Source organism: Gossypium arboreum, chromosome 4 (genome assembly GCF_025698485.1).
Source record: "Gossypium arboreum isolate Shixiya-1 chromosome 4, ASM2569848v2, whole genome shotgun sequence".
Taxonomy (NCBI): Eukaryota; Viridiplantae; Streptophyta; class Magnoliopsida; order Malvales; family Malvaceae; genus Gossypium; species Gossypium arboreum.
The window spans coordinates 4,776,874-4,837,821 of NC_069073.1; the positions used below are offsets into that span (position 1 = coordinate 4,776,874).

The following is a 60,948-nucleotide window of genomic DNA, read 5'->3' on the forward strand; positions in this document are numbered from 1 at the left end:
TGTGGATATCGACGTCTAACCCCAACTTCATTTTATCTTCTTCTAGTTGCTCTATCTTTTTCCCCAACTCTGAGTTTCTTTTCTCAAAATCTTGCTTAATGATCTCTAACTCGGATGGGATGACCCGTAAATGCTCCTCTATCGGTTGTGTGTTCCCTTGATTCTGCCTAGGGATGTTGTCGTTGACTTTCCTACCCCACCACCATTCATACTCGGGGTCGCCATCGACTGCAGTGAATCCTTTCATTCTTGAGTTTGGTTCCATGCATCCGATATCTCGCGAACCCTCTTTTTATAATTGTTGTCTTTATAAGGGAACTCACATTGTGCCAACCCTTGTGTCACCGGTATAAACTGCCTTGATCGATACTGCCTTAACACCATCAGCGGAGCGTATCCAATGGCTCCCCATATTCCAGCCAGAGGGGACCCGGTCAAAATCACCGCACCTATATAAGATCTCGTCAGAATCAACCACGGAGCCCTCCATTCAACGTCTTCGGTCCGTAAATTTTGGAGAATAGTTATCCACCTCTCTTCGGAGATGTCATCCCGCCTCGATGTGGCCACTAATTCTCTTAATGGGGAATAATCCTTAGAGAATACCCGATAGGAGACCTTCTCCACCTTCCAAAAATGACTGTGGAACCAAGCCAAAAGAAGCTGTGCGCAACCAATAAATCTTCCCTCGCCCGCTCTCCGGCATGTATTCAAGGATCGGAAAGTTTCTGCTAGGATTGCCGGGATGGGTGTGGTACCTTTATCAAGTCGATTGAATAAATCTGAGACGGCTTCATCTATGTGTCCAAGTGCTTTAGGAAAGACGATCAAACCGTAGAGACTTAAGGCAAAAACATCAACCCTTTTCTTCGAATCCGGGTGCGCAAGAATAAAATCCCTCAAATTCCTCCAAGGAATACATTTACTATCCCCTTTTTGCTTGATGCGGGCCGCAACCCATTGCTCGCTCATCCCCGTGATATTCATCAATTTCTTCAAAAAGGGAGGGACATTAACAGGTCTTGAATAGGCCCTATCGGCTTGAATCTTCAGGCAATTAAGTAACGCCATGTATTCCTCCACCGTAGGTACTAAATCAACTCCTCCGAAAGTGAAGCAACTCTAAGCGGGGTTCCAAAATTGCGCGAGGACCCGGAACAAGTACTTGTCCACCTTTACATCGAGTAAATAGGGTAGGTCACCGTAGTTACAGTAAAAGAGTTGTTTGACTTCGCCATTCCAACTATTCCATATATCCCTTAACTCTTGCAGGTCGTTCTGAGTCACACTGATGCGAGTGAAATCCCACAACTCCGATTCATATACCTCGGTCAAACTATCTCCTTTCTCCTATTGCTTTCTCTCAAACCACACTCGGACGGCCGCATTATCCTTCATTCTATCAAGAAATCCTTTTTCCATGCTAAACTCTTCTAATTAGTAACCGAACGTAAATCAACACCCTTTTATGATGAAATGTCATGCGAAAATGATCAAAATACAACAAGTTAGCATTATATACAAAGAATAGAATTCAAAGCAAATAGTGAGTAAATAAGCACCTAATCAGGTAACCACTAGGTTTTGGTGTGGTTCTACCTAGGGTAGGCTCCTAAGGCTCATTACATGTAGTTTGGTTCTAAAGTAAAGGTACGAACCAGCAGATTCCTCGATCCTCACCCATTATAGGTTCATTCGATCGAAGTTCGATTCGGGAATACATTTCCCTACGGCTATCTGAGGTGAAAACCCCACGAAGACGCAGTACGGATGTATTCAAAGCGATCCACTATCCTATCTGAAGGTGAAGACCTCACGAAGGAGTAGTTTTTCACTTCCACTTAAGAGGGTGAAATCGACCAATAATGCGATGCGATATGCAAAGATACCTCAAAGAATTAAACCACTTAAAGCAAGCATATTATGAAGAGAGTCGCGAAAATAACAGACAACATGCAATGCAGTAAATTTAAAATCGATTTTCGATTTTTGACAAAAGACAAAAAAATAATCAATTTAAGGCTTGACTCTCGAATTCCCCAGCGGAGTCGCCAAGCTGTCGAAACCATTCTTTTGAAAACGGGGATCGACTTTGTTTGAAAGTGAAAATAAAAACGGGAGTCGCCACCAATCTTTTATCAGGTGTGATCGGATCACCTTTGTTTTAATAAATCAATTTTAGTTTACTAAAACAGGGCCTTTGGTCTCTGAAACTTGAGAGAATGAGTTCGAGTCGGTTACGTGCGAGGAAGGATTAGCACCTCGACACGCCCAAAAAATTGGTACCGAATTGATTAGTTAGTGTCTTAATGTCGAAAATTAAAAATCGGAAGGACTTGAAATACGATCTTTTCTATTAATATTGATTTTAAAATTCTTGAATTAGCTTAAATCGATTTGTTTAAAGAGTTCCTTATCTCGAGATATCGAAGTATCACATCCCGTAAGTTAGGACACAATACCATGAATTCCCGAGCACAAGGTCGTCTTTTAATTTAAATTGGAAATCCGTGCATTTCAAAACTCAAAAGGATATTTAGCTATTTAGAACCAACAAGAGAACCGAAACCCCGTAAGTTAGGGCACAATTCTTCGATGTTCCAAAATGCGAAACATTGCCTTATTTATTGAAATTAGTAAAAACATGAATAAAAATCTTTATTGAAATGGGTTTAATTTTGTTGGGTTAGGTAAGGTTAAATTGGGTTTTAATGTAAATGGGTTAAAATTGGCCTACAACAACGTGAAAAGCTGTCAAAGAGGAAAAAACCATGAGCAAAAAAGGTATCAACTTTTCACAAAACAAGTAAACAAACGAGAGTACAATTTAGGGAAAAAATCTAATTGTACTAAACGTATAAACCCAAAGCCCTAACTTTCATAAAGAAAACTCGAAAATAAAACCCTAACTCATACAGAGTTTTCACAAAAAAAGGTACAGAATTATTTCCATAGTTACCACGAAAACTCTCACCAAAACTCATCTGTGACTACTACATCATGTCGCCCCTCAAAAGAAAAGTATTATAGTACTACATCTTTAGTTGTCTTTCTAACTGGTCTCCCAAAATAGGGATATAAGACCCCTTTAAATAGGCAAAGATTAGAGATCTAATCATACTAAAATATCCCTGGAGTAATTAGAGTTTAACTGGGATAAGAAACCCGATTTATGTGGGAACACGTCGCAACATTCCCATTCGCGTCGTCCGTCGTCTTAACGTTGGAAGTTTCTCATTGTAATGTCATCATCTGTTCGGCCGAAAATACGATGTAGACACGACAAATCTCTACCTTGACTCATATTTACCATTCCTTCTTCTCCATGCCCTGTTACGAGCCAAACTCGATCTTTGTAGAATGTTAACCAAGCCCAAACCATTCTCAAACTTGGAAACCAAAAGACTCCTAGTCTTTAAATCAAGGTTGTATAATGCAACTAGGGCTAGTGATACACGAACGGACATGTGCCTTACAACAAGAAAGAAAACATCGAGGAAATCAATTCCCTCCACTTGATTGTCACCCCTTGCAACCAACCTTGCTTTAAACACCCTACTTTATATAAAATTGCTACAATCTGAAATCTATGATTCCATCAAACTTCTCAATATCGAAATTCGTTGTCGCCATTCTTGAACGAGTTGATTGCGAAATCTAAACCAAGCTCTCATACTAGTTTGTCAGGGATTGACTCATGTAAAACTCTCATACTAATTTACACATGCATTAAACCCCATGGCCAAACAGCCCCTTCCCCTTTCTTCTTGCTTTCGGCAGCAAAGAAAAAAAAAACAAAAGAATTTTACCCTCCTTATCTTCTTTTCACCAACCATATCTTTTATCTCTTATTATTATTATTATATTCTTCATTTCTTTTCTAATATATTATAAACATCCCTTTATTATTATATCTTTTATCTCTTATTATTATTATTATTATCATATTCTTTAACTTTATTTCTTTTCTAATATATTATATAACATCCCTTTATTAACTTTTTATTTTATTTTATAAATAAAATAATAAATATTATATAACTACCATACAATTCATGAAGATGCTCATACATTTCCACTATCATTATTTATCAATTTGGTCTATTTATTTAATGAGTCCTTTACCCTATTTCACCATGCAATTTAATATAAATTTAATTTTTCCGTCACATACTCGATTTGGTCCCTGTATTTTAAATTTTAATATCGACAATTTAATTTATAAGTCTATCATTCAATTCACTTCTAAAGCAACTCTAAATATTTAACAATGAAATGAAAATAAATAAATAAAATTATAAGCCCGATTCATGAAAGCGGAGTCCCGGAAGTATGTCTTTCGACACCCCGACTTTTGGGTTGTTACAGTAATGTCCTCGTAAATATTAATAAATAATATTCACTGATCCTATCATATAAAACAATATTCTGAAACCACCGTTTCTGATTTCAGTGACTTTCGGGTCGTTATAAAAAAAGTAAACCTGAATGTGCTAAACTTGCAAACCCAAATCCTGAAAACAAAATCCTAACTCTCATAAATCAAACTCAAAAACAAACCCCCAACTCTTACAGAGTTTTAGGGGTACAAAATTCTCTCCATAGTTACCACAAAAACTCTTACCAATACTCATCTGTGACTACATCTTGCCGCCCCTAAAAGAAAAGTCATGCAGTACTACATCTTTAATTATCTTTTTAATTGGTCTCCCAAAACAAGGATACAAGAACCCTTTAAATAGGCTAAGATTAGAGGTCTAATCATACTAAAATACCCCTAAAGTAATTAGAGTTTAGCTAAGAAAAGATAGCAGAGTTTAACTGGGAAAAGAAATCTGATTTATGTGGGGAACACATCGCCACATCGCAACGGCCCCATTCATGTCATCACGACGTCGTAAAGTTGGGAAGCATATTGGCGTGACATCATCGTCTATTCGGCCGAAAGTATGAGGCATACCCTACACTTTGTAAATTTGAAATTTAGCTCATGTATTGTTATTTCTAGGAATTTCGTATATCTACGTTCTAGATTTCAAATTAGGTCCAATTGTTAACATTATTAAAAATTTTTGTTAAACTTTATGGTGTGACATTTTGAAAAAGAAAAATATTTAGTTGATAGCCATGTAACTAAAACAATGATGTTATGATAAACCTAAATTTAATAAAAGAAATTAGCAATGTTAACAATTAGACTTATATTTTGAATTGAAAAATAGAGGACTAAATTCCTTAAAATAAAAAGTAAAATGATTCAATTCAAAATGTACCAAGAGTATAAAAGGTTATATAACATTTTAACTTATATAAATTTATTAAAATCTTCATATCATTATAATAAATTATAAAAAATATATTATAAAGCTCGACATAAACACAAAATAGATAACAATTATTTTGTAAATTGAATTTTAATAATAAACAATGCAAAAATGTTAAAAAGTAAAAAGTAATAGAATGAAATCCAACCCCGCATTTATCTCATTTCTTTGTCGATTAATCTGACATTCCCAAATCTCTTGATATCCTCTATAAATGTCATTAAGTTCCAAATGAAAATGTTTTTTCCTTTTTCCTTTACCGTCTACTATTTGAGCCAAAATATTAACATTATCTTTGAAAATTCCCATCGTGAGGCCACTTCTTTTTGCATGAAATAATGCCTCCCGGACTACAAATAATGTCCCTTGTTGCATGTCTTCGAACTCCATTGTTTTACCAAATGAGAACAGTCGCTCTTGGTTGTGATCCATCCACGCGCATGCTACTCCCGTTCTAGCTGGGTCTCCCTTCCTTGCAAATGGATAACACTGCTCGCCCAGGGCAATAAGGATCACTATTGAAAAGTGTGTAGGTGGACTTGACCAACACTTTTCTTGGCATGTGAAGTGAAAGGCCAGATGTCTCACGTTTCTTTCTATTTCATCGGAACGAAAGCTTCCTAAAAGAAGACAAATGTTTTTTTTTTTTAAATTACAAACAAACATTTCCGCCAACTAAACTTTAAAAAATCATTACGTGTTTCTATAAAAAAAATTTACTAAATTATTAGTAAATTTACATTTTAGTCACTTAATTTAAAAAGATAAAATAATAGTCATTAAACTATTCAAAAATTTTTATTTAAGATATTTAGTTGTTAAGTTTTTTTCTTTTTTAAATTTGACTAGCGAGTTTCAAGTGACAATTTAACGATTGGTACGGCGGATCAGTATCTATCACTAAGTAGAAGAACATAATACCTTAGATCTAAATCAATTTGATTGTCAATATCAAAGATCAGAGAATTACGTTGTTTAGATTGTGGTTCGCAGATTCGTAATATTTAAAGTTATTTCATAAAATAAAATTAAATTGTAAAAGAAAAGAGGAGTGAGAGCTTTCGATTGAAAAACATATAACAACGATTTTAATAATCTAATGACACAAGTGAAAACTGTCAAATTATTTAATGATCATTTTGTAACTTTTTGAAGTTAAGTGACCAAAATGTAAACTTATTAATAATTTAATAACTTTAAATAAAATTTACCATTAATAAATAAATAAAACACCCGAGGAATTCGTGATCTTATTTGTGAAGGTAAAAAATATACCATTAATTTAGCAGATAATAATTCACACAAGAAATGGTACTTTTAAATTCCTGAAACGAAAATTGAGCGTCAGAATTAATTAATCAAAGACTTACAATTAAAATATTCTGTTCCAATTGAGCGACGACTTGACCAAAACTTTATTTGAAGGATTAATTATGATGTCTCTTCTTTTTAAAAACAAAAGCATTAACTTCTTTTCTTTTCAAAAAGCATCAACTTTATAACAAATGTCGCTGGTCATGAATTAGTATCTGCTTTATATGCTTTTGAGTACAGGTAGTATTTTTATAGGGGAAGTGATTCGAAACTATTAAGGGAATTAGATTTTGGGCTTCAATCAATCATTCTTTTTGAGGATGTGTTCGATCTTTGAAGAGGAATTATGGGGTATTTTTGATGAGTTGAGTCTTTTACAAGATTAAGACTTAAACAGATTATCGATTCACAAGGATAATCTTGAGGTAGTTTTTACTTTGTAAAGGAGTTTTATAAGTGTTAGTTCAAGATCAGCATTAGTTAAGCGTATCCAACAGAAGCTACGAAATTTCGAACATTGAGAGATCACACGTTTTGAAAGAAGCTAATTCAGTCGCAAATTGAATTGTCAAGATGGTGTCTGTGGAGATGAATGAATTTTTTAGTATTCCTTGAAAGTGACAAAATTAATGGTACTTTCGATTATATTAATGTAACAAAATCTTTTAAGTTTGTTTATTTCACCCAAAAAAATATTAAACATTTAATTATAAGATATGTAATTTTTGAATGTTTCTTTTGCTTTTTTTCTTCAATAGCTCATAAAATTATGGGAAAAATTACATTACTTGATATATATATATATATATTGGCGGATGCACACAAAATATATTATAAATTTATTAAAATCTCCGTATCATTATAATAAATTATGAAAATATATTATAAAACTTGACATAAACATAAAATAGATAACAATCATTTTGTAAATTGAATTTTAATAATAAACAATGCAAAATGTTAAAAATTAAAAATAGATATTTTAAATATAATAGTAATTTACAACATAAATATTTTTTCAAAATCAATATTTACTCGAATAATATAATTAAATTCAATACATATATATTACTAATTTACAAAAAAAAATCTAATATAAATTTAACTCTTAAATGTAATAATTTTAATTTATTAAACAACACTTTAATAAAATCCCCAACTTTAATCAAAATGAAAGAAAAAAAAAAATCAGTATTTTCTTTTTCTTAAAAAAAGGAGGTATTATTAGTATTTACATTCATAATCATCTAAATTATGTTTTCGACACATTCAATGAAAACAATTACACCAAGTAAATAAACATATAAAACACAACACCTTCAATACACCGACTCTTATCCAATATGATGAGCATTTCTTTTATTCGTTCTTGCAATGTTAGGAACAACGACCAAAATAATATCCTCAATGCTTAAGGGTGTATGAGATATGGCCAGAAGTCTGCAGAAGGGAAAATGATGTTAGAAAACGAAAAACTTTCTCATCCGGACATGTACTATTTTTCGTTTACCCTTAGGCTTAGCTAAGCAAATTCAGAGAAGGGCTTCTTCTCCCTTATCTCCTTGCTTACACCCCAACCTTAGTTATGGCTCATGTACCGTCAAATATTATTCTCTTGCTGTTCCTTCTGGTTTCTTTCCCTGTTAATGTCATAGCTGAAGAAGACGAGGCAAACATTATCAAACCCGGTTCTTCACTATATGCCGGAAAACAGCATAGTTCGTGGGCCTCACCTTCGGGGAATTTCGAATTTGGTTTCTACCGGCAAGGAGAAAGATATGCGGCCGGAATATGGCTTGTTGGTCGACCAGAAAACACCATTGTCTGGACTGCAAAAAGAGATGACCCGCCTGTCACCTCAAATGCTACTTTGGAATTCACTACACAAGGCGTATTGCTTCTTCGGACTGAGGACGGTGTGGAAAATGCCATTGCGAATCTGTCCGGAGTGCATTTTGTTGATTAAGCTTCGTTGCTGGACACCGGGAATCTAGTGCTCTACGAGAACAGGTCTGTTGTTTGGGAGAGCTTTGATATCCCGACCGACACAATCTTAGGAGGCCAGAATTTAAGCCTTGAGTTGATTTCCAGTGTGTCAAGTTCAAACCACTCAACTGGCCATTATTATATGCTCTTGAAGTCTTATGGGCTTGTAGCCAGTTTAAATATTTCTTCTGCAGCTGCTTATGAGTACTGGGTCTTCCGTACTGGCTTTTCTTCCCCCGTGTTGAATCTCAATGAGAGTGGCGTTCTAGTACTGTATTCATCACTAAGTTTCGACCAAGAAAACGTTTTGGCAAACGGCTCGATAGCTGGGAACGAAACAATGATTATCTATAGAGCAACCCTTGATTATGACGGTGTTTTCAGATTGTACTCGCATCAACTTGAAAGCAATACTATGTCAAACAAGTGGCAGAATTTGGATGATGAATGTGAGATTCCAGGTCGGTGTGGGTTGAACAGCTACTGCTCCACCAGCAGCGGTAACGATACTGAGTGCTATTGCTTTCCTGGTTTCATATTTATCGACGAGAATGCCAAATTCCTGGGTTGCTCTCAGAATTTCACTGTAGATGGGTGCGAGACTAAGAGAGATGTAGTGATACACAACAATAGCACTACCTTAGACAATATGTCTTGGGCTGGTAATCTTTATTCTGTGAAGCGTAATCTGGAGAAGGAAGACTGTAAGAAAGCTTGCGAGGATGATTGCTCCTGTGGTGGAGCTCTTTATAGCCCAAATCACTGTAGCTTGTATTCATTGCCGCTTAAATATGGTAGAAAACATGTAAATATAACAACCACAGCCTTCATCAAGTTGATTCCGGGTAGCACCATTAGCCCCCCACCTGAAACAAGTCCAATGTTGATAAGCGAAGCAAACCAAAACCTCATTTTAACTATGGGCTTAAGTTTGGGTTCCGTTGCAAGCTTGTGTTTTGTGATTGCAATATGTAGCTTCTTGTTATACAGGCATCGGGTCCAAAGTTATGAGAAGCTTTTAGAAAGTAAAAGTTCAGGATTTGCCGAGCAATTTACACTACGATCATTCACTTTCAATGAGCTAGATGAAGCAACACAAGGTTTCCAAGATGAGTTGGGTAGAGGCTCTTTTGGAGCGGTTTATAAAGGAACTTTGCCAGGGGATGGTAAAAGTATTGCTGTTAAGAGATTAGGAATGGTTAAGGAAGGAGAAAGGGATCAGTTCCGAACTGAGATGACAGCCATTGGAAGAAATAACCACAGGAATTTGGTCCGATTGCTTGGATTTTGTGTGGAAGGTTCAAAGAAGTTCCTTGTTTATGAATACATGAGCAATGGCTCACTAGAGGATTTTCTATTCAACAGGAATGAACGCCCGGTTTGGAAACAGAGAACCAGAATAGCGTTGGACGTGGCTAAAGGTATCCTTTATTTACATGAAGAGTGTGAGGTGAGTATCATCCATTGCAACATCAAGCCCAGCAACATACTCTTGGATGATTCATTGACTGCTAAGATTTCGGATTTCGGATTGGCAAAGCTATTGAGGCCTAATCAAACAAGCAGTACAAGTGGAACAGCATGGTACTCGGCACCTGAATGGCAAAACAGTGCATTGTTATCGGTAAAAGTTGATGTATACAGTTTCGGAGCGATACTGTTGGAGATCGTATGTTGCAGGAGCAACATAGAAGTAGAAGGTCGCAGTGCAGATGAGATACTGCTTTCAACATTTGTATACAATTGCTTTGTTGGGGGAGAGTTGAATAAGCTCGTGGAAGGTGAAGAAGAAGTGGACATGAAAATGGTGGAAAGGTTTGTGAAGGTGGGGCTTTGGTGCATTCAAGATGATCCCAATTTGCGTCCACTGATGAGAAATGTGATCTTGATGCTGGAAGGAACAATGAATGTACCGATCCCTCCATCTACATCACTTCCCCATGTTACTAATTAGTGTTTTTAACTTTGAAGTTGGGCTTATTTTAATTATGTTTTTCATGTAATTAATAATAATTAGAGGAGTAATTTTTAAATTAAAATTTCAATATTTATCATTGTGGAAACTATCTGGTTGTTAAAAAGAAAAACATTTTGTGCTCTATACATCAATTATAATGTGATAAGTGAAAGGTCTCTAATCTATACATCAATTAAAAAGATTACTCTTTTTATCCAATTTTGTCCCCCTCACAATGTTGGTGTCGCGATACCTAGAAGAGGATATCTCGATTCCTCAGGCAGTTTCGAACATTGGGGGTCTTCTTTGAGGGTGTCTTCCATCTTTCCATACTGTTGGAGGTATCGCAATTTCAAGGTATGGAAATCACAATATATTTTCCTTTTGTGTCGTTTTTGCTTATTTTCAACCTTAGTACGTCCTAAATTTATTATGATTTTTTCTTAGAAATGTTGACAGTCCCATAAAATTTTTTGTATTTATCAAAATATAAAAGGATACGTTATTAGAAACGGTGGTATTTGATAATACATTTTAGTTTAGGATTTAGGAATGAGATTTTGGTATATAAAAAATCCTAATGATTTTTCATAAAAATATTGATATTCCTTTAGAAATTTTGGTATATAACAAAATATCTAAAGATGTGCTTTTAGAAATTTTAATATTCGGTTGATGGAGTTATAACTCGATTGACATGGATAATGTTATCAATACAAGAGGACGTGTGTTCGAGTGTATTTAAGTACATTAACCTCTTATTTATGGTTAGAGAGAGACTATGGATAGTTCAAGCTCACCTTAAGAATATTAATAAAAATAAATATTATTAAATTATTTTTATATATTTTAATAGTATTATAATTTTGATATATTTTATTTAAATATTTCAATTAATTAACTAATTTAATTTTTATTATATTAAATAAATAACTTAAAATAAAATTTAAATGTAAAAACTAAAAATTTTAAATGATTTCAATATAATATTAATAAAATTAAAATAATTAAAAACTAACTATTAAAAGAAAGAAAATAACTTACATTACGATGATCCTAAAAACTAAGGTTTTTAAGCATCAATAAAATTTTGCTGCACCATCACAATGTAAAGAAGCTAAATTATTGTTATACTCTCATCTATAGAGAAATTATCTTATTAATCATTTCCACCACATTACTCATGATCCCTTTCAACAATTTTTTTCACGTCACTAACACATAATTTTGATAGTTTTTCTACTCTGAACCTTGAATTTAGAATTCTAAACCCCAAACTCAAACTTATAACTTTAAATCCTTAAACCCTAAACACAAACCCCAAATCCTTAAACATTAAATTCAAATCATAAACCTCAAATTTTTAAACCCTCAACCTAAACTTTGAACCTAAATTCAAAATCGAATCTCGAACTTTAAATTTTGAATCCAAACCCTAAATCTTGGGGTTCGAGATTTAAGATTCAATATAAAATAATTATCAAAATTATGTACCAATGACATGAGAAAATTAAACAATTTTTTTTTTTAATTTGGTTGCATAAAAAAAAGAACTTATATTTATTATTTCGTCATCACTTCAAAAATAGAAGAGAGAACCACCATATTTCCCATGGCTTGGGTGTGGGCTCTTCTCTTGCTCCTTTCTTCTCTCTGCGTGAAGCAGTCAAGCAGCATCATTTCGCTGGGATCTTCGCTTTCCTCGGCCACTCAATCCATCCCATGGCGTTCCCCTTCTGGTCGCTTTGCATTTGGCTTTTACAGTCAAGGCGGTGGCCTTTCTGTTGGAGTTTGGTTAGACGGCGGAGGAAAGAACGACAACAAAGTTGTATGGACAGCGAATCGTGATGATCCGCCGGTCACTTCGAATGCTACTCTGATATTAAATGAAAACGGTGTGCTTCTTTCGATCGCTGTGAGCGGAGAAAAGAATGTTATTGCGTCTCCAAACAATTCGGCTATCAGTGTCTTCTCTGCCTCCATGCTAGATTCAGGCAATTTTGTGCTCTACAACAAAGACAATCATACCATTTGGGAGAGTTTCAAGCAACCTACAGATACCCTTTTAGGTGGTCAGACTTTATTAACTAATCACGAGTTGATCTCCAGTTCATCAGAGAATGATCACTCACCTGGAAGGTTTCATCTAAGTATGCAACTAGATGGTAATCTCGTTCTATACCCTCGACAGTCCGAAGATTCTACTATAAATGCCTATTGGAGCACAAATACTTTCGGGATGGGCTTGTCGCTCCGCCTTTTTCTTAACGCCACAGGCCTCCTCCAACTCATCAACAACGATAATTCGTCCATCTACAAGACAATTAATCTTTCCTTTTATCCAGAGCCGACCTACAATGACTACAACGAAAGCAGCAGCAACAACAACAGTACTGTTTTCAGTGCAAGTCTTGATGTTGATGGGAATTTCCGGTTATATGCGTATCTGTTTGAGCGAGATGGTGGGTTTCAGACTTATCCACTATTGAGGGCGTTGTTAAACTCCTGTAAAGTTAGAGGCTTTTGTGGTCTCAACAGCTATTGCACATTTAATGATAACCGACCTTACTGTGCATGCCTTCCCGGGACTGATTTTATTGATCCTCTTCAGAACAACCTCGGCTGCAAGAGAAATTATTCTGAAGCACACTGTAAAGGAGGGAAGGCCAATATACCCTTTTATAACATGACTTCAATGCCAGGTCTTGAATGGACTACGGGCAGTTTTTACGGTAAAGAGCGATTGTCCAAGGATGCGTGCAGCCGAACATGTTTGGAAGACTGCAATTGTGAGGCAGCACAGTTCGACAATGGGATTTGCAGGAAACAAAAGCTTCCACTCAGGTATTTGCTACGAGATCCTGATGCCCAAGTGAATTCTACAGTTTTATTGAAGGTGGGAATCATAAGCCTTGAAGCAGACAACGACACTGTTCCCTCTGAATTAAAGCCACCCAAAGTCCTAATCAAACGGAAGAATACGACGGTGCTAATTCTTCTAACTTTCAGTTTTGTTGCATGTTCATGTGCTTTGCTTACAATCTCTGGGGTATACATTTATAAATTTCGAGTTCTAAGATACAAAAGGCTGTTGGAACTTGGAAATTTGGGCCTAACGGAAGAGCTGACGTTGACATTGTTTTCATACAAAGAACTAAAGAGAGCAACAAATGGGTTTAAAGAAGAGTTGGGTAAAGGATCCTTTGGAGCAGTCTACAAAGGGTCTTTAAACAGAGGAAGACAGTTGATTGCAGTGAAGCGACTGGAGAAGTTAGTGGAAGAAGGTGAAAAAGAGTTCCAAGCAGAAATGCGAGCAATTGGTGGAGCTCACCACAAGAATTTAGTTCGAATTTTGGGATACTGTGTTGAGGATTCCAAGAGACTATTGGTGTATGAGTACATGGGCAATGGCTCCCTTGCAGATCTACTTTTCAAGTCAACAAAGCCCCCAGATTGGGATGAAAGAACAAGAATAGCCCTGGATGTTGCTAGAGGAATCCTCTATTTGCATGATGAGTGTGAGACTCCAATCATTCACTGTGATATAAAGCCGCAAAACATATTGATGGATGATTTATGGAGAGCTAAAATTTCAGACTTTGGGCTGGCAAAACTGTTGATGGGAGATCAAACAAGGACGTTCACAGGTGTAAGGGGAACTAGAGGATACATGGCACCAGAGTGGCAGAAAAATACTCCAATATCAGTGAAGGCTGACATTTACAGTTACGGAGTTGTGCTGTTGGAGACTGTGTTTTGCCGACGGAACTTGGACACCAATGTATCAAAACCAGAGGAGGTCATTCTATCAAGTATGGTGTATAGATGTTTGGTTGAAAAGGAGTTGGATAAGCTAATGCTTGGTGAAGAAGTGGATAAAAGAAGCTTGGAAAGAATGGTGATGGTGGCACTTTGGTGTATTCAAGATGAACCAGCTCTTCGTCCTTCCATCAAGACTGTAGTAATGATGCTGGAAGGGATCACTGATATATGTATTCCTCCATGTCCAACTGCTTCCTTCATCTAGTTCAAGTGATGATCCAACAATCAATCATTTCACTCAAAGTATATGTGTAAGTTGTCAATAAAATATGTAAAATGCTTCCTGTAGTGTCCTCCTATGATAGGCTTGGCTTATGTACTGGTTTGTTAGTATGAAAATTCAGTTGCATTATTATTACTCAAATCATATATTAATGAAATGGTGATTTAAGTCTGATCATTAAACACAAAGTATGAAGAATTTACTTACAGGAACAGATTATCCAATTGTAAGAAGCAGTATTGCAGTAGCCAGTTGATGAGTTTATGTAATATGTGTAAAACTATCACTTGCCTACAGTACATGAGTTTATACAGTAGCTCCATACTAATGGCCACATATAAGGGCGGGTTTACGACCCTAACCCGGCCTAATGGACTACCATAAGATAATTGGATAGTGACCTATTGGACTAATGGGTCATTTTGCCACATAAAAAACTTTTGAGTTGGTAGGCTCTAGTCTGGGCCTTTATACATAGAACAAAAATTTTCAGGCCTAATTGAGTTTCATCTAGGCTAGAAAATAATTCTACTCAAGGTTTGGCCTTATTATAAATATAATATATTAATACTGAATAGTAAAATTTAAATTATTATATAATTTTATATTTAATTAAATATATGTTAATTTTAAAATTTATTTTTATTATTTAAAATAGAATTAATCGTTATAATTAAAATAAAATAAAAATGGAGAAATTACTAATATAATAAGCTAATACTCAATAGAAACATTAAACTATTATACCCTTTTGGGTATGGAACAACTTCAAAACTCATGATCAACACTCTTAGTGGACCTATAAAATGCGAAAAATTAATAACTAGGCTCGATCCGATAGATACTTTGAGAAATTAAAAAATTTTAATTATTACAAAATTTCAAAATTATTTAACTATTTGACCCAAATCAATTATAATCCAAAATAATTCATACAAAAAAACTCAGCCCATCAACAGGTGTGCTCCCAACCCAAAATAATATAAATCCAAAGATAATTCAATCCGAATCCGCCAAACCCACCCGTTTGGTTGGAGGAGACCCGTTCTTCTCCTTTGCTTCCCTTGGTGCTTATGATCTATGGCTTTATTCTCGAATTGAAGGAAAAGTTAAATGGCTCCAGCAAAGAAGGGAAAAGCCAAAACCCAGAAAGCTGACTCATCGCAGCCCTCTGAAAATGACACCAAGTTCCCATCTTCAATCCGCTCGGTTCCTCCTTCGTCTGTTGCCATCACCATCCACGCCAAACCCGGCGCCAAATCTTCCTCCATCACCGGTCCGCTACTCTCTCTCTTTTTTCCCACTATTTTCTATTGAACATCCTTAAGTTTGTTATCATTCACGATCCCATTCTTTACCTTAATGGGTTTTTCTTTTATTTTCTTTAAAACTTTGGGGTCAGCCCAGATTTCAGCGACGACTCTGTAGGGGTCCAGATTGATGCGCCTGCCAAAGATGGTGAAGCTAACGCTGCACTTCTTGATTATATCAGCTCGGTCTGTTCTTTGCTTTTTTACCTCAAGTATTTTTCCTTCATTGATTTTTTTTCCAGGAATTCAGTTTGGTTTCTTTGCATGAATATCTTGTAAAATATCAATATAAATTTGTAACTTTTTTTTGTTTATCTCCTCTATTGACTCCAAATATGAAACTCATTTTCCAACTAGGTAGCTAACATTACATTGCTATAGTCATAATTTGGTGAGATTGAATTCTTGTTTTAAGAAAATGAATCAATTTATTAGGAAACCTTGAATTGTACCTGCCCAATTAGAAATCACTCAGCTTCCTTCTCTAAGTTTCCTATTGCTAAAATATCAGGGAGAAGGAACTATTCCCTGAGAAAAAAGGTCTATTGGCTTAATACCAAAATCTGCTTACTGTTCTAGGAGCATTTGCCTTCTATATTGCTTGCATCCCTGAATTCAAGGGTTTCACCTAGAACTTCCGGTTCCATTAGGCTTCCACTATAATCATCCATATCAATGATAGGAAAGATCAGCAACTTTTAGCTTTTGATTTATTTAGTGTACATTCATTTTGTGTAGGCGTCACATGTGTCATTCGTTGTGTCCATCACAGTTCATTTAGTGCAGGATGAGAAGAGTCTGTAAATATCTTGGCTTGGAAAAAGGTTTGTAGCACTGCGGAAACAAGTATTGGACTAATTAGACCACAAATGAGATTAAAATATTGGTCCGGAACTACATTAGGTAATATAGATCCATGAATCTGCCCAAATACCCAGGATATGTTTACTTGGATGCCATTGATGATTGTGACTGTGAGCTTTAATTCTTCTCGGAAAATTAGTGTGTATATATTCATCTCTACTGCTTATATGATTATACAAAGGCATCCTTTTCTTCTTCCTCATAACAGTGAACTTCTAAATTGTTCACACACCATGTTCTTTAAATTGAATTTGTTGAATAATTAACTGGTCTTGGAGAATGTGCCCCTGTTTCCATCCTTGATTCATATAATAATATGTATGCATCTTCACTGGAGTGGATATTGATATGAAGTGCAACTTTTTGTCATGGATGATGTTGTCATAGAAATCTGGAGTTATTTAGATACTGTTATCCAAAAACTTCATATCATATTTCTCCATGAAGTATTTTGCTCTTTTTCAATGCACTGTCTCCCTTTTCATTCTTCTTAATACTTGTAATTGTTCCCAAATGGCAGGTTTTAGGGGTGAAAAGAAGGCAAGTTTCAATAGGTTCAGGCTCTAAATCAAGAGATAAGGTGGTAGTTGTTGAGGATATCACTCTACAGAGTGTATTTGATGCTTTGAACAAAGCGTCCAAGTGCTAGCGATGGAGAGACACCTTTTGAAGTGCTAGTTATTGTAAGATGGTTAGTTCAAGCCAGGGATGATACTTGGTTGCTTCCTGGATTCAACATGAGAATTCTCGTAAAACTCAAATAGGGGGAGTTACCTTATGGCTCGTTTCACTTGTAAAACAGTTATCTAATCAGGATAGTAGTGGCAATCATGATGCATGATGATAAATTGTGTCTACACAATTGATGTTCAAAGTCTCACTAGTTGACAACCTTCACTGGGACTGAGGTACATGTATTACGAATAAGAAAATGAGAAGTCATCTATCATTGATTTGATCTCGAGGCTAAGCTAAACTACAAATAATTTGAATATATATATTTAAAAAATTCAATTAAAAGTTTACCGATCAATGCTGGTCAACGCCCGTTCAATGTGGGTCAATGTTTGATCAACATTACTCAACATTCGACTAATAGATGGTATTTACGTGGATTTTTTGTCATGTGTTGTTATATAATTAAGGGTGGGTTTGAATGGGCAGTATGTTTACTTATTATTAGTGTAAAAATGCGATTAGTGCAAAAATTAAGTGGCGGTGAGATTAGATACTATCGATAGTTAAATGCACCGTACTTCACTGTCTATCCAAACCCAACTTAAGTTATTATTGAATATCGATAGTTAATAGTTGATTGATGGAAATGCCAAAAAAGAAGGAAAGGAAAAAACGTAAACTATCCAATTAAAAAATGGTGTTTATGTGACTTTTCTATCATGTGTTGGTATATGATTAAATCAAGACATCTTATAGATTGATGGATATACTCAAAAGAAAAAATAGTTTAGATAATCCTCAACAAAAATAGTTTAATAAAAAATAAACTATAAAATAGTCACCCAATTATGGTGTGTGTCTATTTTAGTAAGTTAATATTAAAATTTTTATTTTATTCTCTAACATTATCGAATTTTAATATTTCGATCATTCATCCATTAAATCACCAACGAAAACTTTTTTTTGGCATAATAACAAATTTAGTTTTTTAATATTTACAAATTCTATTAATTTGGTCTTAATTCTAAATTTTTTAACAAATTTAACCACCAATTTTACAAATTTTATCAATTCAATCTTGATTCGTAAAAAAAAAAAAAAAAAATTCTATCAAATTAGTTTGCAGGGGAATACCGAATCAAAAAACACAACAAAGAAAGGCATGGGAGCGCAAGTAGTCTTTCTTCTAACATGCATGAATTTTACATTGTTTAAAATTTCTAATTAATTCTACTTTTTTGCTGAGAGATGGGTTGAGTTTTCAATGAAAAAGAAAATAAAGGGGAGAAGCCATAAGATGGTAGGGCAATCTTGATGAAGGAGATGGAGAGAAATTGTGTGGGAGACTAAATGACGTAAGGAAATTGAAGGAATAAAAAGAGTTGAGAGCGAGAGGGGAATGAACGACCGGGAGAAAAGATGAGTTTTAGGATACGCTAAAACGTTTTAAAAATATTAAAAGTAAGATAATTTCACATGAGAAAACGGGATGTTTGTTGCTCGTTTGAAGGATTTTTGGGTTTTAGGTAAATTATTGTTTTCGTCCCTCATCATTTAGAGTTTCTATAATCAATTTTTAATTCATTTAATTTAGTCTTTGGCTACAATTTTTGGAATTCAATATTATATATTGAAATATCATATAGTGAAATATATCAAAGCTTCGGACCACCGATGTTTAACTTTAATTTTTTGATCAATTTAAAAATATATATCAATTATCCATTACTCTAACTACTAACATAATGGAATGATTATGACATTAGACCAATTAAACTGGGTCTATATACGAATTTACTAACAGTGAGGTGTAGTAATTTGAAGAGTATTTATCAATTGTACATTTCTCTAATTAGTAACGTAAGTTAATGAGTTATGACACTAATTGTATAATCATTGATCTAATTGAATGGATCTATGTATGAAGGTAATGACATTGTAGTGTATAAGTATTTTTAAAAATATTGATCAATTGTAGATTTCTCTAATTATTGGCGCAATCAAATAACCTATGACACTAATCATACAACCAATGATTCAATTGAATAAATTGTATAATTAATTGTACAATCATTGATCCATGTAAATACAATATTGAGGATACATGATTCAATTCAATACTATACAGTGAAATATATAAAAACTTTAGACCACCAATGATTAATTTTAAATATTTGATCAATTTAAGAGTATTTATCAATTATGCATTGAACCAATTGAATCGGGTATATGAATGTACTAACATTGTGGTGTATAAGTAATTTGAAGTGCATTGATCAATTGTACATTTCTATGATACTAACGTAATTGAACAAATTATGACATCAATTGAACAATCATTGATCTAATTGAATGAATCTATGTTTGAAACTTATGACATTATAGTGTATAAGTGTTTTTAAAAGTATTTATCAATTCTATATTCCTTTAATTACTTGCAAAATCGAATGAATTGTCACATTAATCGTAGATCCAATGATCCAATGGAATAAATTGTATAATAACTTGTACAATCATTTATCCAATTAAATCAGTCCATGTAAACATAGCGTTTAGTATAAATGTTTGGAATTCAATACCGCATAGTGAAAACTTTAGACCATAGATGTTTAATTGGAAAATTTTGATTAACTTAAGAGTATTTATCAATTATGCATTCCTCTAACTACATATATTTGAATAATTATGATATTGAACCAACTGAATTGAATCTATATATGAGTGTATTAACATTGTGTTGTACAAGTAATTTGAAAAGGATTAATGTATTGTACATTTCTTTAATTATTAACGTAATTGAATAAGTTATTGTACAACCATTTATCTCGATTGAATGAATCTATGTAGGAAGGTAATGGCATTGTAGTGTATAAGTATTTTTAAAAGTATTGATCAATTGTATGTTCCTCTAATTACTAGTGCAATCGAATAAATTGTATAATTAATCATACAATCATGGGTCTAATTGAATCATCCATGTAAACTCAACATTAAGTATACATGTTTTGACCAACTTAAAAGTATTTATGAATTATATATTCCTTTAAAACTAATTAAATTGAGTCTATATATGAATGTAGTAACATTGTGGTCTACAAGTGATTTGAAAAGTAATGATCACTTTTATGTAATGACCCGAATTTTACCGTTACCGAAAAAGTGTATTTTCGGGTCTCCGTTTCTGAAAAATGGATTCGTAAATATTTATTAAAAATATTTATGAAGTAAAATGAGTGGTTAATTAGAGTTTAATTAAGTGAATTTAAATTTAATTAAGAGTAATTAAGTAAAAGGACCAAATTGAATAAATTGTGAAAGTTGAATTATAGATTAAAAGAAAATAAAAAGTACTAAAAGGGCAATTATACAAAAAGTATAAATTAAGGCGGTTTATCGTGAAGAAAATCTAAGATTTTTTATGTTTAGTATATTATTATATAATAAACATACTTTATGTTTTAATTATATTATATTATATTATATTATATATATAAACTAAAGAAGCAAATGAAAGGAAATAGAAACAGAATGAAACGAACAGAGGGCAGGGGAGAAAAAGAAAGAAAGAAGGGGAGAAAAGGGAAAATTCAAGGTTTGAAGCTTTAAGCTTTAATAGGTAAGTCAATCAAGCCCTTTTTACTTAATTTTGATGTTTTAGAAGTTTTAGAACAAAGTTTTGATGAAATTAAGTTGATATTTTGATAGTTATTAGATTTCTAGATATTGTCCATGTTAAATAAAATGATGAATTAAGGGCTAAATTGATAGAAATTCAAGTTAAAAATGATACAAGGATTGAATTGTAAAGTGATTCATAAGTTTTATGCTTTAAGGACTAAATTGAAAGAATTTCGAAATTATGGTTTTATGATGAAAAATAGATAATTATGTCTAAGTTTGGTTAAAAATTGAGTAGAAATAAAGTATGAATTAAGATAGAAAAGTAAGTGACTTTAGTTAGAATTAAATTGAAATTAAAGTAAATCAACATTTTGTACTAAGACTATTTTGGACAGCAGCAGTAGTCTAAGTTTGAAAAATCACCAAAAATTTTAGAAATTGAATTAGAGGATGAATAAAATATGTAATTAAAGATTATTGAGTCTAGTTTCTTATAGAAGAAATGATATAAGCAATTGAATTGTAAATTATGAGATATAATGAATTTTGTGAGACAAGGTCAGAATGAATTCGGGTTCCCCTGTTCTGACTTTGGAAAATCACCAAAAATTGAAGAAAAATAGTTAGAGGCTTAAAGTTATATGTTTAGAATCCCTAATGAGTCTATTTTCAGGAGAAATCAACGAGAATATTATCCGAGTTCTGTACTGTGAGATAATTAATTTTTAGTGAAGAAGGGACTAAACTGTTAGACAGCAGAATAGGGGTGAATTTAAAGAATAAACTGTACTTAATGGCTAAACCAAAAATTCTGAAAATTTTATTGTAAGAAGATTTGTAAGTCTAGTTTCAGGAAAAATTAGCGGATCTTAATTTAGAATTCTGTAACTCAAGATGTGAATTAGTGATGTATTAATGATTATGAATTGTATTAATTTCGTAGTCAATGTGCTACCGGAAATCTCGGCTAAGAAAGGACAAGACAAAGTCAACGGGAGCTAGCTCAAAAATTAAGGTTTGTATTTCTATAATCCGAACTTAGTTATTATTTGTTATATTTATATACATATTGCAATTGTTAGTGTTAGAATTATGATGTTTTACAATTGGAATGGATTGATTTTGGTATGCGATGAATTTATTGAATTTATATCGATTGAAATTATTTTGATTGAATTTATATTGATTGAATTATATAATATATATGATTTATGTAGAAATTTGAATATTGAATGAATATTATATTGAAAAATATATTGATTAGAAATATGAGGAAATTGATATGAATATATGAGATTGTGATATTTGAATATTTGATATTGAAAAGTGGATTGAATTGTATTGAATTATGAATTAATGTGAATAATTGAAATATATTGTTGAATTGAATGAAATTGTATGAATTGTGAAAATGGGTGAATATATGTGATTATCAGAATGGTATATTGATGAAAGAATTATTAAATTGAGACAGTGAATGAAATACCCTATTAACTAGTCGGGCTAAGTCGGATATAATTGGCACGCCATAGGATCTGGAAGTGTACGGGATTTGGGGCCTTTATCGATCAGGCACTTTATGTGTCGTATTTCAGGCACCTCGTGTGTCGTATCAGGCACCTCGTGTGTCGTTTTAGGCACTTTATGTGTCGATATCTTGATCAGTACTATGTACCGCTTTTAGGCACAATGTGCCGTATGTGTGTTTGGGTTGAATCCGTGTATCCGCCAAAGTCCGGGTTTGTTAATAGGGTAAATAAGTGAAAGATAAACCGAATAAATTTGATTGATCAAGCTATTGAAATGAAACGAGAAATTGAATTGAGAATTGAAAATTTATATGAATTGAAAATATGAACCAAAGGTTCATGAAATGATTGGAGTTCAATTGATGATATATGATGCCACTTGATGAATTGAAATGTGATTTGAGATATATGAATCGTATGTATATCTGAAAGCTATCAGGGATAGTAAGTTGATCGATATAAATGAAATTGACTGTTATTGAAATGAATTAAAATAGAATATGATTGATAAGTGTATAGTTGAATATAGTTTAATGATATTGAATTGTGAGTAAATTAAGGAAAGCTATACCGAGTAGTAAGTGAAAGAATGAAGTAAATAATAATGGATTTAGTTAAGAATTGAACAATTATGTTATTGTGTTTATTATATGATTTGTATAAAATTTATTATATAATTGAATAATTATAATTGTTATTATGATCTTAAGTATTTGTTATATTATAAATTGTTCGGATTATAGAAATACCACTGAGTATACCATACTCAGCGTACGGTTTGTTTCTGTACGCAGGTTAAGTAAAGATAGTACGTTGAATCAGCATCCCAGGACGATCCCGAATTCATTAAGGTAAAGTATGTTGAGTATTGATAGTGGCATGTACCCAGGATGTTTAATGAGAGTCATTTAGGTTGCAAAAGTATTGATGAAATGAGTAAATTATGGTTGGCAACAGTATGTAATATGAATTTTGAAATTTACTAAAAATTCGTAGTGATTCTAAATTAGTCCCGAATTGAAATTACTGTTCATATTGGACCGCAAGGGCCCATTAAAGGGACGACATCTTAAAACTAGGATGTGTGTGAATATTTATTTTAATTAATGACCGGAATTGGACTGTACTGACTGGTAATGTCTCGTAACCCTGTTCCGGTGACGGTATAGGGTTAGGGGACGTTACATACATTTCTCTAATTTTTAATGTAGTTGAATGAGTTCTTACATTAATTGTATAATCATTGATCTAATTGAATGAATCTAAGCACGAAGGTAATTACATTGTAGTGTATAAGTATTTTTAAAAGTATTGATCAATTGTATAATTCATTGTATAATCATTAATCCATAATTGAATTGGACCATGTAAACACAATATTGAGTATACATATTTTGGAGTCCATTACATATAGTGAAATATAGTAAAATTTTGGACAACCGAGGTTTAATTTCAAATTTTGTATTAGTTTAAATGTATTGATCAATCATACACTCTTCTAGCTACTAACGTTATTGAATGATTATGACACTAATTATATAATCATTGATCCAATTTAATGAATTATACAATTAATCAATGTATAAATGTAATACCATTGTAACCCATGAGTAATTCTCGTTGGATCATTTTAGGTTTAGGACATATTGGGTTATGATCATTTCATGTTTAATCATTCAAATTTTATTTAATACAAGGATTTATGTTGAATTAGATTAGTTTAAAATCAAGTTACTTGCATGGTTTAGAGTTCACTATTAAAGTCGATAAAATTTAATTTATTAATTTTAAAATAAAATTAAATCAAAGATAGATAGGTTATTTAATTGGTTTAAATTAATTATAAAAGTAATAATTATCATAAATAATTTTGAAATAAATAAAATAAATTATTATAAATTTAGATTAATAAATATAATAATTTAGATTAATAAATTCATAATATATAAAACCATAAAAGTAAAAACTTTTGAATAGATAAAAATAATTATTGTTATTTACATTATTTTGAAATGTTCATGGTAAATATTTTATTGTTAATAATATTTTTATTCTCAAATTTTAATTTTTTAGTTAATAAAATTATTTTAATTAAAAAATTTAGGATAAGCATAAATCATTTATATTTTTAGAATTTAAAACATAAGTAAAAAATAAAAATAAAAATTTGTCAAAATAGATTTTAAATAAATTAGAATAAAAATAAAATAAAATATTTTAAAGTAAAATAAAATCAAAATCAAAATATTTTTTGAGATTTTGAAATATATCAATTTTTTGAATTTTTCATCATATTTTGATAATTTCTTTTACTTGACAATAAATAGATAAAATATAATTTTATCATATATTTATTGTTTTTAATTTTTCTCAAGATCATATGGTATAAGTCTAAATTGCATATTTCATTATAATAGACAATGATAATTACATTTACGAGTTATTATTAAAATAAAATAATAATTTAATTTATAAGTATTATTTTTATTAATCTTTCGAAAATATTTACTTAATTAAGTTTGGGTTTATTTATTTTGATTATTTCTAGTTTAGGTTGGATGAGCTCATAGTAAAATTAGATTAATCAAGTTAAATTTTCAAGTTGATTTGTACTATTAATATATCAACCATATGCTAATGGTAAATCAATTGTAATTGGAAGGATAATAAATTAAAAAAATGTTTATAATTTAATTTGATAGGACAATTTTTTTTTTCTTTTGAAAATGGGTGGGATAAATTTTTTTTTTAGGTATAGTTATGGACTCGTGTTGGTGTGATTAGAGGTGTTTAAATTTCGATTAAAACTGAATTAATAAATTAAATTGATCTAATTCAATTAATCGATCGGTTAGTAGTTCTAGTTCGGTTGGAGATCGATTAAAAGTTTTTTGAAATTTTGGTTAACGGTTAATTCGATTAGAAATCAGGTAATTAACTGAATTAACCAAACTTAATAAATAATATTATATATTATATGTATTAGGCTATTACTAATTCAGTTAATTTGATTAAATGAATATTATCAATTTTTTATATGTTTTATACATATTTTAATAAAAACAAAATATATAAATTTCGGTTAATAACTAAAATATTTTGATTCGATTACTTTTTTTTGAAAAATTCTAATTGATTAAAGAACTAAAAATTTTAATTAATTCAATTAATACTAATTTAGTTTGATTAATAACTATATTCGATTTTCGATCACCCACATTTCTCAAAAAAAGTTGATTTGGTATCATTCGAGGTTATACTGTGTTGCTTTTGTGAAACTTAATTGTCAAAACTATTTTTTTGGATTTAAAAATGGGGATCGACTTTTTGAAAACAAAACGTGGAGTCGCCACCAATCTAATTTTTGTTTAAGTGTGATCGGATCACCTAATAAAATATTTTAATCCGTTTAAATCAATTTTGGCCTACATGAATTTGAGAAAACGGGTTCGGAAGCCGGTTACGTATGAGGAAGGATTAGCACCCTCACTACGCCCAAAATTGGTACCAAATTGATTAAATACTGTCCTTATGTCTGAGATTTGAAGCTATTTTGAAACATGATTCCTTTGAAAACATTTAAATAGCTCAAGTTGGTCGTCAAAAGTCTCTTGTTTCGAAGGAATGAAGCATCACATCCAACACAATAGGACATACTCCTTTATTCCCTCGAGAACACGATAAATTTTGACTTCCAAAAGTTTATACGTTGAAAATTACAAAAGGGTGTCCAATTATTTGGTTCAACGAAAAAACCGAAACCCAGCACGGTAGGGCACGATTCCTCGATATTCCAAACACTGAACATTGCCTTGTTTAGGAATTTATAAAACATGAGTGAAATATTAAAGTAACATTCAATTATTTGGAATGAACGGTGTAGAAGCCCAAATTGCCCGGGCCCGATTTCATCAAAACCCAACCAAACCTCTAAACCCACTAAAACCCTTAACTCATGACCCATTTACATCTACCCAAACCCATTACAAAACCTAAATATTAAACCCAATTTAAAAGCCCATTAAGCCCCCCAAAAAAAAACCTAACCCAAAAAAAAAAAAAGAAGAAAAAGAAAACTTAACCCAAAAAAAAAGAAGAAAAAAGAAAACCTAACAAAAAAAAACTAAAAAACCTAGCCACCTAACCACTTTCCCACTTGCCCCATTTTTCCTCCCATTTTTTCCTCCCATTGTCTACCACCACCACCTACAAAATAGAAAAAATAATAATAGAAAATCATGTAAAAGATGGCTATAAAAAGCCATTCAAAAATCATGTAAAAGAGGGAGGGGATTTTTACAAAGATTGAAAAAAAAAACACAAAAATCCCTTCAAATTTTGAACACAAAAAAACATCAATAAAAAGGTTGCATTTTTCTTTTTCCTCTTCTTTCGAATCTTTTTCTTTCTTTTTTGTGTTGTTTTTTTTCTTTCTTTATATATACATATATTGTTAAGAAATTTTTTTCCGGCCACCGTGGGCGGTGGCCGGCGTCGGCGACGAATGACGACCGACGATCGGTCGGTGATCGGCCCCTTGGCGGATTTCCTTTCCCCTCCCTCTCTCTTCTTTCCCCTTCTTTTTTTAGGTATTTTATATATATTATGTATATATTTTTAATGCCATTAGTTATATATTTCTTATGTATATATTCTTAAATACTATTATATACATATATATATATATTTTTAAATACCATATTGTGTATATATTATTATTACAAATTATTACTATTGCTAGTATTATTATAACTATTATTATATTAGTGTATATTTTATGTACATATGTATATATATATATATATATTTTGCACATATCATTATTTTATATTATTGTTGTAAATTTTTATGTATATATTTTTTATGTACGTTTCCTAATATTTTCTTTTATTGTAGATATTATTATCATTATTATTACATACTTTTATTATATGCATATATATATATGTATTTTTATGTACATATTATTATTTTATATTATTATTACCAAATATATCATTTTTCCTATTTTATTATTAGTACATGATTTGTTTTTATTTTGTAAATATCATTATTATTGTTATTCTAATATTCTAGTATTCCATGTTAATATTTTTCATTAATGATATCATTTTTTTGCGTCCTTTATCTATTTTAATTTCTCACTTTAGGAATATTTTTCTCATGTTTTAATTAATTTCAAAAATAAGGCAATGTACCGATTTAATATTAAGCCATCGATTTCATCGCTATGTTGGGTGAAATTAAATTACTTGTGTTAAAAAACAGGACACCCTTTCTAAAAAATCGAAAACTAAAATTCTCATTTTTCAATCGGATCACGATTAAATATTATATTGAACTCGTATTTTGAAAATCAAGTCAACACATGTTTAGGAGATACCAATTTTGGGCGTCGCGAGGGTGCTAATACCTTCCTCACAGAATCGACTCGAACCCCAATTTTTCTCTGGACTTTCACGTAGACCTAAATTTGGCCTTCTTTTTGTTTTAAAATAATTTTATTAGGTGTCCGATCACACCTATAAAAAAGGATCGGTGGCGACTCCCTTTGTTAATGAAATCGAAAGTTGGTTTTCAAATGTTCAATAAATTGCCACAATTAGCGACCAAGCGAAACAAATTTTTTTTTTTACGTCGCTACAATTTGGCGACTCACTGGGACCCTTTTTGAGAGTCGAGTCGAACTAAACTCGCGTTGTCAAAATTTTCAAAGTTCCTTGTTCAAATTAACATTTAGTCGTGATCTTCAAATTTTTTGTTTTCAAAAAAAAATCATGGATTTTCATCGTGTTGTATATATTCTAACTTGTTTTATCCGGTTGTTTTTCAGCTTTAAATTTTTGTGATTTTAGTTTTGGTTTAGTTTTTTAAATAAAACGTAAAGGTTTGCAAGTTTCTCCCCACACACCGTGCACGTGCATTTTTGTTGCATAACATGAGCTCTCTACCCGGGCTCCGTCCGTTTAAGTGAAAGTAAACGCCACGCTTCGTGAGTTAACTCGTCCCTCCGACAAAGCTAGTGAATACTTTCGGTTACATATGACTTATGCTTTCGTGAGTTAACTTGTCCTCCGCATAGGCATAAGTAAATGTAATCCTCGAATTGAACTCGTGAGCCTGTGATAGGCTATGACCGAGGCTCCGTGCTAATCTTAGCAGATGATAGTACGGGCAATTCGAGTACCTATCTAGAACCAAAACCGCATATAATGAACCATACGAGCCACCTAACTAGAGCCATGCCGAACCTCTGTCCATTTAGTAGTCCCCAAAATAAGTGCACGGGAGGAATGCCTCTTGCCTTTTGCATTTTCACTTTCTATATAAGAGGATTGGGTCTGTTTAATAAACTAGGTCGGGTAGTTTGATTTGTTGAAGTTCTCTATGTTTTTCTGCCTGTATTAAATTACTAATCAAGTTTGTTTGTCTTTGCTTTATTGTTTTTCATCATGCATTATAGACATCATATTAGGAAGGTGTTGATTAAAGATTGGTTGCCAAAAACGGGTTTCTAATGGAGGAGTCAATTATACGAGTGACCGAAACGTTGTGTAATACTCCTTTGATTAAGGAAATGCCTAAACAGGGGCTATCTTGAAATTAACACCAAATTTTTGCATATTCATTCATGACTGACATTCATTTGACATTCATGCATTCATTCATGCATTCATTCATACATTGCATATCCCATACTCGGTCGCTGAAGATAAAATATATAATTCGCAGTTGTAATACCACAAGATCGGAACCACGTCATCCGTATAAAACTCCGACAAGCTAGAGTAATGGAGGCTGAATTCAATGAGAAAATTGAAAGATTGAGAAAGGCCGAGAACCAGAATGGGAGCCTATGGAATTCCCTCCTTTGTCAAGAACATTTACGTCTGTGGGAATGATATACCCGAGGCAGGACAATGCACAAGGCACAATGTTAATGATCGAAAAGGGTTTTCAGAACATCAATATAAATGTCATTGACAAAGGAGCTGACACAAGTAAAGATGTCTCAAGGATACGCCTTTGTCCCCCTGATTTCATGATGAACAATTGGATTGCCGAGGACCTTCTTGTAGTTTATAAGTCTTTAGAGTAATGCTCAAACATTAACATTCTATTGTGTCATTAGATATAATAGAATTCTTTTGTAAGAGCTTGCATTCGCTCTTTATCATTCAAATGAATATCAATGAAAATGCATTTTGTCATGATCTTTTGCATTATCACTAATTTCATAATCATTTTCTCATTTCATAGCCTGTCCTTACATTTGCCTCATGCCATGCCATAACATTTCGTTTGTTGGTTCCAATACTTGGATGCCCCTCTATAGTCTCCTTTTTCCATTCAACTTTCAGGTGCTCAGATGTCAACAGCATGAACAAACCCATTACGAGTCCTGAAATCAATTTTGAGAAGGCTGTTTGTTTAAGAGAATTCGAAGCCGAAGAAAACGCTGAACACTATGTCTCGTCTCCTGATTTGCTAAGAATGGTGGAACAAGAGGATAAACAGATTTTGCCTCATCAAGAATCTGTTGAAACAATAAATCTGGGAACTGAAGAAAGGAGGCAAGAAGTGAAGATTGGGACTTCTATTTCAGGGGGCACCAGGCATAATTTGATTGCTTTACTCCGCGAATACAAAGATGTATTCGCATGGTCATATCAGGACATGCCAGGATTGGATGAAGATGTAGCGGTCCATAAGCTCCCATTAAAGCCAGAATGCAAGCCTATTCAACAAAAGCTAAGACGGATGAGGCCTGAGATGTTGTTGAAGATAAAAGAGGAAGTCAAGAAGCAATTTGATGTTGGCTTCCTACAAGCCTCCAAATATCCAGAATGGGTGGCTAACATAGTCCCGGTACCAAAGAAAGACGGCAAAGTACGAATGTGCGTGGATTATCGTGACCTGAATCGAGCAAGTCCTAAAGATAATTTTTCCTTACCACACATTGATACGTTGGTGGATAACACGGCAAAACATTCATTGTTTTCCTTCATGGATGGATTCTCGGGGTACAATCAGATCAAAATGGCCCCGGAAGATATGGAGAAAACTACCTTCATAACAATGTGGGGAACGTTCTGCTACAAGGTGATGCCATTCGGGTTAAAGAATGCTGGGGCAACCTATCAGAGGGCTATGGTAACGTTATTCCATGACATGATGCATAAAGAAATAGAGGTCTACGTCGATGATATGATTGCTAAGTCCCGAGGGGAAGAAAAGCATGTAGCGAACCTGAAGAAGTTGTTCGACAGACTGAGAAAGTTTCAGCTAAAGCTCAATCCATCCAAATGTACGTTTGGGGCTACCTCAGGAAAATTGCTTGGCTTCATTGTCAGCGAGAGAGGCATTGAAGTTGATCCAGATAAAATAAAAGCCATTCAAGAGTTACCACCCCCGCGCACGTAAAAGGAAGTCAGAGGATTTTTAGGGAGATTAAACTACATCGCCCGATTTATCGCTCAACTTACCAACCAATGCGACCCAATCTTTCGAATCCTTCGAAAACATAATCCCGGAGAATGGAACGAGGAGTGCCAAGTGGCTTTTGACAAGATAAAACAGTATTTTTCTAATCCTCCAGTGCTAGGACCGCCAATGCCGGGAAGACCATTGATATTGTATTTAACTGTGTTCGAGAATTCAATGGGTTGCATACTAGGGCAACACGACGAGTCAGGAAAGAAAGAAAAAGCGATCTACTACCTCAGCAAAAAGTTCACTGAATATGAGGCTAAATATTCGTCCATTGAGAAATATTGTTGCGCTCGGTTTGGGTAGCTCGGAGACTCGGACAATATATGTTGTATCACACGACATGGCTAATTTCAAAGTGGACCCAATAAAATACATGATGGAATCGCGGCACTATCGGGAAGAATGGCGCGATGGCGAGATCCTCCTTCGAATATGACATTGCCTATGTAAATCGAAGTCGATAAAAGGGAGCGCAATAATGACTTCTTAGCAACTCGAACGACAGAGGAATATGAGTCTTTAAGATTCGATTTCCCAGACGAAAACTTAATGTGTATCACAGAAATAGAATCCGAGAGAAGTCATGGAAGATGTGCTTTGATGGTGCATCAAATGCTCTAGGGCATGGAATTGGAGTAATCCTGGTATCACCAGACGGGAATCATTATCCGTTCACCGCAAGACTGAACTTCTTCTGTACCAATAATATCGCAGAGTATGAGGCCTGTATCATGGGTCTTCGTGCAGCTATCGAACGAAACATCGAGATCTTGGAGGTGTACGGGGACTCAGCCCTAGTGATTTACCAAATCTGTGGAGAGTGGGAAGTGAGGGACTCAAAATTGATTAAGTACAGTGATTTAGTGGCTGGATTGATCAAGGAATTCAAAGAAATAACTTTTCATTACTTCCCACGAGAAGAGAACCAACTGGCTGATGCCCTGGCCACTTTGGCTTCAATGTTCAAAGCAAGTAGAGAAGCAGAAATAATGCCCCTCAAAATGAGCATATACGAGGTCCCTGCACACTGTTGTAGCATTGAGAAAGAAGTAGACGGACGGCCTTGGTTCCATGATATCTTAGAATATATCAAGAATCAAAGGTATCCCGAACAAGCGAATGAGAACGATAAAAGAACAATTAGAAGAATGGCAATGGATTTGTTCTTGATGGTGATATCCTGATAAAAGAGGAAAGGATCGATGCTTTTGAGATGTGTGGATGATGTTGAAGCGGAAAAATACTTGAAGAGGTCCATGAGGGAATTTATGAACGCATGCCAATGGTTTCAATATGGCCAGAAAGATCATGAGACTCGGTTATTATTGGCTGACAATGGAAAATGACTGCATCAATTTTGCCAGAAAATGCCACAAATGTCAAATCTATGGCGATAAAATTTATGTAGCCCCTTCACCCCTTCATGTCATGACTTCTCCGTGGCCTTTTTCTATGTGGGGCATGGATGTTATAGGGCCAATTTCTCTAAAAGCATCAAATGGACATCGATTCATTTTTGTGGTTTTCGATTACTTCACAAAATGGATAGAAGCCGCTTCGTTTGCTAATGTGACGAGGACTGCAGTTTGCAAGTTTTTGAAAAAGAAAATCATTTCCCGATATGGTTTGCCTGAAAGAATCATTTCAGATAACGCCACGAATCTGAACAATAAGATGATGAAAGAAGTGTGCAGCGCCCAAATAAAGCATCATAACTCCTCGCCCTATCGCCCAAAGATAAACGGGGCTGTTGAAGCAGCCAACAAAAATATCAAGAGGATCATTGGGAAAATGACTGAGACATATAAAGATTGGCACGAGAAGCTACCATTTGCTTTGTATGCATATCGTACATCCGTCATGAACATCTACGGAGCAACTCCTTTCTCTCGATCTATAGAATGGAAGTCATGCTACCTATTGAGGTTGAAATCCTCACCGAGAGTCTTAATGGAATCAAAGTTAAAAGAAGCGAATGGGTTCGAGCTCGATATGATCGGTTGAACCTCATCAAGAAAAACGTCTAAGGGCAATTTGTCATGGGCGATGTACCAGAAGAGAATGATCGCGCTCATGATAAGAAGGTACGCCAAGAGAATTCCATGAAGGAGAACTCGTGCTGAGGAAAATCCTTCCAATACAAAAAGACCTGCGAGGAAAATGGGCACCAAATTGAAAAGGACCATATGTCGTAAAGAAGGTATTCTTAGGAGGAGCTTTGATCCTTACCGAGATGGATGGGAAAGAGTCGTCGAATCCAGTGAACTCAGATGCTGTGAAGAAATATTATGCTTAAGATGAAAACCCGAAAAGGGCATCTTAAAAAAAAAAAAAAAGGGGGATCAAGGCGAAAACCCGAAAAGGGCGTCTTAATTAACACAAAAGATTAGGATGAAAACCCGAAAGGGCATTCTAATGAAGCAAACTGGGCTTAAAGAGCAAGGCATTTTGAACAGTGGGACAAACAACGAGACTACAGCATTTGAAGCATTTTTGGAAAGCTCAAAATCTTCTACACAAGAAGCCATGCTCGAAAAGATTCTAGATGAAGGAACGTGGAAGAGTTCGTGTGTTGAATATCTAGAGCATCTGTATCCATTAAATGCGATCTGTTTTCTCTTTATGACACTTTCTCATTATCATTGGTTAGTTTTCTTTGATTGCCATGTTTGAAATAAATAAATGTGAGGTATCCCTTTGTCCCTACCTGACCATTTTCATGCATCTCATTATGTCGTTTATTTTCATGATAAATAGTGAAATGACATACTCTAAACAAAAGAAATGTTAAGCATTACCTGGATAAGAACTTGATAAGTATAAGAGCCTCAACGCAAGGACAAAGTTCAACCGGGGGCAGAAGAGTGATATCTGAGAAATGTCGATTACTCGTGACGCTTGAAGACAGGTATAAGGACTGAAGAGAAAGTCAAGAATCAAAGCAATGAACACAGATCCTCAACAATCGTGGCTAAATGGACATACGACAAACATGCTTAAGGAGCACTGCATAATCATGTAGGCATAAAAACATTTAAGACAAACATGTGCATATCATGATAACATCATACATGGCATATACAGGTACTCCAACAGAGCAAGAAATCTTGAATGAGAGTCGCACTGAATCAAAGGAAAAGACACCCGAATTCTACCAAAGGACAGGTTTTGGTATTTTGATGTTTTTAATTCATGCTTTTCAAGTAAAATCAACTCATATTGCGAGAGATGAGTTGAGCCTCAAGACACGTTGAGGTATTTTTAATTGTTGTTCTCAAAATCAACTCATATTGCGAGAAGTGAGTTGAGCCTCGGGGCACGCTGAGGTATTTTTAGTTTTAAATTGACTCATATTGCGAGAGGTGAGTTAAGCCTTTTAATTTTTGTTTTTCAAAATCAACTCATATTGCTAGAGGTGAGTTGAGCCTCGGGGCACGCTGAGGTATTTTCAATTTTTGTGTTTTAATTTCAACTCATATTGCGAGAGATGAGTTGAGCCTCAAGACACGTTGAGGTATTTTTAATTGTTGTTTTCAAAATCAACTCATATTGCTAGAGGTGAGTTGAGCCTCGGGGCACGCTGAGGTATTTTTAGTTTTAAATTGACTCATACTGCGAGAGGTGAGTTAAGCCTTTTATTTTGGTTTTTCAAAATCAACTCATATTGCTAGAGGTGAGTTGAGCCTCGGGGCACGCTGAGGTATTTTCAATTTTTGTGTTTTAATTTCAACTCATATTGCGAGAGGTGAGTTGAGCCTCAGGACACGATGAGGTAATTTCAATTTCTGTTTGTCAAGAATCAACTCATATTGCGAGAGGTGGGTTGAACCTTTTAATTTCTACTTTTTCAAAATCAGCTCATATTGCGAGAGGTGAGTTGAGCCTCAGGTCATGCCGAGGTATTTTCAATTTCTGTCTTCATTATTATGTTTTTGAAAGAATCAGCTCATATTGCGAGAGGTGAGTTGAACCTCAGGTCACGCCGAGGTATTTTCAATTTCTGCTTTTCATTATTATGTTTTTGAAAGAATCAACTTGTATTGCGAAAGGCGAGTTGAGCCTCAGGTCACACGCCGAGGTATTTTCAATTTCCGTTTTTCAATTTCTGTCTTTCAAAAAAAAATCAACTCATATTGTGAGAAATGAGTTGAGCCTCAAGACATGCTGAGGTATTTTCAATTTCTTTTTCAAAAAGTCAACTCATATTGCGAGAGGTGAGTTGAGCCTCGTGACACGTTGAGGTAATTTCAATTCTGTTGTCAAAAAATCAACTCAGATTGAGAGGCGAGTTGAGCCTCAGGTCACACGCCGAGGTATTTTCAATTTCTGCCTTTCAAAAAAAAAAAATCAACTCATATTGCAAGAGGTGAGTTGAGCCTTGGCTCACGCTACTGAGCTATTTTCAATTCATCTTTCAAAAAATCAACTCATATTATGAGAGGTGAGTTGAGCTTCAGACACACATCGAGGTATTTTTTCAATTTATATTTCTCAAAAAATCAACTCACATTGTGAGATGTGAGTTGAGCCTCGGTCACATGTCGAGGTATTTTCAAAATCTTTTTAGATTCTGTTTTCAAAAATCAACTCATATTATGAGAAGTGAGTTGAGCCTTGGCTCACGTCTTGAGCTATTTTCAATTCTGTTTTTTTCAAAAAATTCAACTCATATATGAGAGGTGAGTTGAGCTTTTTAATTTCTGCGAGAGTTGAGTTGAGTCTTTTAATTTCTGTTTTTCAAAAATCAACTCATATTACGAGAGGTGAGTTGAGCTTCAGATCACACACTGAGGTTTTTTTTTTTTTCAATTTATATTTTTCAAAAAAATCAACTCACATTGCGAGATGTGAGTTGAGCCTCGGGTCACATGTCGAGGTATTTTCAAAATCTGTTTTTCAAATTCTGTTTTCAAAAATCAACTCATATTGCGAGAAGTGAGTTGAGCCTTGGCTCACGTGCTGAGCTATTTTCAATTTCTATCTTTCAAAAAAAAAATTCAACTCATATTGCGAGAAATGAGTTGAGGCTCAAGACACGTTGAGGTAATTTCAAATTCTGTTTTCAAAATTCAACTCATATTGCGAGAAATGAGTTGAGCCTCAAGATACGTTGAGGTAATTTCAATTTCTGTTCAAAATGAGTTGAGCCTCAAGACACGCTGAGGTAATTTCAATTTCTGTTTTCAAAATTCAACTCATATTGCGAGAAATTAGTTGAGCCTCAAGACATGCTGAGGTATTTTCAATTTCTGTTTTTCAAAAAAAAATCAACTCATATTGTGAGAAATGAGTTGAGCCTCAAGACATGCTGAGGTATTTTCAATTTCTGTTTTTCAAAAAAATCAACTCATATTGCGAGAGGTGAGTTGAGCCTCAGGACACGCTGAGGTAATTTCAATTTCTGTTGTCAAAAAAATCAACTCGTATTGTGAGAGGCGAGTTGAGCCTCAGGTCACACGCCGAGGTATTTTCAATTTCCGTTTTTCAATTTCTGCCTTTCAAAAAAAAATCAACTTATATTGCGAGAGGTGAGTTGAGCCTTGGCTCACGCGCTGAGCTATTTTCAATTTCTATCTTTCAAAAAAATCAACTCATATTGCGAGAGGTGAGTTGAGCTTCAGATCACACACTGAGGTATTTTTTCAATTTATATTTTTCAAAAAAATCAACTCACATTGCGAGATGTGAGTTGAGCCTCGGTCACATGTCGAGGTATTTTCAAAATCTATTTTTCAAATTTGCTTTTTAAAATCAACTCATATTGAGAAGTGAGTTGAGCCTTGGCTCACGTCTTGAGCTATTTTCAATTCTTTTTTTTCTTCAAAAAATTCAACTCATATTGCGAGAGGTGAGTTGAGCTTTTAATTTCGTGAGAGTTGAGTTGAGTCTTTTAATTTCGCTTTTCAAAAATCAACTCATATTGCGAGAGGTGAGTTGAACCTCCAATCACATATCGAGGTATTTTCAAAATCGCCTTTCAAGTTAAGTTTCAAAAATCAACTCATATTGCGAGAGGTGAGTTGAGCCTTGGCTCACGCTATTGAGCTATTTTCAATTTCGCTTTTAATGCCTGTTTTAGAAAGTCAATTCATATTGCGAAAAATGAGTTGAGCTCAGGATCACATGTCGAGTAGAGAATAAAGATTGAAGTCGATTGAAGACGCCGATTCTGTCTCCTTAAAGTTGCAAGTGGAGTTGATTGAGGCATCGATCTTGCCTTTCCGAGTCGCAGAAGAGAAGACCAAAACCTTATCTCACCGAAGCGATAGAAGAGCATATTGAAGTTGTAGATCTTATCTTCCGAGTTACAGTGAAGCGGATCGAAGCCACAAATCTCATATCCTTGAAGTTACATTGGAACAGATTGAAGCTACAAGGCATATCTCCGAATTTGCAAGTGGATTGAACCAAAGCTACAAGATGCGGTGGACTGAAAAGGACTAACTAAACAAGAATAGTTCCAAAGCAAGTCAAGACCTAGCAAGACCGGCAAGTTTGGTCTTCTTGAAAGTCTTTGCTCTATTATCGCTGTAACGACAATGAGCAAAGAGGGCATAGAAGCCCAAATTGCCCGGCCCGATTTCATCAAAACCCAACCAAACCTCTAAACCCACTAAAACCCTTAACTCATGACCCATTTACATCTACCCAAACCCATTACAAAACCTAAATATTAAACCCAATTTAAAAGCCCATTAAGCCCCCCAAAAAAAAACCTAACCCAAAAAAAAAAAAGAAGAAAAAAGAAAAACTTAACCCAAAAAAAAAAGAAGAAAAAAGAAAAACCTAACAAAAAAAAAACTAAAAAAACCTAGCCACCTAACCACTTTCCCACTTGCCCCATTTTTCCTCCCATTTTTCCTCCCATTGTCTACCACCACCACCTACAAAATAGAAAAATAATAATAGAAAATCATGTAAAGATGGCTATAAAAGCCATTCAAAATCATGTAAAAGAGGGAGGATTTTACAAAGATTGAAAAAAACACACAAAATCCTTCAAATTTTGAACACAAAAAACATCAATAAAAGGTTGCATTTTTCTTTTTCCTCTTCTTTCGAATCTTTTTCTTTCTTTTTTGTGTTGTTTTTTCTTTCTTTATATATACATATATTGTTAAGAAATTTTTTCCCGCCACTGTGGTGGTGGGCGTCGGCATGACGATGACGACCGACGATCGGTCGGTGATCGCCCCTTGGCCGGATTTCCTTCCCCTCCCTTCTCTTCTTTCCCCTTCTTTTTTTTTTAGGTATTTTATATATATTATGTATATATTTTTAATGCCATTAGTTATATATTTCTTATGTATATATTCTTAAATACTATTATATACATATATATATATATATATTTTAAATACCATATTGTGTATATATTATTATTACAAATTATTACTATTGCTAGTATTATTATAACTATTATTATATTAGTGTATATTTTATGTACATATGTATATATATATATATATATATTTTGCACATATCATTATTTTATATTATTGTTGTAAATTTTTATGTATATATTTTTATGTACGTTTCCTAATATTTTCTTTTATTGTAGATATTATTATCATTATTATTACATACTTTTATTATATGCATATATATATATATGTATTTTTATGTACATATTATTATTTTATATTATTATTACCAAATATATCATTTTTCCTATTTTATTATTAGTACATGATTTGTTTTTATTTTGTAAATATCATTATTATTGTTATTCTAATATTCTAGTATTCCATGTTAATATTTTTCATTAATGATATCATTTTTTTATGTCCTTTATCTATTTTAATTTCTCACTTTAGGAATATTTTTTCTCATGTTTTAATTAATTTCAAAAATAAGGCAATGTACCGATTTAATATTAAGCCATCGATTTCATCGCTATGTTGGGTGAAATTCGTCGGCTTGTGTTAAAAAACGGGACACCCTTTCTAAAAAAAATCGAAAACTAAAAATTCTCATTTTTCAATCGGATCACGATTAAATATTATATTGAACTCGTATTTTTGAAAATCAAGTCAACACATGTTTAGGAGATACCAATTTTGGGCGTCGCGAGGGTGCTAATACCTTCCTCGGCAGAATCGACTCGAACCCCAATTTTTCTCTCGGACTTTCACGTAGACCTAAATTTGGCCTTCTTTTTGTTTTAAAATAATTTTATTAGGTGTCCGATCACACCTATAAAAAAGGATCGGTGGCGACTCCCTTTGTTAATGAAATCGAAAGTTGGTTTTCAAATGTTCAATAAATCGCCACAATTAGCGACCAAGCGAAACAAATTTTTTTTTTTACGTCGCTACAAACGGAAATCGAAACCCACCACGATGGGCACGATTCCCCGAATTTCCAAGTATCAAATATTGCCTTCGTTTTAAGGGATTTTCAAACGAATAATTGTAAAACCGACTTAAAACACATTAATTTTGACTTGAATTGAAATAGAATCATGAATTTCGGATCAATAAGTTGAAAATTACAATGCGATAATTACGAATGAAAAGCGAATAAACATGGAACAATATACATGGATAAGATACTATGCAAATGGGTGATAATAATATGAAAATACAAACAAACGAATTATAATATACACAATGACAATAACCACATAACATATGTTACTTAATTATCAACGTTAATAATCAAAAGAATGAAATAAACAACATGAAACCCTTTAAAATAAATAATGAGACAATTTCAAATAAATAATACATAAAAACAAGTTTGAAACAAGATGTCATAAAAAGCAATTTTAAGTGAGTAGTATAGAACAATTTAAAATAATCAATATACAAAACAATTTAAAGTAAAAGAAGCTAATTAAAATAAACATATAACAATCTAAAATAACATATAGTCTAAAATAAATAATAATAAAAATATGTATAAAGAGTTTAAGGTACACGATATATATCAAAATTTGAAAATAAATAATCTATATAAAAACATAAGCAATTCAAAAACGATATATAAAAGGGCTAAAATAAATAAATGAAACAAGGTAAAGTAAAATATAAAATAGTTCAAGGTAATATGTATTAAAACAGTTTAAAATGAATACTATAAAACTTAAAATGAATAATACATAAAATAGTAAAAAAATTCAAAATAGCTAGTATGTAAAATAGGTTTTATAACAAATGATATATATAATAATATCTAAGTTAAATAACATATAAAGGTTATTAATCAACATATGGAAATATAAAATAGATAAAATAAGTGAGCTTAATGTACAATTAGTAAAAACAAATTTAAATATATAGTTCGTAAGACAATTTAAAAAAACAATATATATGTATATAAAAAATTGCAATAAAATTGTAAATAAATAATAACGATATAATAAAATATAAGAATACATGAAAAGAAAATAAATGAACATTAATTATTAGAAAAGGTTGAAAAAAGGAAAAATAATAATAATAATAAGCAAAAAAAAGACTAATGAATATAATAATAATAATAATAATAATAATAATAATAATAAAAGTAATAATAATACGTTAAGTTATAATAGTAAAATAATAATAATAGTGATAATAATAATAATAATTCGATAAAATGTAAATATTAAGAAAAATAATAATATATGTCGAAACCATTTTTAAAAGTTTGAAAAAAACGGGGATCGACTTTAAAAACGAATTATTTGAGGTGTAATCGGATCACCTTGAGATTGATAATTTTAATAAAACATTTGATTTATTAAAACAATAATTTTAGGTCTACGAAAATTGAGAGAATGGGTTCGGGAGTCAATTATGCACAAGGAAGGGTTAGCACCCTCGTAACGCCTAAAATTGGTACCAATTGATTATTTAACGTCCTATCGTTGAAAACTTAAAGAAAAAATTGCCAAAATACGATTCCTTTAAAAATGTGTGATCAACTCGAATTGGATTTTAAGATTCACTCGTTCCAAAGAAATAAAATACCACATCCAGCACGTTAGGACACGATATTTTAAGCCTCCAAAAACTGAGATCACCTCATGACTTCCAAAACGCAACGAAAAGGGTATTCAATTATTTGGTCCAACGAAAAAACGAAACCCAGCACGTTATGGCACGATTTCTCGAATTTCCAAACATAGCACATTGCCCTATTTTAAAATTTAGAAAACATGAATGAAATTTTAAAAGGAATATTTGACTATTTTGGGCAAGTAGAAAATCAAAACCCAGCACGTTAGGGCAAGATTTCCCAAATTTCCAAACGCCAAACATTGCTTTTGTTTTAGAAGTTTTTTAAAATTGATAGATTATAAGACCGACTCAAAATGCTTTTTATTTGGTTTATTTGGAATAAAAATGAGACAACCAATATCGATTAAAATGCTGAAATTTGAACCACAATGCCATAATATATGAAAAAAAAAGTCAATATACATGGATAAAATATTATACAAATGAATAGTCATAATGTGGAATTTTAAAAGGAACGAATTTAGACGCATACAACGGTCAACATATCATATATTATACATATACCAATACTAACATCTAATGAATTAAAAGCGAACTTAAAGACATATTAAGTAAATTAACACAAATAATATATAACAAATTTTTAAAACAAATAAACAAATGAATGATACAAAGGAAATGCAATTTAGGATTATCAATATGCAAACAATATACATAAAACTTGGAACAAGTAATCTACATGAAAGTTTAAAATAGACCAGGAAAATAAAGATAATAATATATATAAAAGAAATGTATAAATGAAATTTCTAAATGAATAATGTATGTAAAAAAAAGTAAATGATATACAAAATAATACATATCTATCTAAATACATAATATACATGAAAAAAAACTTAATATAAATAATATATATAAAAGTATAAATAATAAAAGCATTTGAAAAATAAAAAACAATAAAATAGGGTTTTATAGGAAGTGAACTATATAAATAGATTCTTATAGAGAATATACATATAAAATAATTTAATGACAATAATATATACATCAATAAATTCAAAAGAAGACATATATACATATAAATACATTTAAAAGAACAATATTTACATAAAACAGTATGAATCAACGATATATATTTAGAATTTAAAAGAAAATGTAAATGTATGTACAATAGCATTAAAATATCTTTAGAACACATAAGAATATAAAAAAAGACTTTAAAATAAATAAATTGTGAAATAAAACAATTAGGAGAGAAAACAAAATAAAAAGTATAAAATGGCAAACTGGAAGAGTGCAAAATTAATAAAATAATTTAAAATAATATATATTAAAATAATATATATAAAATAAAATAAAATATGAACTAAAACTTAATTGAAATAAGAGCAAACCTAAAGAGACAATTAATAAATAAAAAACATGGAAAGTGAGATAAGGGCTAAAGCGCAATGCGCGGGGACCGAAAGCGCAAATGGTCCAAATCCCAAAACGTTGTGCCCAGGCTCGAGCTAAATTGAAATGGCGCGCAAGTTTCAGGGACAATTTTAAAAAATATAAACAGGTTTTAATTACAAGTCAGTGCAAAAGGGGAGGACTCAATACGAAAATCCCCCACTTTGAGCCAAAATGTGTGGGTCCAGCACCAAACGGTGCTATTCTATTCCAATTACTTAACCCATTTTTTTAACCATTTTATTCTTTGTTTAAAAAACAACCCTAAATTTTGAGAACCCCCCCTTTTGCTCTCCCCTCTGCTCCTCGCTGTATGCCAAGCCTTCAACTTCTCCGAAAACCGCTTGCGACCAATGAAGCAGGGCCCTCCAGTGGTGCGAGTGCGACGCAACTCCGGTGAGCTTCTCCCACTTACTCTTATATTTCGTATTTAAAATGCGAATTTGAATGAAAAAAATAAAAATGGGAAAAAAAAACAGTGATAAACCTTTGAAATGTATTCTACTACTTTTATTGATTTTTGTATATTTGCGAGAATGATTTCTTCAATCTGTGTTCTATTTCTCTGGAAAAAAAATCTCCAAAACATTACATATTCGTGGCTTTATATAGCCATTTACAACTGTTTTTGTGCACACTTGCAGCTATGGCAAACGTGGCTTGGACATGGTGCTTGGGTGCGTGGTGTGAGGTGGTGGAGAACGTGAGTAGTGGCGGTTGAATGTGGGCACATGATGACTGAAGGGAGGCAGCAAATCTAGGGTTTCCCTCTTTGCTGAAAAAAAAATGTGGGTCATTGGGCTCGTAATAGGGCCTTTTAATTTTAGTGATTTGGGTTTATATCTTGGACCGGTAAAATTTAGGCCCTACAATATAAAAATAAAACTTTATATAAAATCTAAAGTTTTAAAATTATAAAAAGGATATAACTAAATAAATGGTAAAATAAAGTAAACTAAAAACAAAGTAAAATGTAAAGTACATAATAATAAAATAAGTAAACAAATCATGTGAAAATTTAAAAATGATAAAAGCAACAATAATAAAAAATTACGTATACATAAAAATAGTAAATAAGTAAATAAACACATACTAAGATATATGTGTAATAATGACGATAGAAAAAAATGTCTAAATATAAGTAATATAAATTTTAACATGAAATACGAGACAATAAGAAATATATATATATAATAAAGAATAATACAAAAGAATAACAAAATAAAAAAAAACTGAAATTATATAGAAGGCTGAATCTGAAGTAAAATGGAATTTCAAATCTAAACTATAATAAAATAAGGGTTGATTCGAAAGTGAAATGAAATTAAAGGGAATAAGTCGTAAAAAATGAAAATAGGAGAGGGCTTAAACTGAACGCACGAACAAAGAACGAGAATCAAATGAGAAATTATTCCCCAGATTCCTAAACGCACCGTTCCAAAGGGGATTAAAATAAAATGGAACTAGTGGCTAAATTTAAAAGAGAAAAATAAAAATGGGATCAGATTGAATAGCCTTTAGAAAGCGGAGGGACCGAAATTGAAAATTTCCCCTCCATGCGAAAACACGCGGATCCTGAGGGATATTCGGGTCGGATTTCGGGTCATGGCCTAAACGGCGTCGTTTTGGCCTATGCATACTCACACTAAAACGGTGCCGTTTTGTCCACTTATAAAAGCAAAAAAAATTACAAACAATTTCATTTTTCAACCTTCAAAACAAAAAAGGTTTAAAAACTCTCTCAACCTCTTTTATGTCCGGCCCAACTCCGGCCGTGGTCCAATCATAAGACCGACGTCGTCCACCGCGCCGGCCACCATACACGGTGGCCAAAAATCGAAAGAAGGTAAAATTTTATTTTTTAAAAATGTTTATATATAAATATATACATATATACTGTTTTTAAAAGAAAAAAAATAAAGAAATCATATATGTATGTATGTGTATGAGTAGATTCGAAAAGAAAAAAAGGAAAAAAAATAGAAAAGAAAGAAAAAAGGAAAATGGAAATAACATTAACCTCAACTTGTTTTTTTTTTTAATCTACTTTGTGGATTTGCTATTCTTATTTTTTTTAATCTCTTTTTTGTATTTGATAATCTCCCCCTCGCAATTACATTTTTTTCTGGCTATATATAGCCGAATACATGTTATCATTTCATTACTGTCTGCTTTCTCTTTTTTGGTTACTGTTTCCTTATCATTTCTCTGCTTGTTGCTTTCTTTTCTTGGTCATGTTTGCAGGTTGGGGAAGAAGTCAACGAGGTAGGTGGCCATTTTGGTGCTAGCGGGCTAGGGGAGCCAACCCTCGAGCGAAGAACGTGCAGACGAGGCACGTGGGCGATAGCAGGGAGGCACGACGCTAAAGGGTGGCTAAGGTTTCCTTTGCTGAAACTAGTTTAGGTAGTGGGCTTATCGGGCTTAGGGTTATTTTAATTTTGGGCCTATTGGGTTGTAATTTTGGCTGGGTTTAATTGTGTTTGATGTTTGAGTTGATTTAATGGGCTTATTTATGGTTTAGTGGGCCGGGTAAAATTTGGACTGTACAGCTGCCCCTCTTTGCTTGTTATCGTGTAACGAGAATAGAGCAAAGACTTTTAAAAAAAGATCAAATTTGCCCGGTCTTCTTGAGTCTTGGCTTCTTCGGTTTAAATGCCAATTAAGACTCAAGTCTTGGTCAACTCGTCGTACCTATGGAAGTTAAGATATGTGGGATTTTCTTTTTGAGAAAATATAAGTGGTTTAGTTTTGGCCACATTATCAGTTTCTCTTTCTTCTCATGCTTAACTTCTGTCAATATTTTGGAACCACTTGTGTTTGTTTAAGGTTAAATTTTGCTCTTAGTCCCTGTACTTTATGAAAGTTGTAAATTTAGTTCTTGTATTTTAATTTGATTAATTTTAGTCCTTATACTTTTCAAATTTTGGAATTTTAATCCTAACCCAAGTACTATCTGTTAAATTCTTTTATTAAACTCAATTACTAGTTCTATACTTTGCATACTATTGCAGAGCTTATCCATATTATCTAATTAGATCATTCCAAGTTTTTATATTTTTTGAAATTTAAAATTTTAATCTTGATGCAAATAATAGTTGTTAACCAGTTAATTTGATTTGTAGTGAGTATTATGTGAAAATATCAAGCTAACACAATATTACACATATTACAATAAGTAGCAATAAGGACCAAATCCTCGGGGTTAATTAATATTACAAGCTTGATTTATTGGAGATGATATTGCACAAGAAATCATCAATTTCAGCAAATACAAAATAAAGAGGAAAATGTGAACCAAATATAATATCTAAAATACATGACACAACTAAATAGAACTGAAAAATGAAGTTGGGCAGGGAGGTATGGGGATCTCAACTGTCCCTTCCAACATCAACAGTACCTTCTTCATGGAAGGGCGCAGTGTTGGTTCATCCAGGATGCACCACAGTCCTACAATCACCATCCTTTCAAGTTGTTTTATATCCACCTCCTCATCTTCTCCTACTATCTTCCCTACCTCACCGGCTTGGTAACGATCGTAGACCCATTCTTCAAGGACAGCTTCTTCGTCCTTGAGGCTCCAATTTACACTTCGTCGACAACATATGATCTCCAATAATACGATCCCGAAGCTGTAAACATCTGCTTTTACTGTCACCGGTAGTTTCCTGTGCCACTCTGGTGCAACGTACCCCCTTGTTCCTCTGATCCCAGTGAAGGTCTTGGTTTGGTCTGGCTTTAGCAACTTGGCCAATCCGAAATCGGATATTTTCGCTTCCCCGTTTTCGTCCATTAGTATGTTCTGAGACTTGATGTCACAATGGATTATTTGAGTATCGCATTCTTCATGAAGATAGAGGAGACCTCGAGCTACGTCGCGAGCGATTTCCACCCTATCGATCCAACAAGGTCGTCTTTCGGGTGTAAAGAGTACATCGGAAAGTGATCCATTGATCATATACTCGTATATCAACAGCCTATTAGCTCCATCATGGCAGTATCCTAGTAGTCGAACTAAGTTTCGATGATGAGTTCTCCCAATGATTCGCATCTCGTTTTGAAACTCTCGTTCGCCTTGGTTTGATATGTTGTCCAATCTCTTCACTGCCACAACTTTTGTTAAACCATTCAACATTACCGTTCCTTTGAAAACGGTCCCAAATGCTCCTTTCCCGATTTCTTCCTGGAAATTATCAGTCATTGCCACGATTTCTGCAAAACTAAACGAAATAGGAGCAACGTTCTCGCACAATCTTATGTTGCTGTCTGTAGAAAACCTTTTGCATCTGAAAACACGACTCCAAAGAATCAAAGCCCCAGAAATTACTAACACCATGATTGCAAAACCAATCAGTGAAAGCCCTATAATTAAAATATCCGTATGAACTTTCCCATTCCCATCTTTAGGTTCATCAGCATGTTTTCTTGGTTCATTAATGGATGAATATATACCTACCTTGATCAAAGCGACGTTTGAATTGCTAAGATCCCTTCTCCCATATCTCAAAGGAAGCCTTTGCTTCGTGCATTTTCCATCATTAAACATGGCAGCCTCACAGTTGCAATCCTCATAACATGCTGTCTCACATTCTTCTCTGGTTGTTGAAGTCACCTCAGAATATCCAGTATCTTCCCATACAGTGTTTTCAGCTGCCTGAATGGTATTCTGGATTTTCCCATCATCGTTTTTACAGCTGTCGCTGGAGAAATTCCTCTCACAGCCAGCAGTGAAATTTCCTTCTATAACTGGAGCAAATCCAGGAAGACATATACAATTAGCTTCTCTATCTACATCAACGCAATAACCATTAAGCCCACATAGACCCTTGGGTGCACATTTGTCTGACGTAGATGACCATATAACTGATCGATTGCCGTTCCGATCGAGTCTGTAAGAATAGAGTCGAAAGATGCCATCGGAATCAATTTTCATCTGATAAATTGTTCTATTTGTATCATCGTACCCTCCTGTGTTTAGATCCTTTATGTTGAAGCCTGTTGAATTGAGCATGTACAAATGACCATCATCGTCGAGATTCAGGCTCACGTTATCTCCCTTACCATCTGTAAAGGATGACCAATAAGAATAAGGTGCTGTGTCAGGAGTATCCACAGGGTACTGTACCAAGTTTCCATCATGCTGCATCTTAAGACGAAATATACCAGTTGACTGGTCAGTTTCCGAGACACTAGAGAACAGCTCCATCCCTGCTGAGAGACGCTGTCCTTGTAGAATGCTAGTGGTTGGATATTGGAAGCTCTGCCATATAATGTCCTCGTCAGAGTTGAATACAACGAAATTGCCAGTATCAAGCATCGAAGCTGCAGCAATATTCTGAGAAGCATCGGTGACGATGTATATGTCTCGTCTTGGCGGTGACTGAAGAATGAGCCTTCCATCGGTTGTAAGAACCAAGCTAGCAGTGCTTGGAACAGGAGGAGCATCTTGGTTGGCTGTCCAAACCACTGTCCTTTGAGGAACTCCAGCAAGGAAAACCCCAACACCATAGCCCTTACCTTGGGGATAAAACCCAAAGCCATAGAGACCAGAAGGGGATAGCCATGCGGATTTTCCGGTGGTCGTGGGTGTCAAAAATGAGCCCAAATGTATAGTGGAGTTCCTTCGTTGAGCTACTGCATGGAAATGAAAGGAAAAGAAGCACACAAGGAAAAGAAATGAAATGGCGACCATGGCTGAGGCCTAAATGGTATAATGTCTCTATAGATTGCAGAGCATATCGTTTTATATATATGGTTTAATGAGTTTTGAGAGTTAATACATTGAATGAATTTTCCATCCTAATTTTTTGATAGGGTAGTTATCACTATGCGGTTTCGTCCTAGAGAAGTAGGTCATGACTCATACGCGTAGATTTCCAAAGGGGACCAATCATCGATTGGCTACTTCAGTCCACTCATGAGCTGATATTTTTAATTTGAGAGGAAAATTTATATTTAACTAGCTATGGTCTTGCCACAATTACTTCAGTCCAGTTACAAATTTTCAATTTCAACCTTCAACATATTTTTGTCTTATCTATGAAGCAGTCAAACACGGAAGATGGTCTCCATTATTTCTTTCAAGAAGGGTTCCTGCTCTAACTCATTTATTTTTTTGTGGACGATCTTCTCTTCTTTTGTGAAAATTCTCAGTTTATTTTGCCATTTTTCTAGTCAAAAGGTGAATAAAAAGAAATCTCAGATATTTTTTTTTCCTAATACACTTGCTTATTAGCATATTTGATTTGCAATGGTGTTGGTATGGTTTGAATTGAGGAGTTGGGTATTTATTTTGGTATGCTTTTGTTGCGTAAAATAGTCACAACGAGTTCATTTGATTTTATAGTGAGTAATGTTCGGAATAAGTTGAATGGGTGGAAAGCTAGGAAGCTCTCTTTAGCAGGCAGAATAACTTTGGCAAAATCAGTTCTGCTTGCTATCCCCAATTATTTTATGAGCACAGTTCGTATTCTGATTTCTATTTGCAGTGAAATTGAAAAGATTGTTCGTAATATCATTTGGGGCTCAACTTTGGAGTGAAGGAGACCAGCTCTTGTCTCATGGAGTGAATGTTGCAGACCGCTTGAATTCGGAGGTTCGGGAATCCGAAGCTTGATTGATCAGAACAAGATTTTCTTGTTGAAATTGGGGTTCCAGATTTTAACCAACACTGACTCTTTGTGGGTGAAATTAGTTAGGAGCAAGTATAAACTTCATGGGGTGTTGCTGATTGCCATTTCTAAAAGCATTTGCTCTTACATCTTTGACAAAAGTGTAGTCGGATGTGATAAAAAATGTGTTTTGGTCATTAGATGATGGGCATTTGACAAATTTCTGGAATGACGTTTGGGTTTGTCAAGTTAGACAGTGAAGGAGCTTATTTCAAGGAGTTGGGCAACTTGATGATACCCTACGTGTGTGTGATGTGGTGACGGCTAGTGGCAACTGGGATTGGTCTCGTTTATGCAGCTTTCTTCCTGATAATATTGGTACTTGTATTATCGCAATGGTGCATCTATCTGCTGATGTGGGTCAGGATAGATAAGCTTGGAAATATGTTTTTTAACTTCAACTTGTTGAAAAAATAGCTGATGACCCACATTCCTCAAAAAATCTTGATTCGGCATTATTCAAGGTTATAACATGTTCTTTTTGAAACTTAATATCAACTTTTAGATTGAATTGGATCACACTGTATCTAAATTTTTAAATAGATGTAACTTTACATTTTCATATATATTTTTTTGATAAACAACGCTTAAACAATATTCAAATTGTTCTCTTTTATTTTTATTTTATAAATAATAATTTATTTTTTATACATTTAGTTTTGTTCCTTAATTAGTTCAACTAAAAATTTGTTGTGGAGTTGCCAACATGACTTCCCACTCACAAGATCTCTAGAACTTCATTCTTACATGTATATCTTCAATTGTGCTTACTCGCCAGCAGTAGTTTTTAAACCAACGTGAACATGGCGTCATTAATGTTGAAAAAAAAGAAAAAAGTTGAATATGTTTAAGTCTTTTTATGGATTTTTCACTTAAATTATTTTATTTATAAAATTATTAGTCAAATAAAAATCATGTTAAAAAATAGAAAAAAGGTATTCATTTATTTATAATTTGTATTTGTTTTTATAAAGTTTTATGTATTTTAATCAAAAATAAACTTTTAAATATATATATTTAAAGTTTTTTTTAAAATGTTATGAATCAAGACTAAATTGAAAGAATGTATAAAGTTAAGGGTTAAATTTGTTAAATTTTAAAATTAAGACAAATTTGATAGAATATATAATTATTGGAGAGCTAAATTTGTTATTTTGTCAATAAAAAATGATTTTCATTGGTGATGTAACAGATGAAGATTAAATTTTAATAACGATAGTAATTGAGTGAATATTTTTCTAAAATATAGAAATGGTTTAAACACCAATTAATCCTTTAATATCCGCCAATGCAAGATTCAAGTCTTGGTCAACTCGTCGTACCTATGGAAGTTGACATAAGTGGGTTTTTCTTTTTGAGAAAATAAAAGTGGTTTAGTTTCCGGTCACTTTATCAGTTTCTCTTTCTTTTCATGCTCAACTTTTGTCAATATTTTGGAGCCACTTGTGTTTGTTTAAGGTTAAATCTTACTATTAGTTCTTGTACTTTGTGAAAGTTATTGATTTAGTTCTTATATTTTAATTTAATCAATTTTAGTCCTGTATTTTTTAAAATTTGAAATTTTAGTCTTAACCCAGATAATATTAGTTAAAATTCATTTGATTAAACTCAATTACACATGGCGTTACACATATGATAATATGTTCGGTGCATTAGATCTTGAAAATAACAAAATTTAACTTAATGAATTAACAATAATCATTTGGTGAGGATTGAAGTTTTATAATTTGAAAGGTATAGGGACTAAAATTGATCAAATAAAAGTATAGAGACTAAATACATAACTTTCTCGAAGTACAGGGACCAACATCAGAATTTAATCTTTGTTTAACGCCCCCGTGGAAACACAGTGCATATGGGAAACATTCTTCTGAAAAGTCCTTGCAAGTTGCAAACAAGGGAACTTAAAATGTGGGAACACATCCATCTTGTACTCCTTTGTTTTGCCTCTAATGGTAAAAAACCTTATTGTTTAACAAGTTCGAAAGTTCATATAATCCGGCAATGAGTCGTTTTAATGTAATAATCAATAGCAGTAAGGACCAATTCCTTGGGGGTTAAGTAATATTACAAGCTTGATTTATGGAGATGATATTGCACAGGAAATCATCAATTTCAGCAAATACAAAATCAAGATGAAAATGTAAAGCAAATATAATATCTAAAATACATGACACAACTAAATAGAACTGAAAAATGAAGTCGGGCAGGGAGGTATGGGGATCTCAACTGTCCCTTCCAACATCAACAGTACCTTCTTCATGGAAGGGCGCAGTGTTGGTTCATCCAGGATGCACCACAGTCCTACAATCACCATCCTTTCAAGTTGTTTTATATCCACCTCCTCATCTTCCCCTACTATCTTCCCTACCTCACCGGCTTGGTAACAATCGTAGACCCATTCTTCAAGGACAGCTTCTTCGTCCTTGAGGCTCCAATTTACACTCCGTCGACAACATATGATCTCCAATAATACGATCCCGAAGCTGTAAACATCTGCTTTCACTGTCACCGGTAGTTTCCTGTGCCACTCTGGTGCAACGTAACCCCTTGTTCCTCTGATCCCAGTGAAGGTCTTGGTTTGGTCTGACTTTAGCAACTTGGCCAATCCGAAATCGGATATTTTTGCTTGCCCGTTTTCGTCCATTAGTATGTTCTGAGACTTGATGTCACAATGGATTATTTGAGTATCGCATTCTTCATGAAGATACAGGAGACCTCGAGCTACGTCGCGAGCGATTTCCACCCTATCGATCCAACAAGGTCGTCTTTCGGGTGTAAAGAGTACATCGGAAAGTGATCCATTGATCATGTACTCGTATATCAACAGCCTATTAGCTCCATCATGGCAGTATCCTAGTAGTCGAACTAAGTTTCGATGATGAGTTCTCCCAATGATTCGCATCTCGTTTTGGAACTCTCGTTCGCCTTGGTTTGATATGTTGTCCAATCTCTTCACTGCCACAACTTTTGTAAAACCATTCAACATTACCGTCCCTTTGAAAACGGTCCCAAATGCTCCTTTCCCGATTTCTTCCTGGAAATTATCAGTCATCGCCTCGATTTCTGCAAAACTAAACGAAATAGGAGCAACGTTCTCGCACAATCTTATATTGCTGTCTGTAGAAAACCTTTTGTATCTGAAAACACGACTCCTAAGAATCAAAGCCCCAGAAATTACCAACACCATGATTGCAAAACCAATCAGTGAAAGCCCAATAATTAAAATATCCGTATGAACTTTCCCATTCCCATCTTTAGGTTCATCATCATGTTTTCTTGGTTCATTAATGGATGAATATATACCTACCTTGATCAAAGCGATGTTTGAATCGCTAAGATCCCTTCTCCCATATCTCAAAGGAAGCCTTTGCTTCGTGCATTTTCCATCATTAAACATGGCAGCCTCACAGTTGCAATCCTCATAACATGCTGCCTCACATTCTTCTCTGGTTGTTGAAGTCACCTCAGAATATCCAGTATCTTCCCATACAGTGTTTTCAGCTGCCTGAATGGTATACTGGATTTTCCCATCATTGTTTTTACAGCTGTCGCTGGAGAAATTCCTCTCGCAGCCAGCAGTGAAGTTTCCTTCTATAACTGGAGCAAATCCTGGAAGACATCTACAATCAGCTTCTCTATCTACATTAACGCAATAGCCATTAAGCCCACATAAACCCAGGGGTTCACACTTGTCTGACGTAGATGACCATATAACTGATCGATTCCCGTTCCGATCGAGTCTGTAAGAATAGAGTCGAAAGATGCCATCGGAATCAATTTTCATCAGATAAATTGTTCTGTTTGTATCATCATACCCTCCTGTGGTTAGATCCTTTATGTTGAAGCCTGTTGAATTGAGCATGTACAAATGGCCATCATTGTCGAGATTCACGCTCACATTATCTCCACTACCAGATGTACGAGATGACCAATAAGCATAAGGTCCTGTGTCTGGAGTGTCCACAGGGTACTGCACCAGGTTACCATCATGCTGCATCTTAAGACGAAATATTCCAGTTGACTGGTCAGTTTCCGAGACATTAGAGAACAGCTCCATCCCAGCTGAGAGACGCTGTCCTTGTAGAATGCTAGTGGTTGGATATTGAAAGCTCTGCCATATGATGTCCCCGTCAGAATTGAATACAACGAAATTGCCAGTGTCAAGCATCGAAGCTGCAGCAATTTTCTGAGAAGCATCGGTGACGATGTATACGTCTCGTCTTGGTGGTGACTGAAGAATGAGCCTTCCATCGGTTGTAAGAACCAAGCTAGCAGTGCTTGGAACAGGAGGATCATCTCGGTTGGCAGTCCAAACTACTGTCCTTTGAGGAACTCCGGCAAGGAAAACCCCAATACCATAGCCCTTACCTTGGAGATAAAACCCAAAGCCATAGAGACCAGAAGGGGATAGCCATGCGGATTTGCCGGTGGTCGTGGGTGTCAAAGATGAGCCCAAACGTATAGTGGAGTTCCTTGGTTGAGCTACTGCATGCAAATGAAAGGAAAAGGAACACACAAGGAAAAGAAATGAAATGGCGACCATGGCTGAGGCCTAAAAGGTACAATATCCCTATAGATTACAGAGCATCTCGTTATATATATATGGTTTAATGAGTTTTGAGAGTCAATACTTTGAATGAATTTTCCATCTTACTTTTTCTGATAGGATAGTAATCAGTATGAAATTTCGTCGTAGACAAGTGGGTCATACGCGTTGATTCCAAAGGCGACCAATCATCGATTGGCTACTTCAGTCCACTCATAAATTTATATTTAACTAGCTAAGGTCTAGGCACAATTACTTCAGTTCAATTATAATTTAAAAAAAAAAAACTTAAACGATTATATGAAAAATTAAATAAATCCGTGTAAAGGTATCACTATGAGACAGTAAAATCCCTTGTACTAGAGATAGGGGTTTCTCAAACAACATCAAAATCGAGGACATTTATTTACGCACTTGATCATTCGATCGACAACTACATTTTGAGCTTTTAGTATATGACGAATTCTAATATTCTAATCTCATTTGAACAAGTTAATAATTAATCGTAGTTCAACCAGACTATTATTGGCAACGCCACTCTCTAGTAAAGACTCCACTAAAAGCACATTATCTTATTTTGGTTCTAGTTGCTTATAACTTTTTTCCCATGCTTTTGCACAAACCTTCAAGTACGGCTCTTGCTTCAATTAGAAAAATCGTTCCCTTGCCCACTATCATTGAACATCCATACAACCATTTCATATTGACATTTCTAAATACCCCTCCAATCAAAGCATTATTATTAAAGCTCCATCCATGTTAAGTTTAATTCACCCTTACTCCAGTGATAATTTAATTACAAATTTTCATTTTCAACTCTCATAATGTTTTTAATTCTTCACCCATTACTTAATTTGTCATTTATTTCTTAATTAATGTCTACAATTGTAACTTTATTTAAATTTTTATTATATTTTAAATTTTACTCAAACAACTTCTTATCATTTTATTTGTATAAAATAACCCTAAATAATACATTATTTGATATATTCAAACTGATTTTTAAGTGGAATGATAATTGTACCATAAATGTATAGAAAATGACTCAAGTAAAATTTTGAGTTTTTTAAGCAGGCAAGTTGTTTAGCTTTACCATTAAAAAATGGCTAAATCTCTTGGTCTTTCTTCTTCTTTTCACAACTTCTTTCACGCCTCCTGTCTTGACTATCGACCAAAGCTGTGCGATTTTAGCATTAACAGACGACTTTAAAAATGATGATCTATTACTCGGTCTTCAAAATTAAAATTTACGGTAAATCATTTAAATATGATGGAATTTATTTTTAATCATTTAATTATAAAAATTTTTGAAATATCTTCCAACAAATTCGTTTGTTTTTCTTTTTTTTCATCAACTGTTGTTAAGGTTTTTACACTCGATTGATATGAGTATTGTTGCCAATACATAAAGAAGCGGGTTCGACTGCGCTAAAGTACATTGTCATTCTATTTATAAGTTAAGAATGAGCTATGAGTAATTCTAAATATTATATTAAAAAAAGATATAATCAGAATCTATAATGAGATTAATAAGAGAGTGGTGAATAAATTTAACCTCAACTGATATTGTCTCAATTGAGTCATAATTTTAAAAATTAGTCTTCAATATTTACGTATTATCTCAATTTAATCTTAATTCTAAAATTTAAAATTATATTAATACATAAATAATTTTTAAAAATCTAAAACTATTAAAAATAAAAAATATAAAGTTTTTTTAAAAATAATTCAATGTAGTTAAAACCCAAAAATATTGAACCAGAAAAAATCATTATTGATTCTCATATCCACCAGCTTCTCGTTCTCGAAGAAACTTGGCATATGAATCACCATCATTAGCTTTTTTCTTACCCAATTTTTTTTTCTTTTTTTATCAGACTTTTCGTTTTAAACTCTGTTTATTTGACTGAAAATGACTTTCAATTTCTTTTATATTTTATTGTATTTGTTTTATTGAAAATAATTTGGTCAACGAAAAATAATTTACAAGTATTATAACAAACTTATAATAGACATTGATAATAGCAATAAAACGACTACAAAGCAATAAGAAAAGAAAAAATAAAACACACAAATTTTAAGTAGAAACTGTTTCGGGAAAAATCACAGGCAGAGCAAAAGAGGAGAAATTTACTGATGTTGAAAATTGAATGATACAAGAGGAATTTCGACTACATCTATTTAAAAGTTGAAAAACCCTATTCTAATTAATGCCAAATAGAATAAGTGTAGTTCTATACGGGTTTTACTTGTGCGACATGATCCCCTTATTTTGCCAGTGTATTTATTTCTTCAACCAGTGACGAGATTCAGGTCACACAAACTCTAACAAGTTTTCTTATAAGATGACTTACCCTTTTAAAAAAGGTAAGTCATTTTCGAGAAAAAAACTCTTTTATAGGTGATTTTTTTATAATTGTATTATTATATTAATAGTAAATTTTATTTTAAAATATTTAAAATTGATAAAACATTATAATTTTCAATATTATTAAACATACATATTTAATTATCTATATCTAATCATGTAATAAATTATATTAAAATTTATTATTTTAATAAATTATTTAATATTTCAAATTTATTTAATAATAAATTTTAAAATATTAATTTTAAATGATATTATATTATTAAAATATTCAATATTAATATTTTAATAATATATATTTATTACAATTATAAATATATTAATAATAAAGAGAAAAGATTGTATGAAATAAATGATTCCACGTCATCCTTATCCCTTTCTAATAAAAGAATGATAAATCAGACTTTTCTTCCTAATTGTAAAGGGATACGGATGATGTGTCATACAGTCCATTCTCTTTAGAGAAAAAAGACTAAATCAACGTCAGTTCGATAGGATAACCCAACCCAATAACCCAAAATCGATTAACTGAAAAAATCGATAGAATCACAGTTGGTTTGATTTGGTCAATTTTCCCAATTAAAGTCAGTCAGGTCAGTTTGTTAAGCATGGAATTTAATGTCTCTCAACAAAAAAAAATCACAAATTCAAAATTTGTAAATAAAAGAAATGTTACTTTTATTTAGGGGGTTTAATCCAACTTGACTACGAATTTAATCATCATTCAATATATGAGTACTTGATATCGAAAATCTTTTGTGAAATATTAGTTTTTTTAGAAAGGGAAATTCATTAATTAATTCAATGAATGAGACCATACAATTTGGGAGGGGGGATAACAAACACTCTTTGTATGCGTTGGAGGACTAGCTCCACCAACACAACAAAAGCTTCATCTTCAACATCAATAGAACATTACGGTACGTTGACAATTGGCTCTGTCACAACTCAAGCACAACATATCAGGAGTGATTGCAAGCACTTAATACAATAAGGAAATCAACTCTGGATGGTCCAAAGCGGCGGGCAAAAATTGACAAAAGAACCGAACATCTATCAAACTAGAGAAGACGACGACAAAATTAACCCTAAAATCACTCGCAAAAGCAAGACTAAAAAGCGTACTACAAAAGTAGGCAAAAATTTTTAAAAGTGAAGACTTATTAAATAATAGAAAAACAAATAAAAAAAATATAAAACTTAAAACAACACGAGTTCAAACCGACTCATGAAATCATTTATTATTCTAAAATACTCTCAAAACATAAATAAATTAAGAAATTAACAAAGAGCTATCCACTTTCTAAAAGAAACTGTTGGTGGTGTTTTAACGATGATAGACACCGTCGTCTATCCATCACAACTTTTGAAGACAACAAAGATACCCATAAAATAAACCTGTAAACTATTTCAAAGAGAAGATGCATGGAGTTATGAGAAAAAGAAGAATAAGAAAAAAGAGAAAGAGTTTATGGGTAAAAAAAAAAGGTGACGATAGCTAATCTAGAGCCTAATACCGCTGCTAGACAAAAACAAAAAAATAAGAAGCAAAACGACTTGGAAAAAAAAATTAGGTTTTTATCGCGAGAAAATCTCGGCAAAATTTAGTATTTGTCTTAGTGGATAAATAGAAAATGTTAAACAATACAACAGTAAAAGATACATACACCTTTAAACTTTTAGAACTAATCTATATCTCGGGCTTTAGCTTAACAGGTTCAGAATCTGTTTGAATAAAATATGCCGACTTAATCCATCCACCAACCCTTATCCTGTTCAGCTTACGAGTCCTGAAATTATAAAAAGACACCGACCCGACATCCACCATAAACAGAGTGTCAGCACCGTAGAAGGAATGAATTCGAGAATGAGGCAGAGGAACCTTTTCGTGTAAGCTTTTCAAATTTATGGTGTGTTTTTTAATCCAAATCTTTTCATAGTTTAAAATCCAAACATCTAGCATCATAGTTTCTTGTCTAAGATGGATCAACCCGAGTTTCCCTTCGCGTGACACAGGGGCGATCTGATCACAATGATCGTTTCCACGAAGTGAGTCCGGCAGTGAAGTCATTGCCCATTCCTCTTTGTCTCCGTCGAAAGATAACATGGTGTACTTGGTGTACTTGTCTTGTTTGTCGTTGAACATAAGCCAATGGAGGCCGCCGCACGCAGAAACATCTTGATTGCACTCGAAATAGTCGTTGTGTGTTAATTTTAAATCGTCTGATTGTCTCCATTCCCAACTCTTGGAATCAAATATCTCGCAGTGCCATGATTTTTCATTGGAAAATACATTGAAATTATCTTCTTCGTTGGAATATTCCGAATCGAGGTCCAATTCGAGGTCTATAGTGTCGTCGCGGCTGTCGGAGAGTCGGACAATCTTGAACCATAAAGGGTTCGATCCGAGCACCAACATGCTTATCTTTGCCGTCCAAAATCGAGGATTTGGAGACGGAACAACTTCCCACTGTTGAGTCGTTGGTTTACAAATATAAAACGGATCATCTCTATGTTTTCCCGGAGTACATAAAACCAAACCTCCATTGACCGTTGCTACAATCCAAACAGGTTGGGGTAAAAAATTAAGTAAATCCTGAGTTGGTTTTGGATCGAGTCCTGACACCAAGTCCGAAGTCAATTGACCAAATAGTCTCGAAGATTGAACTAAATATCCCACCATTGTCGATGTCCTTTGAGAATGTAGCCGCATAAAATTAGATTCGTAAGTGAGATCCTTGCATTCTTTCGAAAGAACCCTACACTTTTTCATTGTTTTCAAATCAGCCCTCGAGAGGATTTCAAATAAAATATCGGTGCTAAAATCATAAGACGCCATCAATCTATTGAGAAAAAGAAGAATATGCAGCTAATTACAGTGAAGATTATTAATTAGGGTGTTTATATATATATATATATTAATTGGATGAATTTAATTCTGGTTGGGAAAGTAACTTCTAGTTCGAATAACAGTAGGATTAGGTTTCTTATAAAGTTTTTCTTTAAAAAATTAAATTAGTTTTTTTTAATTACAATAACAACATAAAATTCAAATAATAAACCCGACTTGAGCCTAGATCACATTTGAAGCAGTGAACACTTTTGACCATCAGACTATTACATAAAAATAAATTATATGATAAGAGCTAAAATAAATTATATGCATTTATTAACCAACTTTAATGAAGCTAAATCTTTCTAAATCAAGATTAATAATAGTTGATATGATTTCTTTTTTATAAGTACATAAAAATAAAAACTTCTCTTTATTTACTGTAAATTATCTTTATGTGCATGATTCTTTTCTTTTGGATATTGCAAAATTAATTATTTAAATAGTAGACACGACACAATGTGAGAGCAAGCAATCAAAAGTCGGTTATCCCAAAGCAGAATTTGGAGTTACATACACTTTACTTCTGCAATTGGCCTTGCTATTCAAACAGTGTTGTTGGATTAGGAGAAGAATCCATGTTTGTTAATGTCAAGAAGCTGCTAGTCGACAAGGCTTCCATTTCCAGGAAGGTAATAACTCCTCTCTTTCTTTCTTCACGCACCCAGATGGAAAGAAACAAAATCAGCTTTTTTACCCCAATCTTATAAAAAATATATATCTTAAATGGCATCCCAATCCAATTACTTACAGAAATGGTATGGATGCTATAGTGACCAGGGTTAGTGCATGACAAGGTGGCGGCACTACCCTAATTTTTTGCCACCATCATCAGCCAAACATTAGGCTGTTATGAACTTAAAAAATATATTTTTTTTTATTGGCAAATAGTAGGCATATGATGACACTGGTTTTTTTTTAACAATATACGGGTAAAAATCGGGTTAAAATACGGGTTGGGGTGGAGATGTGTCAGGCAGGACCCAATAGAGGACATGTGCCAAGCGGCACCTAGAGTGGAGCGCTGTTAAGCGACATCAAACCCTATTTAAACGATGTTTTTTTAAACGGTTTAGCATATAAGAAGAAAAGAGGAAAAACTTTTTGTAGAAGAAGAGAAAACAAACAAGAATTTGTAAGGTTAGTAGATTACTAATTGTATTTTTTTACATGAGATATTTTTTTCAAAAATTTATTGAGAAATTTAATTATTTTTATACAAATTTTGTATTAAAATGGATAATCAATTTTCATATGCGTTTATTTTAATGAAGTAATTTTAACAACAGTTAGATATATATATATATTGGAATATCGCTAACAAACAATAATGAGATTTAATAGAAATGTGTCAGTTGATGATATGAAAGAAAGAATCAGTGCAAAAGTTGTTAGACATTGTAAGAGGAGGATCTCGAAATTATTTTTCAAATTCTCAGTTTCAACAAATTTCATAAAATTCACCGAGATGAAACTTGTAGACAATAAAAACGTGGAGACAATAGTCACACTTTAATGTCAGAATCATAGTGGCTACATTAGACCGATTTAGTTGTTTGCTGAGTTAGCTGATGTGGAGCTAGTTAAAGATTTCACTTCATTAAGTGAAGAACATGGAGTTCAAGATCCGTGTACGGAGGTTCCGAGAGCATCTGTTGATAGGAGATCGAGTGTACACAAGTTCGACATCGATTTTAATGCTCCATTTGCGTCTGAGAACCTTAAACTGAGTCTCCGTTTACAAATACATTCGATGGTGATTAAGACCGATTTAGATAGTGATGATGAATATGATAATAATGGTCCTTCTGATCCGAGGTTGAAGATTATAGTGATCCTGATCTAGACAAGGTCCCGGATTGTATTGACAACAAAAGACGTGAATGACGATCGAAATGTTAACGCATCTTCAGATGGGAACTTGAGTTGAGGCATTGTCATATG

The 60,948-nt window shown here is 33.4% G+C and overlaps 6 protein-coding genes and 2 long non-coding RNA genes across 8 annotated transcripts; 5 read left to right on the top strand and 3 right to left on the bottom strand.

Moving 5' to 3' along the window:
* Window positions 1–7,937: 7,937 nt before the first annotated feature.
* Window positions 7,938–8,745, top strand: LOC108460150 (S-locus-specific glycoprotein S6-like). Its single transcript, XM_017759518.2, has one exon. The coding sequence runs from the start codon at window positions 8,224–8,226 to the stop codon at window positions 8,602–8,604; it is 381 nt and encodes a 126-aa protein (XP_017615007.1). The 5' UTR covers window positions 7,938–8,223; the 3' UTR covers window positions 8,605–8,745.
* Window positions 8,634–14,608, top strand: LOC108458772 (G-type lectin S-receptor-like serine/threonine-protein kinase LECRK1). The gene is made up of 3 exons (XM_017758169.2): window positions 8,634–10,566; window positions 11,196–11,227; window positions 12,133–14,608. Exons 1-3 carry the CDS (start codon window positions 8,767–8,769, stop codon window positions 14,606–14,608), a joined length of 4,308 nt encoding a protein of 1,435 aa, XP_017613658.2. The 5' UTR covers window positions 8,634–8,766.
* A 1,002-nt stretch (window positions 14,609–15,610) lies between these two features.
* LOC108459447 (uncharacterized) lies at window positions 15,611–17,758 on the top strand. The gene is made up of 3 exons (XM_017758814.2): window positions 15,611–15,902; window positions 16,034–16,122; window positions 17,321–17,758. Exons 1-3 carry the CDS (start codon window positions 15,740–15,742, stop codon window positions 17,447–17,449), a joined length of 381 nt encoding a protein of 126 aa, XP_017614303.1. The 5' UTR covers window positions 15,611–15,739; the 3' UTR covers window positions 17,450–17,758.
* A 25,002-nt stretch (window positions 17,759–42,760) lies between these two features.
* LOC128291811 (uncharacterized) lies at window positions 42,761–43,420 on the top strand. The gene is made up of 2 exons (XR_008281737.1): window positions 42,761–42,919; window positions 43,168–43,420. It is a non-coding gene; the product is annotated as an uncharacterized LOC128291811 (long non-coding RNA).
* An 809-nt stretch (window positions 43,421–44,229) lies between these two features.
* LOC128291885 (uncharacterized) lies at window positions 44,230–45,421 on the top strand. Its single transcript, XR_008281863.1, has 2 exons — window positions 44,230–44,369; window positions 44,768–45,421. It is a non-coding gene; the product is annotated as an uncharacterized LOC128291885 (long non-coding RNA).
* A 304-nt stretch (window positions 45,422–45,725) lies between these two features.
* LOC108459783 (G-type lectin S-receptor-like serine/threonine-protein kinase LECRK4) lies at window positions 45,726–48,359 on the bottom strand. The gene has a single exon (XM_017759186.2). It carries the CDS (start codon window positions 48,213–48,215, stop codon window positions 45,849–45,851), a length of 2,367 nt encoding a protein of 788 aa, XP_017614675.1. The 5' UTR covers window positions 48,216–48,359; the 3' UTR covers window positions 45,726–45,848.
* Window positions 48,360–51,206: 2,847 nt separating this feature from the next.
* Window positions 51,207–53,846, bottom strand: LOC108459664 (G-type lectin S-receptor-like serine/threonine-protein kinase LECRK3). Its single transcript, XM_017759065.2, has one exon. It carries the CDS (start codon window positions 53,738–53,740, stop codon window positions 51,374–51,376), a length of 2,367 nt encoding a protein of 788 aa, XP_017614554.1. The 5' UTR covers window positions 53,741–53,846; the 3' UTR covers window positions 51,207–51,373.
* Window positions 53,847–57,801: 3,955 nt separating this feature from the next.
* LOC108458774 (uncharacterized) lies at window positions 57,802–58,950 on the bottom strand. Its single transcript, XM_017758171.1, has one exon. It carries the CDS (start codon window positions 58,948–58,950, stop codon window positions 57,802–57,804), a length of 1,149 nt encoding a protein of 382 aa, XP_017613660.1.
* Window positions 58,951–60,948: the final 1,998 nt, after the last annotated feature.

What these genes read in the sequence shown, in the direction of transcription:
- LOC108459447 (XM_017758814.2), top strand. Translation starts at nt 15,740, where the DNA reads ATGGCTCCAGCAAAGAAGGGAAAAGCCAAAACCCAGAAAGCTGACTCA. An exon ending in CAAATCTTCCTCCATCACCG is followed by an intron (nt 15,903 to 16,033) that starts GTCCGCTACTCT and finishes GGGTCAGCCCAG; the next exon opens with ATTTCAGCGACGACTCTGTA. An exon ending in TTCTTGATTATATCAGCTCG is followed by an intron (nt 16,123 to 17,320) that starts GTCTGTTCTTTG and finishes CCCAAATGGCAG; the next exon opens with GTTTTAGGGGTGAAAAGAAG.
- LOC108460150 (XM_017759518.2), top strand. Translation starts at nt 8,224, where the DNA reads ATGGCTCATGTACCGTCAAATATTATTCTCTTGCTGTTCCTTCTGGTT.
- LOC108458772 (XM_017758169.2), top strand. Translation starts at nt 8,767, where the DNA reads ATGCTCTTGAAGTCTTATGGGCTTGTAGCCAGTTTAAATATTTCTTCT. An exon ending in CATCTACATCACTTCCCCAT is followed by an intron (nt 10,567 to 11,195) that starts GTTACTAATTAG and finishes ATATTCCTTTAG; the next exon opens with AAATTTTGGTATATAACAAA. An exon ending in ATAACAAAATATCTAAAGAT is followed by an intron (nt 11,228 to 12,132) that starts GTGCTTTTAGAA and finishes CATAAAAAAAAG; the next exon opens with AACTTATATTTATTATTTCG.
- LOC108459783 (XM_017759186.2), bottom strand. Translation starts at nt 48,215, where the DNA reads ATGGTCGCCATTTCATTTCTTTTCCTTGTGTGCTTCTTTTCCTTTCAT.
- LOC108458774 (XM_017758171.1), bottom strand. Translation starts at nt 58,950, where the DNA reads ATGGCGTCTTATGATTTTAGCACCGATATTTTATTTGAAATCCTCTCG.
- LOC108459664 (XM_017759065.2), bottom strand. Translation starts at nt 53,740, where the DNA reads ATGGTCGCCATTTCATTTCTTTTCCTTGTGTGTTCCTTTTCCTTTCAT.